Source organism: Rhinolophus hipposideros (assembly GCF_964194185.1).
Source record: "Rhinolophus hipposideros genome assembly, chromosome: 21".
NCBI classification, from domain to species: domain Eukaryota; kingdom Metazoa; phylum Chordata; class Mammalia; order Chiroptera; family Rhinolophidae; genus Rhinolophus; species Rhinolophus hipposideros.
The window spans coordinates 47,409,205-47,476,165 of NC_138067.1; the positions used below are offsets into that span (position 1 = coordinate 47,409,205).

The window sequence follows — 66,961 nt, forward strand, 5'->3', positions numbered from 1 at the left end:
TGGGAGGTGCTCCCACCATAAGCTCTATTAGCAATCTTTACATTGACTTTAACTTTTATTTTAAAAATTCTATTCTTCTATAGTGGCTAAGGATTCCAGCTCTGGGGGTTGGGGGTGGGTGATGAGGGTAAGGGGGGATCAAATATATGGTGATGGAAGGAGAACTGACTCTGGGTGGTGAACACACGATGGGATTTATAGATGATGTAATACAGAATTGTACACCTGAAATCTATGTAAATTTACTAACAATTGTCACCCCAATAAATTTAATAAATAAAAAAAAAGAATTCCAGCTCTGGTTTAGGCAGTCCAGGGTTTGAATCTTGTCTCTGTCCACTTCCTAGCTCTAGGATCTGGGGCTAGTCTCTTTATCTCTGCCTCCTGGAGTTATTGAGATGGTGGACATGAATTATCTGATAGGTAGAGTTGTTGGCTGTGTATAGGCATTTGCATACTCCACTCATCAAAATGCTTTTCTTCTGCCATTTTCTTTTCCATGGTGAAGGTTTTTTCGCTTCTGAGGCCTGTTTTCTCTCAGTGCTAACACTGGAATTTCGATGCTTGACCTTGGAACTGTGGACTCTCCTCACTGCTGGTGAAAATAATCTCAGAAAGAAAAAAAGATGCTCCCTCTGCATCAGGCAGAAAACCAGACACTAGGCTACATCATAAAGACGGCTCAGATAGAGGGATGAACTGAGAACTTCGCAAAGTATGCATCTTCCTCTCCTGCCCTGTGTGAAAACAGGGCTAGGCACATTATAAGTCAGTACTGATTTGTTATTTTAAAACTGTCCTTGCAAGACTTATTTACACAAAAAACGTTTTCTATATTTAAGGGAGAAATATACCGTGAAACTCATCTCATGGCTGAGCAGCTTGTGGAGTCTGGTGGAGCACTGTCATTGTCTTAGTCAATGCAGGTTGCTATTTCAAAAATACCATAGACATAGAGTGGGTGGCTTAGACATGTGTTGCTCACAGTTCTGGAGGCAGGAAGTCCAAGATCAGGATGCCAGCACGGTCCGATTCTGCAACCCTCCTCCCAGCTTGCAGATGGTCACCTTCTTGCTGTGTCCTCAAGTGGTGGAAAGAGTGAGCTCTGATCTCTTCCTTTTCTTGTGAGGACACTAATCCCATCATGGGGGCCGACCCACATGGCCTCCTCTAACCTAACCACCTCCCAAAGGCCCCATCTCTGAACACCATCAAATTGGGCGTTCAGGCTTCCACATATGGATTTGAGGGGACACAAGCCTTCAGCCCATAACACTTGCCCATTGGACAAAGGCAACACTGTAGGATGGAAGCTTCACAGCTGAAGGAAGCTACGCCCATACTTCACAAAACAGACCCCATCTCAATTCAGACAATCATGTGTGAGAGAAACCAACTAACTTGCTTAAGCCTAGGTTATTTGGGATTTTGGGCCAGTAGCCAGACCTACACGCTCACTAATATAGGTCCCATGCTGAAAGTCACAAAGGCAGAGTGGCAAGTGACAGACATTAATTTGTCACTGAGCTGATCCTCCCCTGAGCAACTGTGCAAAATTTTTTGTTTAGCCTTGCATTTCTAAATTCAGATGTACTTCACATACCGAAAATTTGCCATTTCCAAGAGTGTAATTGAGTAATTTTTAGTGTATTCAGTGTTGTACAACCATCACTACTATTTAATTCCAGAATGTTTTCACCAGCCCAAAAAGAGATGCCATTCTTATTAGCCTTCACCCCCACCCCCATCTCTTCCTCTCCCCAGCCGCTGAAAACCACTAATTTAACTTTTTGTCTCTATGGATTTGCCTTCTGGAAATTTCATATACATGGAATCATACAATTTGTGGCCTTTTGTGTTTGGCTTCTTTCACAGAGCCTCATGTTGTTCAAGGTCCATCCATGTCGTACCAAGTGTCAGTGCTTCCTTCCTGTTTGTGGCTGAGTAATAGTCCACTTTATCCATTCACCAGTGATGGACACTTGGGTTGTTTCCATCTTTTGGCTGCCGTGAATAACGCTGCTGCCACATTTGTGTACAAGTTCCCATGTAGACCTATGTTTTCAGTTCTTTTGAGTAAACACCTACGACTGGAACTGCTGGGCCATAAGGTAACTGTGTGTTTGACATTTTGAGGAACTGCCAAACCGTTTTCCAGAGCAGCTGCTCCGCTTTACACTCCCACCAGCTGTGTGTGAGGGTTTAACAGCATATCATTGTAATGCTTGTTGATTCTCCAAGCAACAGCGAGGTGCTGGCAAGTCAATTAGCCATGAGAGGCTGGCTGCATGTTAATAATAATAATCAAAGGACTCAGCAGGTGTCTGCAGGGGGAGCATTTATTTCAAGATAAGGATGGGACAACACTCCAAGGGCTCCCAGGTGCCTCAGGGTGGGCCACCGCCCCGGGTCCTCACTTCCAGCGGCCTCCAACGCGACCTTTCCCTGCCCCCTTCCGGCTGTGGGAGAAGGAAGGGTGTCAGGAAGGAGAGCTTTCCAGACCTCTAGATGGGCCCCCCAAATGCCTGCCCTCCCTGCCCAGAGGAAGAGGGGAGCAAATGCATTCTCATTCAGGTGATGACTGGGGTGATGGGTGCATGATCAAAGGTCAATTCCCATTGACATGTGTGCGTTGGTATCTATGGTGAGTTGTGTCATGTGGGAGCTGATGACGTCAATAACGAGGGGCTGGCACTGCTGACATCTGGGGCTGGATCACTGTTTGCTGTGGGGCGCTGTCCTGTGGACTGCAGGGTGTTGAGCAGTGTCCCTGGCCTCCCCTGTACAGTTGTGACAACCAAAAATGTTCCAGATATTGCCCAATATCCAGGGGAGGAGGGAGGGTGTCGGCGCGGGGAGGTTGTCTCCATTCCTTGAGAACCAGTGATTCAGAAGGACATGGAAACAGGAATGGAGATGCCAGAAGAGAGATGGGAGGGCAGAGTGAAAATGGAAGAGAATGAGGGACAAAGAGAAAGGGACAGACACTAAGAGGGAGTAAGGGGCTAAACTCAGAGTGAGGGGCACCGAGAAAGAAGGGGAGACCCCAAGTTAGAGGGGCACTTACAACTTCTGGGCATGGCTGATACGGTTGTACAGCACATTCATCTGCGGAGGGAGGCAAGAGGGAGATGTTGGGATGGCCGGGGGCAGGCCTGCCCACCCCGCCCACCCCAGCCCTGGCCGGCCTGGCCCGGTGGAGATGGGTGTCACCTCGTATTTCTGCTGCTTCAGCTTCGCCATCAGGTCAAACTTCTCAGACTCCAGCTGGTGGATCCAGTCCGACAGTTCCTGGGCCTTGTCCCTGGCAGGGCAAATGGGCTGTCATGGAGGCAGGCCGGGCCACACCCTCGGCTCAGAGAGGGTAAGGGAACTGTCCAAAGCCACACAGTGCGTCTCTGACTTTGGTGTCATTAGTGCCGTTTTGAGGCCAAAATATTCATTGTGAATTGAAGCAAAGAGTTTTTAAATCTCTGTCCACTTTCTCCCTTTCCAGAATGGAGAGTCCTATCTCCCTAAGGGAAAATGAGGTCACGGTTAGGGACCCCGGCTCCAGAGTTACAAAGACCCGGTGCAAATCTCAGTTCTGTCATTCTCTTCTTGGTGACTATAGCTGAGTGACTTCCCCCAGAATCCTGTTTCTCTCTCCAAAAAAATGTAGAAATGAAACTGTGAAAGAGACAGCTGGTTGTCCACCCAACATCCCTTCTCCCTTTCCTCCTTAGAAACAGAACTTTTTGCAATAGGCCCAGTCAACAAGCTACACTCCCCAATCTCCCTGCAGGCAGGGGTGTCCAACAGGATGAACGTGGGCCACGGGGTGGGCCTTTCAGGAAAGCCTTTGTGGCTCTTCCCTTGCAACTTCTTTCTGCTGCTTAGATGTGATGTCTGGAGCTCCAGCAGCTATCTTGGACCATGAGATGATTTTGAGGATGGAAATATTGGGCTAAAAGTGGTAGAGCAGAAAAACAGGAGTCTGGGTCTCTAATAATTTTGTAGAGTTGCCATACCAGCCAGGGACTGCAGACATTTTCTATGTGAAAAAAAATAAAGCTCTGTATTTTAGGCTGCTATAGTCAGATCTCAGTTACTAGACGCCAAACTTATTCTCAACTGATAAAAACCTATTGCATTGAGGTGTAGGATGAGATAATGGACGTAAAGTGCCTGGCACATAGTAAACACTCAATACAGCAAGTTGTTACTATTTTATTATTGCTAGCATTCATTGTTTTCTTTTGCCAGCTAATCGCTTTCAAAAGCTAATGGCTTCCAACTGGAGGACCAATTAGCTTCCTCCCTGGTGTATTTTATTTTAAAATGTTATAGACTTTCATAGGACCTCTTTGAAATAAATAAAATTTAGGTAACTGAAGAGCATCAAAAGATACAAGTAGACCCAAATTGTGAGTGGATGTATGGTGGGGGACAAGAAAAAAAAGGAAAATTGAACATTATTTTATGCCAGACCCTACGATCACGCGGGATGAGGGCACAGAGCCGGCGGTAGGTTGGAACTGCGCACGCGCCTTCCAAGAACCCACCCCGCCCCTTTTCCACGCAGTCTCCTCCTACGGGTAGCTTGAAATTAGCGTAGTGGGAGTATTTACACCATGGAAATGGGTATATACTAAAATCTGGACTTTTTGCCCCTGGAGATCCGGCTATTAAACACCATCACACCGTTTTATAATACAGTCATGAAGAAGCACAGGCGACTACACCAGACTGCTCGGGTTCCAATCCCAGCTCTTCCACTGCAAGTTGTGCAACCCTGGAAAGGTCACTTAACTTCTCTATGCCTCAGGTTCCTCGTCTTTAACATGAGGATAATAACAGTATCTACCTCAAAGGGTTCCAAGTGCTCGACAGGGGGCTACTGCTGCTATGATGATGATGATGATGATGTCACTGGCCTGTCACAGCTCTGTGAGGTAGATTTTCTTGTCATATCCTCATTTTTATCAATAAGGAAAGCGAGGCCCAGAGAAGTTACATACCATTAAGTCAACATCATCTCTTAAATTTTGGTGAGCTGTGTTGTCTGGCTTCCCACCATACTACCTCCCAAACTCAGAGGTGTTGGCACCCACGAAAAGTGGGTGCTATCAGTGACACATTTCCCAGAGGAGGCTACAGCAGCCCAGAGAGGGAGAGACACTTGCACCAGGGCTGTGCCCACCCGGATCTGGGTGAGGGTCCCCTTATCTCCTTGTGTCATACCCAGGCCCCTCCCCACCTACCGGAGCTGGTCCTCTCCCAGGTGGTCAATGTTCAGAGGCTTTTTACGTTCAGACAGGATACGCAGCTTCATCTCCCGCCCCGTCTGGCGCTTACCCCGCTTTTGTTCTGCCTGAGGGTTGGAAAGGGGACATCTTGACCTGGGGGAAGGATCCCCCAGGGTCTGCATTCCTGGCCACCATCTCCCCCAGGACCCCAGGCATCTAAGACCCCAGCCCCTCCTCCCTTAGATCCAGGGGTCCAGCCCCCAGCCCCACCTCCGTCAGATGCAGGAGTCCAGGCCCCCAGCCCCTCCTCCCTCAGGAACCAGAAGTCTAGGCCTTTAGTTGCCTCCTCCCTGAGAACCTAGGCCTTGGGTCCCAGCAGGCTGAACTCACCTTGACCAGGTAACCCCCAAAATGGGCACCCATGTTGGAGAGAACCTTCTTCTTTTTAGCATCATCCTCAGCCCGCTTCTTGGCCTCTTCTTCTTCCTTCCGCATCTTCTCCTCCTGTGGGAGGAAAGGGGTTAAACCCTCACTGAGGGGGAGGCGCCCAAAATGGGGAAGTGGGAGTGGGGCTCAGACCCACTCTGGGCCTTAGGGTCCCCCCAACAAAAATTAAAATGGGGGTGGGTTGTGCCTGAAATGGCCAATGGGGAACTTGGCTGTGTGATCTCAATGCAGATACTCACCCTCTCTGGGTCTTGTCTCCCTTAGTCTTATGAGATGAGAATGACTGTCTTTTGAGGGGCAAGGAGGATAACTCGTGATGGTAGTTGGGGGCTTAGGGCACTAAAGAGGCTGATGGCCCTGAGCCTGAGGAAAGGGTTCTAGAATGTCTAGTGAAGGTGTTACCACAACCAGAATGTATGCAATGCATGTTCCAGAAAGAGTGGCTTGTCCAGACCAAACTCCTTCCCACTAGAAGGGCCGGTGAGGTGGACTTAATGGTTTTTGCATGTCCAATATACCCCACCTGAGTTAGTAATTTGCAAACTTAGTGGCTTAAAAGAACACAAATTTGTTATCTTACAATTGTGTAGATCAGAAGTCTGACATGGGTCTCACTGGGTTAAAACCAAGATGTGAGGAGGGCTGGTTCCTTCTGGAGGCTTGTCTCCTGCCTTCTCTAGCTTCTAGGGGCCAGTGGCAGCCCTTGGCAAGTGAGCCCTTTTTCCATCTTCAAATACCTGACTGACCCTCCTGCTTCCCTCTTGTAAAGACATTGGACCCACCTGCAATTCCAGTTTGCCTGAACAGACAGGATGCAGGATTGTTGGGGCTCGGACTGGGATAGTCCCACACTAATCCCGATGAGTCGGCCATCCCAGTGTCCACAGAAAGATGGGATGAGGAGTGGGAAGAGAAAAGCTAAGTTTGTGTGATATTGAATCCCTGACCCAGCCATGGCTGAAGCAAGTCATGCCTAGACTTTTGAGCTGTGTGAGCCAATAAAATTGTCTGCTGCTGAATCCAGTTTGGGTCGGGCTTTCTGTCCCTTTTAACAGAAAGATCCTTGCATAAGACAACATGAGGACTTTCTTGGGATCACAGAGAACGTCATGAATGGAAAATGGAGCATCTTGCTGAAGCAGTCACGTTGGGGCTCCCGGGGTACGGAGGCACCCACCGCCAGCTTGGCCTGTCGCTCCCGCTCCTTCTCCGTTCTGAAGCGCTGTTGTTCAGCTCTCTCCGCCCTGCGCCGCTCCTGGGGGAGGGAGACGAATGAGGGGGTGCAGGGACAACCACCCACCTGTCACCCCTCCCCAGAGGAAGTCAAGAGCAGAGATATACAAGTTTGAGAGTGGCCACACTTGGGTACATTCCTCACAGTTTCAGCTTCGGGTCTGTACTGGACGGGAATTTGTTATCACCCAATATCCAAAGGATGGCATTAACTGAGGGAAGGATTTGGGGAGCCCCACCTCCCTCCACTCACAATGCGGTCTTTCAGCGCAATGAGCTCCTCTTCCTCTTTCTTGCGCTGCTCAAAGTGCACGTCAATGAGCGTCTGCAGCTCCAGCAGATCTTTTTCCATGCGCTTCCGGTGGATGTCCTGCAGGACAGAGGGTGGGAGCCCAGTCATTCCCAGGAGCGGGCCCTTCCCAGCAGGAAATGATAGGGTTGAAAGTTTACTAAATTTCCAGCAGATGGCAGCAAAGCACCGTGTTCTGACACTACTTAGCTGTCAGGACAGAATTCCAAGAGGAGTCAGAATGGGACCCCTTTTCCTAGTTTGCATGAAGGCACCCTAAGGGGTAGCAGCTGTACCTGGGGGCGGGATATCTGTCACTTACATCGAAGTCCACACGTTCCCCTTCCGGGATCTTCGGGGGGATCAATGGAGGTACAGGACGGCTGAGTGGACAGAAGATGAGAAAGACTGAGCAGTGTGACCTCCCTAACACTCCCAGCTATGCTGTCTAGCATGGTGGCCACCAGCCACTCGTGGTTCCGAGCACCTGGGACGTAGCTGTTCCCAATCGAGAGGGGCTGTCAGTGAAACACACCTAAATTCGAAGACTTGGTACAAACTAATCTAAAATATCTCACGTTTTATGATAATTACCTGTTGAAATGATTAAATTTGGGACATCACAGGTTGAATAAAATATAAGATTAATTCTACATATTTTGTTTTACTTTTTAACATGCAGTTAGTAAAAAATGTACCATTACATGCTAGCATTACATGGCTAGCATTATATTTGCATTGGGTAGGGTCAGCCCTCTCTCTTTGGTTTCTGAATTGCCTCCTACTTCTCTGATGTCCCATCTGTCTCCTTGTCCCCCTTTAAAGAGTTTTGCCCTTTTATTCATTCAGAGTACACACTCGTGATCAATGTCATTCACCCCCATTACTTTAACTTCGATTATCATCAGTTACTGAAGATTTGCCAATTCTGTCTGAATCCCAGACTCTCTCCTAAGCCCCAGGCAACTTTTCCAGCATCTCCTCCCCTTCCGCACACATTTCACAGTTCCCTAGCCATGTCCTGTGTCCTCCTGCCCCAGGGCCTTTGTACATGCTGTTCTCTCTGCCTGCAATGCCCTCCCCAATATACTCCATCCCCCTAAAGGGCTTTCCTCCTCCAACAAGCCTTCCCTGACCCTGTGGTACATCTGTGCTCTCTCACCCGGATCTGACCCTATGCCTCCTCTGCTCAAAGCCCTCCATGGCCTCCCAGTGCCCTGGCCTTCATGGTCCCTCTCCTTCTTGCATTCTACACTGAAATTCGCACACTGCTCACATAGGCTCAGAGAAGTTCTGCTTTTAACTTTTTTCTCATGCTCATATTGCTGCTTCCTTGCATGTCCCAGTTTTGGCCCCAAGGTCGCCTCCTCCAGGACCAGCTCCTCTCTGTGAGGTCCCACCGCCTCCCCTAGTTTAGGTTCCTCCTCAACAGAATGACCTGTGTCTGCGTCTTCTCCTTGAAAAATTGGCCTAGATCCAGCCGCAGGACCTTGCATGTACCACACCAGTTTCTTTTTTTTTTTTTAATTAAATTTATTGGGGTGACAATTGTTAGTAAATTTACATAGATTTCAGGTGTACAATTCTGTATTACACCATCTATAAATCCCATTGTGTGTTCACCACCCAGAGTCAATTCTCCTTCCATCACCATATATTTGATCCACACGTTTCTTGTCTGCAATTTCCCTTCTACCTCCTTCAGCTAGATAGGCTTCACCTCCCCTAGGAAACCTTCCTTGATTGCCTAGGGCAAATGTAAGGCTCTGGTCTGTGTTACTCTGGTACCCTGGCTACCATCGCTGTATATGGGTCTTTTTCACCAACAGGGCAGTCAGGGGCTGATGGGAAGACCCTGGGAACACAATGGGAAGTTCTCCAGACATGTTTGCTGAAAAAAGGAATCACTGATTGTCCTTTCCTCTGTTTGAATATCCCCACTCTCCTTCTCTGCCTTCCTCAACCCTATCTCTGGAGTCAAGGGACATAATTAGGAAGACATGATTGGGACCCCTCCCCCCAACCGTTTAGGATCTCACCTTGGTTTGGGACGCTCCTCTTCTGGTGGGGGAGATACAAAGAAACAATTAGTTAATGAGGGTGGGCCTGACACACCCAGAGGAGGGAACCCTCCAAACCTCTGCTGGGTCCCCAGGAGCCTAGTTCCTTCTCCTGCCGCTATGGGTGGTGGGAGGGCATGGGGGAAGAAAACGGGAGAAGGGAAATCAGGGTGGCCGTAAAAGAGGAAGAGGGTCACACGCATCAGATATACATTCAGAACTGGTGTGGGGACACCCCCCCTCCACTTTTCTGGGAACCCAGGGGTCCAAACCCCAGACCTTCCTCCTCCTGCATACCCAGAGGTTCTGCTATCCTCTATCAAAACCTAGCAGTGCAGGAGGATCCCAAGCCCTCTTTTCATTCAGTGACCCAGGAGTTGTCCCCAGCCCCTCCTCCTTGGGGACACAGGAATCCAGACTCCCAGTGCCAGCCCTTTCTACAATCCAGGTCCTAATATTTGAATGTATATGGAGGAGAAAAACAACAGACAGGGTCAGGAGCAAAGATGGGGGCGGGGTGCCTCTCCGCAAACATCCAACCCTTCTTTAAGTATTCCTCCAGGCTGGAGAAGAAGGCTTGGGTGTCGGTCCCTTTAAGAAGGAAGGGAAAAGGTTAAAGCCGCAGAGAGGCGATTTCCCTTCGTATCCACCAGAGGGCGCGCGGGCTCTCCGAGGCTTAAAGGACCGGACCTGGAGCGTGTTTTGGGGACGCGAGGGAGTCTTCGTGGAGGTCTGGGTCCCGAGGATATCGGGAGTTCCCCGGGCCCCCGAAAGTGTTCTGGGGAAGCGAAGCAGCCGTGGTTACCTCGCTCTGCCACCGGCTCCGGCTCCTCGGGGGCTGGGGAGGGGGCAGCGGAAAATCGAGGATTTGGGGAGCAGGGGGAGGTGGGGGAGAGCGGCCACACCCAGATGCGGGAAGGGAGAGAGAGGAGAGAGGGAAGAGGCTGTTAAAGGAACTGAAGCCGAAGCCATCGGGAGCCCCCGTAACCCCACCCCAGCCCCCACCCCTGGACAAGCGTCCCCACCGAGCCCCGGCCCGACCCTCGCGTCCATCTCCAGACCTACGGAGTCCAGGGCCTCACCTTCTTCCTCCCCCTCAGCAGCCTCCTCTTCTGGAAGGGGTAGAGGCAGAGAAGAGAGGGCTTTAGGAGCCCAGGGAGGTCTGGGGGCGGGGTGGGGGCGGGGCAGAGACCCAGTTCCAGTCTCAGCTCGGACGGGGCACCACTCTGAATACGAGTCTCAGCTGCATATGGGCACAGTAAGCTTTTCCCACTGGCTGTGCGGATTCAACTGGAAAACCCAGGAGGGTGGGATTCGGGGCGGGGAGAGCACACCCGTCACTCTGCACAAGCCTTCTCCCGGAAGGGTGCCACAAATCCTCTCGCCTCCCATGGGCTGTGATCCGCGAGGTGTCCCCAAGTGCCCCAGGCCAGCGCACTCCCCACTCACCTTCCGGCTGCTCCCTACGGACCGGGTTGCGAAGGGAAGAGGGAGGGGGAGAGTTAGACGGTTGGAAGGGGGAGAGTGTCTCCGTTTCTCCAGGCCCCCAGCCCTCCCACCAGCATCACTCACTCCTCGTATTCCTGTTCCTCAGCGTCCGACATCCTGGCGCGACCTAAGAACCGCAGAGAACAGGCGGAGTGGGGTGGGGTCTTGAAGAAAGAGAGGCCGGGGTTCTGGACTCCTGGGTCTGAGGAAGGAGGGGTTGGGGGCCGACTCCTAAACCTCGGAGGACAGCTTCAGGAGCTGTGGTCCTGGCATGGCCCCAAAGCTGCAGCTCACCCACTCCACCCCCACCCCTGCCCCCAGCTGTCCTCTTTTGTCTTATGATACGTCCCTGGGAACCCGATCTGAGTCAGGATTAGGAGAAGGTATTTGGAAGGACAGTGGCCTGAAGACAATAGTGCCCCACCCCCAGGAGCTATTTGGGGGGGATGTCGTAGACAGTGAAACAGAGGACATCTTCTAAAAAGGGATTGGAGGAGGGGAGCTTATTGGAGAATTATTTCACTCTTGTTCCCCTCTTCCGCCCCCAGGTACCATGGCCTCCACTTTGGCTGTTTGTCTTCCCACAAGTCTCCTTTCATCTTCACCCACAGCCAGGGAGGGAGCAGGAGCACGGAGGTCCAGAGACCTCATCCTCACCTTTAAATAATACTTAGACCTCTCCCAATCACTGGCAACTCCCAGGCCTCAACGTGCTGAGTCCCCCCAAAATCCCATTACCCACAGATCCTGAGACTCCCCAATTTATGATGCACCGACAAGTCTCCAGATTCTGAAACCCCAATTGAGATTCCAGGTCTTGACACCACCTAAATTCTGAAACTTTAAGATCATGAGACCCTCAAATAGGGATGCTCAAACTCAGAGGCCCAATTCATGATACCCCAAATTAGGACACTACAAGTTCTAAAACCTCCAATCATAGGACCGCAGATCCTGTGACCTCAGTTCCTAGAACTGCAGATTCCACACCCCACCCAGGCCTGACACCCAGACTTTTTGACGTCCAAGCCCAGATACCCCCAATTTCTGAGATTCCCTGACTGTGAGACCTCTGAGGTCCTAAATTGTTACATTCTGGGACACCCAAATCCCAGCACCCCAGATTCTGTAACCCCCAAATCCTAACAATTTCCCCTCCATCCTCAGTCAACTAAGCCCTCAGCCTCCAGAATATCCAGACCTACATATCTGTGCCCCTCCAGAATTATACCTCTTCTTCACAGCGCCCCCCTGCCCAGGAGACCACAGGGCCGTTACTTACCTACGGCTGAATCAGCAGAGGCGTGAACTGCGGGGCCAAGCCTGGTGAGGCGGCGGAAGCACCCCTGGGTTTATAGCGGGGCTCAGCCCCGCCCAGGGGGGGGGGAGGCAGGGGGAGAGAATTCCTTTCCCCAAACACCAGCCCCAGCGCAGAGGCTGCCCTGCCCCCACTCAGGCTCCAAGTTCAGGATCCCTGCACCTCCAGGCTGCTCTGAGACCCCTCCTCCATCCCGTCAGCGCCTCCCCTGAACGCGTGGCTGGGTCAAGGCACCCCCTTGTTTCCCACCCGACAGCACTCGGCACTCAGTGCTTTGAAGTCCCTGGACTCAGCACATTTCTTATCCTTGGAGAATGCTTATTGACGAAGGGGGTAAAAGGAACGTTTTCTTTCCCAGGTTCCCTTTCCCAGGCCCTCATCTCCTTTTCCGTGTCTCTCTCCTTTGCTCTGTGACTCCATCTGCTTGTCTCTGTCTTTGTCCATCTTTCTGTCTCCCCTCCCCACCCCCAACCTTTTGTCTGCCACCAAGATTCCACACTGGTGACAACAGGCGCTAAAGCAGGGAAGCAGGTGTGTGTCGGGGGAGGGGAGTGGGTGGGGTGTCAGGCCCGCTGGACCTCACTCCACTCATCTCCATCTGACACTGACCTTTTTTGGTATCCCTGTCCCCCCTTCCCAGCCAAGCCATGACCTTGACCTCTCGGGGAGCCATCCCTGGAGAGCAGGACTCCTCACCCCTCTGTGCCTCTTGGTTTTTCTGTGCTCACTGTCTCTGTCTCTCATTGTCAGCTGTCTCTTTATTTGTTTCTATGCATTTCTCGGACTTTCTCTTTGGGTCTCTTTCTCTAGCTCTGCATCTGTCTGTGTCTGTGTTCTTCACACTGCTTATCTCTCCCTCTCTGCCCATTCTGGTCTCATTTCTATGGGTGTCCCTTCATATCTGTCTGGTGTCTGTGTCCCCAGATCTCTCTGGGCATATGTCTCTGTAACCCCGTTTCTGTTTCTCTTTTGCTCTGTGTCCATGTCTACCTTTCTAGCTCTTTCTTGGGTCTCTTTTTGTGTCTCTGCAGTTCTCCCTCCTGGGTCCTTATTTCCGTCTCTTTCAGGGCTCCATCATCTCTGTGTCTTGCTGTGTGTACCTGTCTCTGTTTTCCCTTTATTTGCACTTCTTTCCATGAATCTGTATTTTTCCCTCTCCCTTTGGGCCTCTGTGTGTCTCTTTCCCTGTGTCTCTGACTCAATGTCTCCGTGTGTCTCTCAGGACCTCAGTCTCCACATCTCTTTTTCCTCCACGTGGAGCACAGAAGCTGAAAATGCCCCATAATGGAGACCCTGCTCTGTTCCTGATATGCAGCATGCCTTCTGGAGAGCCTAGTCCTCTGTTACCCTCTCTCTCCCACCCCCAAACCCCCTAGTAGGAGACACGCAACCACTCCCAGCTGAGAGAGAAGCTTTATTCCTCAGGGCCATCCTTTAAGGCCAGGGCGATGGGAAGGCCGGCTCAGCCCTCAAACTTTTTCTTGCGGCCCTCCATTCCACTCAGTGCGTCGATGTTCTTGCGCCAGTCTCCCACCTCCCGGTTTTCCTGGGGGGGATAGAGTCAGAGGTTGGGGTGTCTTCCTGGTCTACAGTCTCTCAAATATCCTCCACCTGCACTGCAGCCTGCTGGGCCACTCTGTTCTAGATGCTTGCCCAAGGATCTTGTTCTGGAACATTTCTTTTCCCCTCAACAATCCAATCCAATTTTCCCCTTCCACTTCCTGTCTCTCTAATGTACTTCCTGTTTCCCCCATACACTTCCTGACTCCCTCCTGCACTTCCTGCCTACTTGCTCACTTCTCTTTCCGTTGTACTCCCTGTCTTCTCCTTGTCTCCCTCATGCACTTCTTGATTCCTTTCTCCCTAATGCACTTCCTGTCTCCCCCTTGCTTTTCCTGTGCCCACCTATACTTCCTGTTGAGGACCCCTTACCACATACTGCATCTCATAACGCCAAGGGCCATCTGCCTTCAGGATAGGCCCTGGGATTGTTACCCCTGCACTCTCTCCTCTACACATCCCCTTTCCTGGCCCTGCCACACTCACCTTCTCTGTGTCCTCCTTCTTCACCTGCTTGAGGTGGGCCCGCAGGTCTAAGGACTCCTTAGCCCTCGTCCCCAGCAGTGCCTGCATCATGGCATCCGCAGAGATCCGCACTCTCCGTAGGGTGGGCCGCTTGAACTTGCCCCGAAGGTCAAAGATCTTCTGGGTCAGATCTGCGATCTGTGGGTGGCCATAAGGGGAGGTGGAAAGCCCGCCTTCCACTTCCCACTTCCCTCTCCCCCCCACTCTTCCACACTCCATTTCTCTCTTATCCCTATCAAGGCGTTATCCAGGGTCTCCCTAGCTAAGTCTCCCACCACCTTCAGAACAAAATCTAAGCTCAAGCTCCACATCCTAGAACTGTAAGGCCTCCCCAATCTGCTCCAGCCTCAACTCTCTGAAAATCACTGACACATCCCTGTCCTGATACCTGCGTCTCACAGTTCCTCACCCATGCCTGAGTTAATTTACCAACACTTGATGCTACAACCATATATGAGGCCTGACAATTAAGTTTGCGAACTCATTCTGAAAAAAGTGCTGCATACCTCATTGCTGAATGTCACTACAGTTACCTTCAATGTACTCCCCTTGGGAAGCCATGCACTGACACCAGTGCCTAGTCCACCCTTCAAAGCAATTTTGGAACTTTTTCTGGAATGGCCATCAGAGCTATTGTCGTATTACACTTGATGTCCTGAATGTCATCAAAATGTCTTCCTTTCAATATTTCCTTCATCTTCAGGTAAAGAAAGAAGTCATTGGGGGCCAGATCAGGTGAGTAGGGAGGGTGTTCCAATACAGTTATTTGTTTACTGGCTAAAAACTCCCTCACAGAGGCAGCTGGTTAGCTCAGTTGGTTAGAACACATGCCCTTAACAACAAGGTTGCTATTTTGATTCCTACATGGGCTGGTGAGTTTTGCCCTCCACAGCTAGATTGAGGACAATGACCTGAGCAGACTTGAGCTGAGCTCCCGCTGAGCTTCTGGTGGGTGGCCTGATGGCTCAGTTGGTTACAGCATGTGCTCTTGACAGCAAGGTGGCTGGTTCAATTCCCACCTGAGATGGTAGGCTGCGCCCCCTTGCAACTAGATTGAAAATGGCGACTGGACTTGGGGCTGAGTTGCACCCTCCACAACTAGACTGAAGGACAAAGACTTGACTTGGAGCTGATGTTCCAATAAAATTTTAAAACTTTAAAAAAATTAAAAAAAACAAAACAAAACATAAAAACCTTCACAGACAGTGCCGTGTGAGCTGGTGCACTGTCACGATGCAAGAGCCATGAATTGTTGGCAAAAAGTTCAGGTCATCTAACTTTTTCATGCCGCCTTTTCAGCACTTCCAAACAGTAAACTTGGTTAACTGTTTGTCTAGTTGGTACAAATTCATAATAATCCATCTGATATCAAAAAAGGTTAGCAACATAATTGCAACAAGTTCACGAACTTAATGTCAGACCTTTGTATTTTCACAAACATGTTTTCTGCTGTCCTACCTCCTGGCTTTTGCATGTGTTGTTCCCTCTGCCTGAAACAGCCTTGCCTGGCCATATTGAAGTCATCCTTCTACCCCCTCCCTACTAGACTGGCAGAGTTGTCATGGGTCTCCTTAACCACAAGCAGCTACAAGGGGCCAGGCTGAGACAACAGCCCCAGACATTGCACCCCACTCTGAAGGGAACCAGACTGCCCCATGCCTCCCACCTCCGTGATGTTCTTGGTAACTTTTGCCTCCACATCGTATCTCTCCTCATCCACCTTGTCCACACGGGCATGAAGCTGTCGGCACAAGTCCTGGTGAAGGAAAGCGGTGTGTGTAGTTGGGGGAAGCCTGGGGACCTGGACTCTTGGGTCTGAGGGAGGAATGGCTGGGGACCTGGACATCTAGTCCTGAAGGAGTAGACTGAAGCTGAATTCTGAGGAACTGAGAACAAAGCGAACTCTAGAGCAAGGAGTCCTGAGAATCTGACAGAATTAGGGCTGGAAAAAGAGACCTCTGGATTTTTTTAGCTGCAGGCCATATTTCTGAACTTGTGAGGGTAAGGATTGGGAGATTGGACCCCAAGGTCCTGAGCAGAAGGGGAAGAATAGTGACTGTACCCAACTCCCAAGGATGCAAGATCGGACATGAGGATCCTCGGAACCCGGGCTGGGCAGGAGTCCGTGATTAGGGCCGGTACCTGCAGCTCCTCGAAGCCCAGCCCGGCTAACTCCAGAGGCTGGCACCGCGTGCTCAGAGCACGTCCCTTCTCTCCACGCCGATCCTCCGCCTCCCGCTCCAGCTCCTGCTTCGCTATCTGTAGCATCAGGGTCTGCAGAGGGGACGCCGGGACCACAGCCCACCGGGGTGAGGGGTTCGAAGTCGCAGAGGGGGATGCCCCCTCTGTCTGGCCCTCCCTCTAATCTCAAGCGGCGTCCTTGGTCTTCCAGAGACACGCCCCCTCAAGGTCCATCATTCCAAGGCCCCGCCTCTCCTATGGCGGGGCTCCCCACCTCAAAGCCACGCTCCCAAGACGCACCACTTCAAGTCACGCCCAATGACAATCCAAAGCCCCGCCCCAATTTTCAAGCTCTGCCACCCAAGGGCATCTAGGCGCCCTCTCCAGGCCCGTCCGCACCTTCAGCTGCAGTTTTCTCGAGGCGGAGATCTTAGACTTTTTCTGCCAGGGTGAGATAGAGAGAGGATCAGGAAGGGGGATCCGAAGGTGGGCGGTGGGAGGGACTGAAGAACCCACCAGGTCCAGGATTGGGCCCGCCTCCAACTCCAGCCCTAGGTCTACGTGAGGCTACGCCCCTCAGTCCCATCCACTAATCTGGGCCCAACATTCCCTAAGCAATCGTAGTTCCCATGGGAAACGGAACTCGCCCATAGGTAGCTCTGACAATCCGATCCCGGCCCATTGATAACCCCCCGCCCCACGTCCAAAGCGCCTCAACCCTTTTGGCTCCGTCAGTGACTGAAGTCCCGCCTCTATTAAGGACCTGGCCCCGCCCCCATTTCCCAAGGTACGAGTAAACCACCTTAGAGTCTGAATCCGGACCCCGCCCTTGCCCCGCCCGCCGCACTGGCCCCGCCCTCACCTTGGCATGCGGCTCGGTGGCATAAGCGCGGTAGTTGGCGGAGGAGCGGCGGCGGATCGGAGCAGGCGCGGGGCACGAGTCCCCGGCCTGGGTTGGGGGGACGGAGCCGCATTACCACCGGGACCCCCAGCTCCCCTGCATGCTCCAGCCTCCCGTCCCAGAGCCCTCCCTGCAGCGCCCTCCCCCGGCCCGCGGGTCCGGCCCACGCCTGCTCTCACCGCATCGCTGCTTCTGGAGGGAGAGAAACCAGGAAAGGGGGGTTAATGCTGGGCCTGTGTACTGTCCTGTCCAGTCAGGGACCCCCGAAGCCCCTCTGACCAAGAGGTCTGGCCACCAGCTCGCCCGTCTCTGGTCCCAGGAGTGTGATTCCCAAACTCTTAACCCATTACGACTCCCAGGAGTCGTGTCTCCACCTCCCTTCTCAGGCCAGGGGTCCAGCCTCCCAGCTCTCACGCCTCCCAGGGACCCAGGAGACCGGGTTACCAGCTTCACTCACTCGTCTGCCATGCTGAGACTCCAGCCAAGAGTTGCAAAGGCAGAGAAGGGGCAACAGCCTCTTGGAGGGTCCGTGAGGGGGCGTCCGGCGTGACCTTGAAGACCCTTGGGACTTCGTCGCGTCTGAGCAGCTCAAGCCTCACTGAGGACACTGATAAAGGGCAAAGGCAGAGACTAAATATACTGCTGCCCTCTCCTCCCTCTGCCCAGGATGCGAGATAACAGGGCACGTGAGGGGTGGGATGGGCCATGCTTCAGCTGGATCACCCCTCCACATTGGTGGACTGGGAATCCAGCCCGGCCCCTTAGCTTTGACCCCGGAGTCCTGGCCCCCAGCCCCTCCTCCCTCAGACCCCGGAGTCCTGGCCCCCAGCCCCTCCTCCCTCAGACCCAGGAGCCCAGGCCCCCGGCCCCTCCTCCCTCAGATCCAGGCGTCTGGGTTCCTCTCCCCTCACAAAACTGCAATCTCCATGAGGGCAGGTGCTTTGTCCTTCATTGTTTTTCATCTTATGGTTAGGTTCAGTGCCCCAAAGCTGTCAGCAACTCAATGTATTTTGTTGATTTATTTGAGGATCCAGGTGTGGGGTGCCCAGGCACTCAAGACAGCACCAGGAAATCTACTCCTAGTCTACTTGGAAACCCAGAAATCTGATGTTGGCTCTCCTTTTCTAACCACTTCTGACCCCTTCCTTGCCCCAACGCTGGGGCAAGAAAAAGACTGAAGACAGAAAAGACACACAGACACACAAAGAAGTGGACCAGGTTCTCTTTACTTGACCACGTGGGTGCTGACCAGCCCCAGGAGAGAAGACACCCCCAACCCCAAGTTAGGAATGGAACAGCTGGGAACCACATAGAGGGCCGGAGACCCAGGGCCAAGTCTCTAGGCCGCATTTAGAGTCTCAGGAGTGGAGTGTAGAACTCTGAGAAAACAATGTAGAATTCTAGGGATAGAATACAGAATCCCAGGAATGGAATCTGAAATTCAAGCAACACCTTTGGGGCTGAAGACCTGACTTTAGAAGTTAGAGATGGGGGACTTGGTTTCTGGGGATCCAGTCAGACTGGTTTTGAGGTCTGACTCCCTGTGGGTGGAGCCAAAGCCTCGGAGAATGAAACCTGAGATTCTGACGGCAGTTGGAGGGGCACAAGGTGTGGGGTTCGGCCTTGGAGGGGCTGGGTCAGATCCTCAGAGAGCGGGTTCCTTGCCTCATGGGGAGAGACCGGGACTTCAGGAAGCAGATCCACGACTCCAAGGGGCGGGACCAGGACTTCAGGGGTTGGAGGCCCGGGTTCCGCCACTGAGTCAATGCAGACGGGAGCAGAGTCCCGGGACTTGTAGAAGCGCGCGAAGGTCTCAGACGGCCTGGCCCCGGGCTGTGGGGCGAATCCGGCTGCCTGAGCTAGCTCCCCGACCCGGGCGGTAAATGCCTGCAGCTGCTCCTGCCGCAGGTCCACCAGGTACCTGAAATCGGGAAATAGCGTTAAGAGACACGGTTTTCGGCTCCCAGTCTCCTTCCCTGCCCTACTCTCAGCTGCTGGCTCACCGGGCTAACTCCACAATCAGATGTCCACCAGGGGCCACACAGGCCCCGAGCTCAGGGCTGAGAAGATGGACCATCCTGCGGAGAGAAACGGGGAGGGCTGAGGCTCAGACTTTCAGGTACTGAGGGAGGAGGGGCTGGTTCCTGGACTCCTGGGTCTGAGGGAGGAGGGGCTGGTTCCTGGACTCCTGGGTCTGAGGGAGGAGGGGCTGGTTCCTGGACTCCTGGGTCTGAGGGAGGAGGGGCTGGTTCCTGGACTCCCGGGTCTGAGGGAGGAGGGGCTGGGGGCCTGGACTCCTGGGTCCGAGGGAGGAGTGACTGGGAGAGGGAAGTCTGCAAGCCCCCCACTAGGCCCTCTTACCCACAGGCCACGTAGAGAAGCTGGAACTGTCCCTTGTGGCAGGTCTTGTGGTGGAGGGTCTGGGAAGAATGGAGGGGCAGGAAGTAGATAGTGAAGGATTCCGGGCCCGGGGCTGCTGGGGAAGATGGCAGAGTTAGACAGACACAAAAAAAGCTTGGCCTCCTTGAAGCCCTTTCTCATCCTTTCTTTTAGGTGGATTCCTGGGAAATTTTGGGATGTTGGCTGGGTAGGCAGAAACATTTTATAGACCAGGGAATTGAGACTCAGGAGAAGGGAAAAAAGTGAGCCCTCATGGCCACACAAGGCACCCAAACAACTGGGAGGGCTAGATTGAGGGATAGTTAGAAGGAGGCAAGACCAGATTTGCTGGGGGGGGGGGGAGCGAGGGGGGGCGGGGCCGGAGGGGGTGCTTTTCTGCAAAGGTGAGCTGGGAGAAACCAGCACCTTATTAGAATGTTCTCATCCTCTTAGACTTCCCAGGAAGGCTTAGAATTCTACTACTGGAATTCAGAATGCTAAGAATGGTGTCAGGACTTAGAAAAGGGAGATAGAAATACAAAGAGAATAGAGAAAAAGAGACGGACTGAAGGGGAGGTTACTTGTCCAAGCATTGGAAACCGTTATCTGTCCACGCTGGTATTTGAAACCCCTGAAGTCGGGAGCCCGGAACGGGGGTCCACGTCCCACTCTCTCCAGGAGGATGATGTAGCCACTTTATTACCCGATCCGCCCCCCCCCCCTCAAGGGGAAGAACTGAGTCCGCCGCTTACCAGGCTCGCGGTTTCCATCCTCTTTGCCCGGCACCTCTGTGGGGTCCCCCTGGGAAGCTCTCGGACGCCCCCATGCGGTCAGCGCTCGGAACAGCTCCGTCACGTTGTGCAGCGTGATCTCGCCCGCAGTCTGTGGGGGAATGGGCGTGACCAGAAGCTGGGTTAGGACCGCGGGGCGGGGCTTAGAGAATGCCATCCCTCCCACCTCTCCACACCCAGAGCTAGCTTCTACGGTAGGGGGCGGGCTTGGATTCCCGGACTGTGTTTAGAAAGTGGAGAGGGGTGGAGCGTAAACCGTGGAGGCGAAGCCCATGATTTTGTGGCGGGGCCTAGAATACAGAGGGCGGGGCCTTGCGAACACCACTCTGGCCCCAGCACCCGGTGCCACACACTTTGATCGGCTGCCCGTTGCTGGTCCGCAGGAGGTTCTCATCATCTGCTTCGATGCCAAAAGCCACGAAGGGCCCCGTGGCGATGTCCCCCCAGTACCCTCGTGCTGCCACACGCTCCCCGCGCTGGGAAAGCAGGGAGAGAGGAGGCGGATGAGGTCGATCCAAACTCCTGGGTGCCCCCAAAGAAGGAGCTCGCCAGGGAGTGGACACACACATGGCTCAGTAGGCGACCGGAGGCCAGGGTCCTGTTGGGCACGTGGTAGGCGCTGGAGTCTCTGAGTTCAAAAGCGACGCCTGTGTCCCTCCAGCGCCTGAACTCGCGGATGTGGATGACTCGGGCCTGCGGAGGGGAGAAGGAAAGAAAAGAAGCCTCAGTGAGTCCGGTAAATGGGCCAACAGCCCTTCCTCTCAAAGACCCAGGAGTCCGGGCCCCCAGCCCCTCCTCCTCACACTCAGGACTGAAGGGCCCCAACCCCCTCACCCCGCGGTCATGCAGCTTCATGTGCAGGTCCCAGTCGCTGACACCGCTCCGGGCGTCGTAGCGGGAGCCCAGGTAGTCGCGCAGCCTCGAGTCCCAGAGGCGACTCATTGGGAAGGCCTCCGGCCCCTTCTCCCCACCGGCCCAAAAGCGGAACACCGCCTCCAGAACGTCCCGTTCGCGGAACTGCGCGGCCGACATGCGTGGAGAGAAAGCGAGAGGGAGGGTCTGCAGGGAGAGTAGCCTCTCCTGCTTGACCCTCCCTTTCATCCCAGGGCATGGCCACGATTCTCCCGTTTCTCAGATAAAGAAACAGGCTCAGAGAGCAGAAGCCAACCCCTAGGCCAAATCCCACAGTGGGAGCCATGGAGCTGGAGTTCCTCCAGCTCCCGACCCGCTCCATCAACGGAAACCTTTTTGGACCGCTCATCTCCATTCTTTCCGCGGCCACCCGGATTCCAGGCGGTGACGGATGGAGGCTAGGCGGCGGCACCTTGAGTGCAGCCAGGCTAATCCAGGGCAGCTGCTCCGCTAGGCTGTCGGGCTCCGGTACGAGGTGTGCTAGGCGGTCGGCCTGGGCGCGCACGAAAGAGGCCACCGGGGGACGCAGCAGCGTGTTACCCCACACCTCCAGGAAGGCCTCGCTCCTCTCTGCCGGGAGAAAGGACAAAAGTACTGGAGGGAGCAGAAGACTGAGTCCAGAACTCATACTCTATTCATAGAATGACGCATTATATGATATATATCGTCCTTATTGTTTCCTAGTCATCTAATGAGTACAACGGATCCTGGCAAACTCCCCATCCATCCCAATAGCTAGAATGTGAAGAACAACTTAGACCTCACCCAGGTTTCCAATCCCCGTCCCCAGGAAACCCCATTCCTGAATTTCAAGTTTGTTTCCTTTGCCTTTAAAAAAGAAAAGGTTATACTCGTAGATGGAGATGGACATACACGTATCTTAAAATGTTACAGTATAAATTGTTTCATTTTAAGAATCTTATGAGAACTATATACCTTTAGTTGTATATACATATCTACATCAACAAATCTATACATCCATATATAGTTTCATTATAGTTGTTTAAGAACCTTATAAAAGAGAACTCTATACCTTATATAGACAGATAAGATTTGTTTAGTTCTAGTTGTTTGTTTTATATAAAATGCACTTTGAAATGTATGCAATGGATTATGAATGCCCTGGGCTACTAATGATGGGTACCATCTCTAATCATGATAACAATAATCGCTAAGATGTCCTGAGTGTATATCATAAGCCAAGAGCTAGGCTTTTTTTTTTAAATTGAATCCTCAAAAGTACTCTGTAGGGCAAGAATTTTTAAGATCCCCATCTTATAAATGTGGAAACTGAGCTCCAGAAAAAGGTAGATGCTAGCCCAATGTCACAAGCAGAGCCAGAATTTGAACACAGCCTGTCTCAGTCGTGACTTTGCTCTAGGTACTAAGCTGAAGTTGTTTCTGGGAGATAATCACTTTCTGCCTCCCCTCCCAAACGCTCCTCCTCCTCCCTCTCCTTTTAGCCTCAGTTCCCAAACTGCCTCCTCCAGCCGGACTGCCTGGGATTTACATCTCTCACTGGGGAGACTTTGTCAGGATTGAGCTCAGCTCAGCCAAACCATCCCCACATCTGGGACTTACTAGCTCTCAAGAAGTCCCCTAATCTCTTTTGGACTTCTCCTGTTGTCGGAGGTTTTGAATGCTTACACTGTGCCCATACACTGTTTTGAGAGTTTTATGTGGATTTTCTCTTGGAATTCTCTGAAACGAGTGAGCAAGTGATGAAATACGGAACAATGTCCAAAATGTTTAATTGCAACACTGAAATGCCAGAATCCCTACAAAAAGAGGCGAGAGACGGGGGGGCCAGAATGCCCGGGTCCTCCTAACTGACCTTGCAGCCCCATCTTCTCAGGATCCTCCAGGGCTAGGCTAAAGATCAGCATATGTCGGGCCACAGCTTCCAGATTATTCTCTAGCACGTAGAACTGGAAGGATGGACAGGGCAGAATGATTCTGAGATCTGTGTCTCTCTCTCCTAAGAGGCCCAGGAGTGGGAGACCTCAGGTGCCTCCTTCCACAGGACCCAGATCTCAACTTACACGGAACCTCCTGGGAGACCAGCGCTCCACGCGGGCCAGTGTCCGCAGCAGATGCCGCCCATCCACGGAGCCCAGCAGCAGTACATCTAGCTGGGGGATCCCGTGCTCTGTATCAGCCTGCAAGTCTGGGTCCACAGGAGGACCTGGCAAGGTGACAGCAGGCTGGGGGTTGGTGGGCCGGAGAGCACCCCTGCAGCCGCCCCTAGCACGAGGGACTACAACTCCCAGCAGGACTTGCACTTCTGGCTTAGGTTCCAAAGGGAGCTGTGCCTCTAAGCATTCTGCGACTCGTAGTCTGCAGAGAGGCCACCTAAGCTGCCCCATTAAGGGGCGCCGCCCCCCGCCGCCGTTGTAGACCCAGAGAACGTTAGCCCATAGTCTGCCAGGTTGTGATGGTAGCCGCTGTGACAGATGAGGTCCTGGGGTGGGGGACTCACTCTCAGCCTGCAGGTCCAACGCTGGGGACAGGCCCCACCAGGACACGGAGCCGAAACCCAAGCCCGAGCCTGCCGCGGTGGTCATCGTACTGCGGGACAGAAATCCTCAAACTTCGTCTCTCAGTCGCCCACCATCCCCCTCTCACCGACTCTTACTTCTTGCCCCTCCCCCCACACACACCTTTATCCTTTCAGTTATGGGGGGGGGGGAACCTCCTCCCTCCCTGGTAGGTACTGCCTGGAGGTCCGCCGCCGCTCCGCAACTGCGCCTGTAGCCCCCGCTCTTTTCCACAATCGGCCAATGGGAGTATACAGACTGGCAACACCTCGATGAACGGACCAATGAGAGTGAGCGACACCCTCCCACTTCGAACTTTTGGCCAATGGGAGCGCTGAGGGACGACTTCCAGGCGTGCCAGAGAGGAGAGCGTGTGGACGCGGTTGTCATGACGAGGGTGCTGGAGGAAAGGGGGGTGAAACGGAAGAAGCTGGGGCAAAGCCTGTGGAGGTCCAAATTTCTGGGATGGGAGTGAACAGACTCTTGATTAATCCAAATTAAAGTGAAGTGGCCTAGACCTTAAATTATAGACCTCTGTGTTCCCTTTCCTCCCTCACCAGGTGGGAAACACAACAAAGTTCTGGGGCCAGCTAGCACTGGCCCCTGGTTATTAAATTTCGAGGAATTTTGGGACCTGGTTATTATACTCAGTCGTTACTAAAAATTATTTATTTACTAAGATAATTACTAAAATTACAATTCAATGCATTACATTAAAATAAAGGTAATACATACTCAAAACTCGTACTTCTTATTTTACTATATTTTATTATTATCGATGGTCTTATGGTTATTTACATCTATTCTATCTATACGAAGGAAATACTATTTTAATGTAATCGTTTAAAAAAAGTCAAGTCGGTAAATTGCGACCACAAGCTATCTTTGTTTTATCTGAACCAGGGCCAGGATTAGGATGAGGCTGGTCCAAGTGCAGGGTCAGATCCTGTCTTTAAAATTTTTGCATTTTGTCCATTGTTGATTTTTCTGCATTAATTTTTATTTTTAAATTTTTTTATGTCTTAAATATTTTTAATATATATTTTTTATTAGTTTCAGGTGCACAAAACAAAGTAATACTTAGACGTACGTTTATTATTTATATCCCTCACACTGTGGACCCCCCTCCCCCCATCCGTTATCTCTCTAACATCGCACCGAGCCATCACATTTCCACTGTCTCCACTCCCAGTGCTGTACTCCGCCTCTTGTAAGTATATAAATACATATGTATACATGTATATATAACATTATAGTTGGCATTCATTACTGTTCAGCTTCAGGTGTACATTGCAGTGATCAGGCATCTACATCTTCCCTGAGGTGGTCTCCCAAATGGGACACGTGTCCATCGGATACCCTACAAAATCTTTACAATATTATTGATTACATTCCCCAAATTAATTTTCAAAACCCGTGGCCATCTTGTGGTTACCGACTGTTTTCTAATCCCCTCACCTTCCCCCTTATCCCCACCCCCCCACCCATCTAACAACCCTCAGTTTTTCCTCTTTGTCTCCAAAACTGTTTCTGATTAGTTCATTCACTTATTGTCTTCTTTAGATACTGCATATAAATGAGATCATATGGTACTTGTCGTTCTCTGTCTGACTTATTTCATTAACATAATGTTCTCTAGGTCCATCCATGTTGTTGCAAATGGCAAGATTTCTTTCTTCTTTATGGCTGCGTAATACTCCATTGTATAAATGTACCACAATTCTTAATCCAGTCATCTACCGATGGGCATTTTGGTTGTTTCCTTGTCTTGGCTATTGTGTATAGTGCTGCAATAAACATAGGAATGCATAAAGATTTTTGAATTGGAGTTTTGGGTTTCTCCGGATAGATACCTAGGAGTGGAATTACTGGATCATAGGGTAGTTCCATTTTCAGTTTTTTGAGATATCTCCATACTGTTTTCCATAGTGGCTGCACCAATCTGCAATCCCAGCAACAGTGCACAAGCGTTCCCTTTTCTCCACATCCGCGCCAGCACTTGTTGTTTGTTGATTTATTGATGATGGCCATTTTGACTGGGGTGAGGTGGTATCTCATTGTGGTTTTTATTTGCATTTCTCTGATGGTTAGTGAGGTTGACCATTTCTTCATATGTCTGTTTGCCATCTGTATGTCCTTTTTAGAAAAATGTCTCTTCAAGTCCTCTGCCCATTTTTTAATTGGGTTGTTTGTTTCTTTGGAGTTGAGTTGAATGAGTTTTTTATAAATTTGTGATATTAACCCCTTATCAGATGTATCATTGGCAAATATCTTTTCCCATTCAATAGGATCCCTTTTTGTTTTATTGATGGTTTCCTTTCCTGTGAAAAAACTTTTTAGTTTGATGTAATCCCACATGTTTATTTTTTCTCTTACTTCCCTCGCGCGAGGGGATATATCAGTGACATTACTCCGGGTAATGTCTGTGAAGTTTCTTCCTATATTTTCTTTTAGGTATTTTATGGTTTCAGATCTTACATTTAAGTCTTTAAGCCATTTTGAATTTATTTTTGTATATGGTGTAAGGAGGTGGTCCAACTTCATTTTTTTGCATGTGTCTGTCCAGGTTTCCCAGCACCATTTATTGAATAGACTGTCTTTACCCCATCGTACATTCTTACTTCCATTGTCGTAGATTAAATGGCCATATAGGCATGGATTTATTTCTGGACTCTCTATTCTGTTCCATTGATCTATGTGTCTGTTTTTATGCCAGTACCATGCTGTTTTGATTACTGTAGCCTTGTTGTATAATTTGAAGTGAGGTATTGTTATACCTCCCACTTTGTTCTTATTTCTCAAGATTGCTGAGGCTATCTGGGGTTTTTTATTGTCCCAAATAAATTTTAGGATTATATGTTCTATTTCTGTGAAAAACGTCGTTGGTAGTTTGATAGGAATTGCGTTGAATATGTATATTGCCTTAGGCAGTATGGAGATTTTAACTATATTAATTCTTCCTATCCATGAACATGGTATGTGTTTCCATCTATTTATATCTTCTTTCATTTCTTTCTTCAGTGTCTTATAATTTTCTGAGTACAGATCTTTTACCTTGGTTAAATTTATTCCCAGGTATTTTATAGTCTTTGGAGCAATTGTAAATGGGATTGTTTTTTCAATTTCTCCTTCTGATGTTTTATTATTGGTATATACAAATGCAACTGATTTCTGAGTATTAATTTTGTATCCTGCTACTTTACTAAATTCATCTATCAGCTCTAATAGTTTCTTGGTGGAGTCTTTAGGGTTCTCTATATATAGTATCATATCATCTGCATATAATGATAAATTTACTTCCCCTTACCAATTTGGATGCCTTTTATTTCTTTTTCTTGTCTGATTGCTGTGGCTAGAACTTCCAGCACTATGTTGAATAGAAGTGGAGAAAGTGGGCAACCTTGCCTTGTTCCTGATTTTAGGGGGAATGGTTTTAGCTTTTCCCCATTGAATATGATGTTAGCTGTGGGTTTGTCGTATATGCCATTATTATGTTGAGATATGATCCCTCTATTTCCACTTTCTTAAGGGTTTTTTTTTTATCATAAATGGCTGCTGGATTTTATCAAATGCTTTTTCTGCATCTATTGATATGATCATGTGATTTTTATTTTTCATTTTGTTGATGTGGTGTATCACATTAATTGATTTGCGGATGTTGAACCACCCCTGCATACCAGGGATGAATCCCACTTGATCCTGGTGTATGATCTTTTTAATGTATTGCTGAATTCTGTTCGCTAATATTTTGTTGAGGATTTTTGCATCTATGTTCATTAGAGATATCGGCCTGTAGTTTTCTTTTTTTGTGGTGTCTTTGTCTGGTTTTTGGATCAGGGTGATAGTGGCTTCGTAAAAAGTGTTTGGGAGTCTTCCCTCCTTCTGGATTTTTTGGAAGAGCTTGAGGAGAATAGGTAATATAATTCTTTTTTGAACGTTTTGTAAAATTCACCTGTAAAGCCATCTGGTCTAGGGCTTTTGTTTGTTGGGAGATTGTTGATTACTGACTCAATTTCTGTCATGGTAATCAGTCTATTCAGGTTTTCTGTTTCTTCTTGAGTTAGCCTTGGAAGGTTGTACGCCTCTAGAAAATTGTCCATTTCTTCCAGATTGTCAAATTTGTTGGCATATAGTTGCTCATAGTAATTTCTTAAAATTTTTTGTATTTCTGCGGTGTCTGTTGTCACTTCTCCTCTTCCATTTCTGATTTTATTAATTTGGGTCCCCTCTCTCTCTTTTTTAATGAGTCTGGCTAAAGGTTTGTCAATTTTGTTTATCTTCTCTAAGAACCAACTCTTGGATTCATTGATCTTTTGTATTGTTTTTCTGGTTTCTATTTCATTTATTTCTGCTCTGATCTTTATTATCTCCTTCCTTGTGCTCCCTTTGGGCTTATTTTGCTGTTCTTTTTCCAGATCCCTTAAGTGTGAAGATAAACTGTTGATTAGTGATTGTTGTGCAGGGCGGCCTGTGGGGTCTCTGCTCCCGCTCCCCACATAAGAACGCAGGACATGGTGAGGCCAAAAAGGAACACCCACGGAGCCATATATAGGGGAGTCAAACCAATATATTTTCGCCGGCGGCATCCACCTCTCTGCAATCCGCTCTTGCTAGCCCCCATTTTTTTCTGCCAGTGTAGCTATGGCAGTTATATTAGTGGCCAATGGCTCACTGGTTACAGCTGACGGCCAACTAGTCACAGCTGATGGCCATGCAATCACAGTTGATGGCCATTTACTACCTGAACCAGCACCTTTCTATGTGAGGCCGAGAGCCTGGAAACTGCTTTTGGGGGCTTTGTCCCCACAGTGATGTTTCTTGTTTCTTTAGGTAGGCCTGCAATACTATGAATTTCCCTCTTAGGACTGCTTTCGCGGCATCCCATAGATTTTTGGGTCGTCGTGTTTTCATTTTCGTTTGTCTCGAGATATCTTTTGATTTCTTCCTTGATCTCCTGCTTGACCCATTCATTATTTAGTAATAAGTTATTCAGCCTCCATGAATTGGTGTGTCTTCCAGATTTTTTCCTGTAGTTCATTTCTAATTTCATAGCACTGTGATCAGAGAAGACAATTGGTATGATTTCAATTTTTTTAAATTTATCAAGACTTGTTTTGTGGCCTAACATACGGTCTATCTTGGAAAATGTTCCATGTGCGCTTGAGAAAAACGTGTATTTTTCAGCTTTGGGGTGAAATGCTCTGAAAATATCGATTAAATCCAAGTGGTCCAATGTATCATTTAAGGCTGTTGTTTCCATATTGATTTTTTGTCTGGAAGACCTGTCCCTTGTTGTCAGAGGTGTGTTGAAGTCCCCTACTATGATAGTGTTACTGTTGACCTCTGTCTTTTTGTCAGTCAGTACCTGTTTTATATATTTAGATGCTCCTATGTTGGGTGCATAAATGTTTACTAGGGTTATGTCCTCTTGTCGGATCAATCCCTTTATTATTATATAATGCCCATCTTTATCTTTTAATATGTTCTTCATATTAAAGTCTATTTTTTCAGATATAAGTATTGCAACTCCAGATTTTTTCTCATTTCCATTTGCATGAAATATGTTATTCCAACCCTTCACTTTCAGCCTGAGTGTGTCTTTTGATCTGAGATGACTCTTGTATACAGCATACACAAGGGTCTTGCTTTCTGATCCACTCAGCCACCCTATGTCTCTTGATTGGAGCGTTTAATCCGTTTACATTTAAAGTGATTATTGATTGGTACATAGTTATTGCCATTTTTAAATTTGTAGTTAGATTGTTTTAATCTTTCTTCTATTTACAGAAGTCCTTTTAGTATTTCTTGCACTGCTGGCTTGGTGGCAATAAATTCCTTTAGCTTATTCTTTTCTGGGAAGCTCTTTATCTCTCCATCAACTTTAAATGATAGCCTTGCTGGATAAAGCAATCTAGGTTGTAGGCCTTTATTTTCCATCACTTTGAGTATCTCCTGCCACTCCCTCCTGGCCTTCAATGTTTCTATGGAAAAGTCATTTGATAATCTTATGGGAGTTCCCTTGTATGTAACCCTCTGTCTTTCTCTTGCTGCGTTTAGGATTCTCTCTTTGTCTTTAAGCTTTGCCGTTTTAACTATAATGTGTTTTGGTGTGGACCTGTTTGGGTTTATCCTGGTTGGAACTCTCTGCACTTCCTGGGCTTGTGTGTTGGTTTCCTTCATCAGGTTAGGGAAGTTTTCAGACATTATTACTTCAAATATGTTCTCAATCCCTTGCTTCCTCTCTTCACCTTCTGGTATTCCTATGATGCGCATGTTGTTGCGCTTGATGTTATCCCAGAGGTATCTTAAACCATCTTCATTGTGTTTTATTCTTTTTTCTTTCTGTTGTTCTGTTTGGGTGATCTCTGCTAACTTATCTTCTAAGCTGCTGATTCGATCCTCTGCTTCATCTAACCTGCTGGTATTTCCTTCAAGTGAGTTCTGAATTTCAGTAATTATGTTCTTTAGTTCTAACTGGTTGTTCGTTATGATTTCTACATCCTCCTTTATGTCTTCTCCAAGCTCCTTAAACATTCTTATCACCAGTGTTCTGAACTCTGTCTCTGATAGGTTGCTTACCTCTGTTTCATTTGGTTCCAGTTGTGGAGGTTTCTTCTGTTTTTTTATTTGGGACATGTTTCTTTGTTTCCCCATCCTGGCTGACTCTCTGTGTTTGCTTTGACGTATTAGGTAGATCCCCTAGAGTTCTTAGTTCTTGCTGGGTTATCTTATGTAGTTTGTGTCCTTTATGTTTGACTTGCACTACTTCGTTCTTCTCCTCTGCGTGTGCTCCAAAGGTAACTCTTGTGTTGTGTATATTGTCCTGTTAAAGAAGATCTGGCGAGAATTTGCCCTGCTGTTGTGTGGGATATCAGCAAGGGAAGGGAGAAAGTCCCGAGAGCGTCTTTATGACAAGTCCACGAGGGTAGCCTGAGAGAGGATCAACCCTGGCGAGAAATTTGCCTGCTGTTATCTGGGATGTCAGCAAGGGAAGGGAGAAAGTCCTGAATGTGTCCTTATGGCAGGTCCAGGAGGGAAGCCAGAGAGTGGATCAAGCTTCTGCCGGCAGACGTCCTTGCCAGATGCAGTGGTTGCCAGGAGCCAGCAGTGCCCCGGCCAGTAATTCTCCTCGCAGGCTCCCCCAATACTGTGGGGGCTTAAAAACTATTTCTTTTGCTCTAACCTAGTAAGTGTGTTATCAGAGAGCAGGTCAGAGTCATCACAGGAAGGCATTCCAGGATGTAGGAACAACTCGTTGTGAACAACGGCAAGCAGGCCGAGGGTTTATTTTTAAAAAGAAAATATGTTCCCAAAATGCAGGAGTGTACAGGCTCAGGAGGACAGCAACTGCCTAATTTTTATTTTTTTTAATATTGCATTAAAATAATATTTATCTTCATTACTGAGTGTTTTGTTTTTTGGAGGTTTTGGGGGGGCTTTGCCTTAAATATTGGGACCATCGACCTGACACTGGGAAATAGTTTACGTTGGTACACTACTAGACATCTCTTCCCAACTCCATATTCAGTGACTTCACAGTGGTGGCTTGCAGTCAGCCACAGTGGGAGTATTTACACCATGGAAATGGGCAAACTACACACCAGGGCTTCATAAGCTGATCATAGCACATCACGGGAGTAAGTCCTCTCAGCTCCAGATCTGGATTCTTTGCATTATTTCCGCTAACATCCGCCCCATTCTCCTCCTGGAAAAATCCAGCTCATCCTTTTATTTCCAGCTGGAGATCTTCCTCTGAGTTCTGCTCCTACCTTCCTGGCCAGCAAGATGGCCACAACAGCAGTCAATCCCACTACCTTATATTCGGGGGACCAGACAACATGATTCTTGACAATGTGGCTTTTGGTGTCAGACATGCCTGGGTTTACATCTTACCCTGTCACTTGCTGGCTGAGAGCTTTTGGCCAGGTGACAACCTGAGTTCCACCAGGGTAGGGATTTGAGTGAGATACTTCTCCAGGTCAGCTCCAACATCCAGCACAGAGCGCAGCACCACAGGGGCCTCAGCTCTATGCCTCCTCACCTCGCCCAGCTACATAACCTTAGACAAGTCATGATAAATTCACAAATAAGTAAGTGACCTCTCATCAACTCCTCGCAGCAGAGGGCCCAGTGAATCAATAAATGAAGGAATGAATGAATGAGTAAGTAGGTGAGAGGCTGGATGGAGGAACAGGTGGGTGGGTATGTGGGAGGGTGAGTTTCCCTCAGTGTTTTTCCACTTAGGGCTGCCCTAACTCTACTCTTACGTGCTCCCACCCCTGCAGTTGGAGCTCCGTCTTGAACCCCTGGCCCCGCCCCTGCCCCACCCCAAAAAAGGAGCACTGAGCCAGGCCACCAAAGTTACTGAGTATTTATTTGGCCCCAGGAGCAGTGCAGGAATCAGAATGGGGACAGGAGTGGGTGATCCTGTGTAGGGTGAAGGGGACAGTAGGATGGGATCACTGATTGTCAAAGCAGAGGGCAGTACTCTAGGTGAGGGGAGGGAGGCCAAACTGCTCCCCTCCCCCAAGGATCCCTGGGGCTTCTGGGTATGTGCAGCGGGGGTGTTGGTAAGTTATGACTGGCACGATGAGGGTGAGAAGGCAGGAATGGGTCAGATGATTGGGGTGGAGTGGGTGTGTGGGAGGTTAGTGGTCAGAGAGGTGGGCCTGGGTGTGGCTTTGACCAGGAGTATGGAGTCAGGGGTTTGAAGGTGGGGTCAGGGTGCAGGCAGTGGCCTCACATGGTCAGGGGGCCGCAGCGAGTGCCACTGGGCAATGGGCCGCCGGGGGTTGGCTAGCATATCCGCCCAGTGCCGCAGGCCAGCTCCGCCAACTGCTGCCCCTACAGCCACCCTCCCAATGGCCTCGTTCTTGCCCAGCTTGTCATAGTCCAGCATGGTCAACTCCACCTGGACCTTCTAGATGGGCAGAGGAGGAAGAGAAGATGGGAGAGTGGGACACAGAGGCACTGGCAGTGGCTCCAGTAGCATTACTAAGGAGAGCCCCCCCGGGAGTCCTGGGGGGCCCTGCTAAAGCCCTAGGCCAAAACCCACCTGGAGCTCAAACTGGGAGGGGGTGGGAGGTAAGGTGGGGAGAGGCCTGCATTTAGAAGGGTGCTGTGCCATCCTTCTTCTTCCGCTGCCATCTTTCTTCCTGTGCAATCAAACTGCACAGGCAGAAACCCTCAGGACCTCTTGCTATGGGGTTGTTAAGAGCCTCCTTAGGGAGCAACCACCTAAGGGGAGCCAACCTCCAGGACTCTTAGGTGGATGGAGGGGCCTGTCCCTAAAGGATTGTGGGGAAATCTCATTTTCTTAGTAACCATGGCTCCTGAGGGGGTGAGGCATCCTTACTTGGGGTTGGGTCACCCTGGTCTTGCCTGGTTCTCATAGAAGGAAATCGAGAACAGAACTTCATATCCTCAAGCCCTAGCTTCTAGGGGTAGCTAAGGAGTCTGTCTCCCTTTACCTAGCCATGGGGGGTTCTAAGGGTCTGGGGCTCTAGGGCAGGGGCTGTTTTGGTGGGGCTACCCGCAGGCAGGAATTCACCTGGACCTGGTCACAGGGCACCTCAAAGCTGAAGGCCTCATTGTAATAGGGGTTCAGGGTGTTCTTCTTGATGGTCGTTTTCTTCTTCCGCACCTTTTTGCCTCCCTGCAGCAGGTGGACCTTGACATACGGATCTAGGCAGAGGGAGCAGGAGTCTTATAGCTGCTCACTGATGAGTCCAGGGGGCTCAGATTGAGGGGAAAGCATGAGACTCTTCTTTGGAACAGAGACACCACATGCACCCCTCAAGTCTCCTCTGGTCTGTGTCCAAATCGAATCTTCATCTTCCCATGGAAGCCTGGACTTCCCTCTCCCCCAAGGGACCCTTGGGCTGAGAAACTGTCAACCTTAGCCAGAGGAACCTCCCTGCACCACCACCACCACCACCACCATTTCCTTGCTTCCCGCACACCTGACAGCCCTCCTACATCCATCTTCTTCAGGTTTTTGGCCTCCAGGACGATGACAGTGAGCTTCCCGGCAGTGGGGACATAGCGGAGGGAGAAGCAGATGTCTCCTAGTTTCTCCTGCTAAAAGATGGAGAGAGACCCATCACTACATCCCCACTGCACATCCAACCCCTCTGCGACCCTTCTTCCTTCCCCCTCGCCTTGTAATGGAATGGTCCAGAGTTAAGACTCCAGTGGTTCAATCCAAGAGGGTACCCCTCTGCAGCAGGTAGAATGGCTGGAGCCCCGGATCCGGAGGGCCTGTGATCTGATTGGCTTAGAGTGCAGGGGCAGGGCCACACGTGCTCACCTCCTCCCTCGGAGCCGCCTGCAGCTCCTGCCAGGACAGCACTGGCCGCCCCAAGTCCACGGAGCTCATGGGGACCCGCACCTCCCCGATGGCATCGTTGCGGGAGAAGCGGTCGAAGTCGAACACCGCCATGACCAGTATCCTGCCCCCTAGCTCCACGTAGGGGACCTGGGTGGGGAGTGCACATTGAGAGCACAAGATGGAGAGTAGGGAATCAGAGAAGTAGGGCACCGCACATTCCAGTGTATGGCGACAAGTGGAGCAGCGAGGGGCACAGGGAACAGTTGGGGGGGGGTGTCCATAGAGGCCAAATGGGACAACCCAAGGACCAAGGGTACAGCCCAGGGGTCTGTAGTGCCCCAAAGAGACAACAAAGGGATCAGTGGAATAGTCCCCAGAGCTGGTAGCTGCCACCTGAGCTGTAGCTACCTCCAGAAAAACCTGAAGGGGCCAGTCCCCAGTGCTCTACAGGCTGGAGGCAGGCTGCCAAGTGTAGGGCACTAAGGCTCGGTGCTTACCTTGAAAGCAAAAGTCTCCCCAAAACGTGGGTTCAGCGTCTGCCGATGCACCTTGGTCTCATGCCGCCTCCGCTTGTCTGGCAGCAGGTAAACCCGCACATAGGGGTCTGAAGAGCCACCCAGGTCCAAGGCTGCTAATCCCTGGGCTTGCAGGATGCCCACCAGCAGCTGTACAGTGATGAAGGGCCCCTAGTCTTCACTTCACTTCTGGACCCTCCTGGGACCCTCCCCTCCAAAGCGTCTGCGCGGCCTCTGCACCCACCTGGCCACTCTGGAAATCATAATCCAGTGAGTACTGCAGTCGTCCTAGCTCATTCTTCTCTGCCACCTGCAGCCCTGGCCCAGATAGTGCTGGCTCTAGTTCTTCCACTTCTGGCTGCACCTTAGGGAGGCAGGGGCAAGGGCAGGTGAACTCTTCCCCTGAGGGTGTTACCCTCCAGGCCCAGAAGCCAAGGGAGACTCACACATCTGTCAGCTAAACCTGAGCACTTGCAGGCTAAGCAGTCAGTGTTTGATTAGTGATGTCTGCCATAGGCAGACATAGTCATATCAACACATGCAGTATGACAGTGTTTGATTAGTGATGTCTGCTATGGTTGGGGAATAGATGTGATGACAGGTAGCCATGCTTGGACAAGAGAAACAGGAGAGTGTCTCATTGCCTTCAGAAAGGAGGCAGGAGATTTTATTTCACGTGCTAATAGATGTATTGGGTGGTTGTGTAAATGCCTAGGTAGATTGGTGATCTTGTCACAGCAAAATATGGAGAAGAAATGGCACATTTACTGTGTATTTGTTGTTCTAAAGTAAAACAGCAAAATCAGAAGCCTTCTCCTTAACCTAAGTCAACAATTTTCAAAATTCAATGTGAATCAGAATTCCCCTGAGTAATGTGGTAAAATTCCTTCACTTCGGAGATTCTGACTCAGAAAGTTTGGTGCCAGATCCAGAATTTCTTTTTCAAATACTGGAGGTGATTCTGTTGCAATTGGTCTTTGAATGTCACTGGCTTAAGGGTGGGGATGGAGACTGGACACCAGAACTCAAAAGGGCACCCTCGAGGGGTAAGAATTATAACAGCTATTTGTTGACAAGTGAGGAGGGGTAATACTAGTTATAGATCACAAACTTGAGGCTCAGAGAGGGTCAGTGAATTACCCTGTAATTCAGAGGCCACAGAGCTGGCTTTTCTGGGATGGAGACCCACGACTCCCTGGATCCCAGGCGAGCATCATTTCACTTTGTATTCAGAGACCTAATGCTCAGATCCTTGCACCTGAAAACTTCCATTTTCCATTCCAATGGACTCTTCCAAGTCATGGTTCCTTCACCCTCTCAGGGCTGCCATACAACCTCCTCCCTGGTCTCCTTGTCCTAGGCCTGTCCTCCACATGGGTTCCAGAGGGTTCATCCTAACACCCATCTGACCCTGTCCTCTCTTGCTCAAAAGTCTTCTGTGGCTCCCAATTGCCCTCATTATGTGGATATTGATGACTGTCCAGCCACCTCACTCTAGAGTGTAGTGTATCCGTGCTCTATGCCCCAGCCATTGTGGAAGTGACTGTTTTCCGAATACATCTCAGAACCTGGATTCCAGGCCTCCACACATGCACTTACTTCCTTTGACTTAGACTGTCCTTCTCTCTGCTGTTGGTTAACTCTGTGTCACCTCTGCCAGGAAGCTTCTTTACATCTCCATATGCCCTGTCCTGCCTCTAATGTGCCACACACCACCCTGTATTTTGAATGTCTGTGTGCATGTCTGACTTCTCCACCAAACTGGAAGGTTCTTGTGAATAGTGAGTAGGTCTGGTCCATCTCCAGATCCCCAGGGTCCAGTTTGGGGCTAGACACATAGGGGAGAAGGGCCAGTAAGGTGGGTGTAGGGGCGAAGGGAGCAAGGACTGGGGTTGCTAGGCAATGGAGAAGAGCAGGGGTGCAGGAAGGTGCTGGGTTGAGGGGCTGGGCCAGGCCACACCTTGTCTATGTAACTCTGGCCCAGCTCCTTCACTTCCTGAAGGTGGACCTGGGCTTGGGCCTGGCTCTTCTTTCCCATACGCCTCCGACAACGCTTCCGGTAGAGACAGAAACAGCAGCTGAAGACGAGGAGGCCTGATACTAGCACGATTGTGGCCAGGGCCCAGGGGGGCACTGCAGAGGGCATGGATACAACAGACATTGAGGCCCTAAGAAGCAAGCTGGCTGGTTCAGTCTTGATGACATGGGGAAGCTGGAATCCTGGCCTTGTTTTCCCTCCAGTCATACCCATTCCATTGTATTCCCCAGTCTTTTTTCCAACTGATCTCACCTATAAAGTGAAGTGATGCCCTAATACAGGCAGACTGACACCACCCAGATTTTCTTGCCTATCACTTCAACCCCTATTCTAATTTTTCGGCGTAACTCCTGATGCTCTTAGAAGTCTTAACGGCTCCTTGGGCCTCAGTTTCTGTATCTTTAAAAAAAGGGAGAGGTGGACCTTCCATTGCACCAATCCAAGATTCTAATCCATTCCACACCCCTTGATCTGGTTCTCGTTTTTGTTAAGAACCTGTTCATTTTCCATTTCATTTAGAGTCCAGTCCATAATACCGCCTACGATGCCACCCGGATTTTCCAGCCCGCCAGCCCAGTACACCCGTCCGAATCCCGCCCTGATAATCCTAGCCGGGCTTTCCTTTCGCTCCGGCCCCGGGTCTGGCTCACCAGGACCGTAGCTGATGCGGCTCGAGTCCGGTAGCGCGTCGGGAGCTGGAGGCCCCGGAGATGGCGGCTCCGGAAACATGGCGGCGTGGTCCTACGGTCCTTTCTGCGGAGGCAGCCAAGCGCCCTAGCCCCTCATGCCCACCCCTTGCCACCATTGAGTTCTCCCAATGACAAAGAACTCCAACTCCCATCGGCATCCTGGGCGACTGGTCGCATAGGAGTTGGTCAGCCGCCGCGAGGCATGCTGGGGGTTGTAGTTTCATCCACGACAAAGGACGCGGGCTGGGAGTGCGTTCCAAGACCTACTTCCATTCTTAAAGGGACGCCCCCTCCTCCCGAGGCCCCCGCAGGAATCCCGCTGATGTCTGCTTTTTCCTCGCCCCTCCCCCGGGCCTGAACCGGAAGTGTGCAAAGAAGAGCCAGGGAACCAACGCACCCTATTGCCCAGAGCAACGCCTGGCTCTATTCCGGCGGGGTGGGAGCCACGCTGGTTGCCCTGGCAATGGCCTGTTGCCACGACAACGGGCGGGGCTACTCACGCAAGCCAAGTACCTGCCGGGAAGACTGGCTCTGCGCTCTGTCGGGCCTGGAATCCTAGACCCAGGTCCTAGGACGAGCGAGGGTGGGTAGGGGCGGCCTTGCCCGTCGGTCCAGGCGCCCACAGCTGTCTCCTCCCTCCATCCACATCTGGCTCTGGAAGGGGACTCGGGAGCCCTTCCTCTCCCATTCTTGCAGGGAGGCTGCCCTTTTGCCTCTGCTGGGCGCCCACATTCTTCTCCGCCTGTTTGTCTCTCCCGCGCATCCCGAGCAATTTCTTCACACCTGTCCTCGTGACCGCCTCGGCCTCCACTACTCGTTCTTGACTCCCTATTTCTGTCTGTACCCCCATCGGCCTCTCGTCGCTCCCCCTGAGTCTCCCTTGCCCTCTCCCTGTTGTCTGGCCTCTGTCTCCCGGGGTCACTCACTCTCGCCCCCTGCTCATTCCTCCCTCCTCTCTGGCTCTTTGTCCTTACACCTGTCTAAATCCCAATCTCAATGTTTCAGGCTCCAGCCCTCCCACGCCCTCTGTTGGTTCCACCCATGGTCCCCCCCAACACAACACACTCCGTTCCTTGAGGGACGGGATGGAGAATGGGGCTTAGGAAGGGAGGTCCCAGCAGCTCCTTACCTTCTCAGCAGCTGGACAGGACCCTCCCAGGAGACACCGAGGCGTCGGCCCTGACACTGACGCAGGCGTGTGGCGCTGTCCTGGGTGCTGATCGTGGAGTGCGATGGGGCGGGGGCGCGGCTGGGCGGAGCCAGGCGTGTGTGTGTGTGTGTGTGTGTGTGTGTGTGTGTGTGTGTGTGTGTATGTTGAGAGTGTGTGTGTTGAGAGTGTGTGTGTGTGTGTGTGCACGCGCGCGCGCGCGCGCTCATGCATGATCGGTCCTGGGTGAGTGGAAAGATCCGCCCGGCCCCTCGTCCTGCCCCCAGGCAGGAACCACCAGAGCGCCCACTGATATACCCTCTGGTCTCCCAGGATTTTCTGCCTTCCAGTTCAGCCATCTGGCATCCAGCCCCCCACCTCCCCACCCCCTGTACTGCCCAAAGAACCGAGTGCCAGGTTGGTCCTAGAACACAAGAGACCCTCTCTGGAGACCCAAGAATTCAGATATCCAGATGAGAGACTCAGTGTGAAAGTCTCCAGCATATCAGCCGCAGACATCATCCCACCCCCTAAGTTCCCCTATCGCCAGGCTCAGGAGGAGAGGCCTCATGTTCCTTGCTCCAGGGAACCACATCCACACTGCCCAGACCGACACGGAACTTTGTACCTCTAACCTTCTCTGAGAGACTCAACCACCCAAAGCTATATTTTTCAGGTGCAAAATTGTGGGCCCTTCTAGTTTCCTCCATAGGACGTTTGCCTCAGTACCTAAACATTCCATCTCCAGGAACCCATCCCAATACTATTTCCAGACCCAGAAATCCACTGGGCCAAGAGTCTTGGGTAGAACAGTGATTTAATAAATTATGGGGTAGAAGAAAAAATATGTACAGGCAATGTGTGCTGGAAAACCTGAGACCTAGAAGACTGATATGGTTTCTGGAACAAAAGATGGTCACGATTCTGCCTGCCCTTTCTACTTGGGTAGCCAGAATCCCAGACCCTCATTCCTTCCTTCTTTAGAACCCAGCTTGTTTCCATGAGACCCTGCAGCCCAGGCCCCTAGCATCCTCCTCTTGCCAAGAACTAGGACACCCTATCTCCCACCCCCTCCCTGCCTTCAAGGAACCAGGATCCTGGCTCCCACCTGATCTCTCTCCCCCAGGGAAACAGTGTTGTCAGCCCCTTCTCTTGCAGGACCTGGGAATCTGGGAACCCAGCACTCTTCTCCCAGGGGTCCAGGAATCTGGGCTGAAGTAGGGATCCAGAGTTCAAGTCTAACTGGGCCGGGGTCTCAGTGCCCCAAAGCTTAGCTTCCCTTAGCAGGCATGAGTGGCAGTCTCATTCTCAAAGCCCAGGTTCTCATATGTGGCCTCCTTCTTGGCTAGCGCTAGGGATGACTGCTGGAGAAACCGCAGGACACACTGGTGCAGGAACACATACTGGGCCTAAGGAGGTGCCAAAGGGAGGCGTGAGCCTTGGCCTGCTTTCCCCGTAGCCCCACCCCCAAAGCCCTGTCCCCTCCGAACCCATCACCTCAGTCTGCACCATCAGTGGCCGGCTTTCCCGCATCTTCCTCACGTAGCTGAAGGGCGCCAGGAAACCCTCACATTCCAGCTGCCGCAGCAGGACATCCAGGGCGATGAGGGTGCCCGTGCGGCCCACTCCAGCACTAAGCAGGGACAAGAAGTGGTCAGACCATGGGAGGGGGTTCTTGAGACAGACTGGAGGGATCTATTTTTGGAGCACCCAGGGATCAGGTTATTATTCAGCAAGACACCATTCAGGGGAACACAATGTAAGCGGAGGGCACTTAATGAAGGGGAAATTAATTACACGAGACTTCCTGGAGTTCTCTCTACCTGCCAGACCCTGTTCCAAGGGCCCCATGTGCCTTTCCCACTCCTCCCACACCTGAGAAGGAACTGTTAGCAGACCCAAATAATTCTATTTTCTGAGTCCCGAGGGGCCACTGCTCTCACAGGGAGCGGTTTCAGGGTGGTCCTCACCTGCAGTGCACAATGGGGGGGCCTCCTCCCTGGGTCTGGTCCAGCCACTGCCTGAGCATCTTCCAGAAGGCTAGCAAGGGGTCTGGGGAGTGGGGGACGCCGTGGTCTGGCCAGGCCACATAGTGGAACTGACGCACGTGGAGAATCTTCTGCTCCTGTGTCTAGACCCAGGGTGGGTTGGGGGAGGGAGAGAGCTCAGAACGCGAGGGGCTGTTTTCTGACTGGTAGGGGCATCCCTGGGGCACATGGGGGTTCCTTGGGGGAGTGCTGGAAGGTTAGACTTCTGGGGAGTTCTGCGGAGGGGACTGCCTGGAATGTCCTGGGGCAGGAATTAGGGGCTAACGTGGGGCTGGCAGGCTGGCGGGACTCACGTGCCGGAGCTTCAGGTCTCGTATAGTCCAGTTCTCCATCACCTTCTCACCCTCCAGGGTCACTTGTAGGTGCCCGTAGGTGCAGGGCTGGGCATCTAGAGGCCAATAATGCTCACACTTCACCTGGGGGAGGACTGAGGGTCAGAGAACAGGAGGCCCAGCAAACCTGCCATGAGGCCCCTCTGCATGGTGGTTCTTATATTTAGAGCTGGGGAAGCCCCTGCTCTGGTGAGGAGGCAGGACCCACAGGCAGCCAGGTGTGGATTCACCTCAGCCAGGAGGAGCCCTCCATCCCAAGTTCTTTGGGATCAGCTTCACCCCATATGTGGACCACTGCATGGACTGAGGGAGATGAAGGAGTTTGGGGTCCTATGGGAAGGAGTCACTGAGGTCTGCTCAAGGCCTACACTGGGACCAGTGTCTGGGGCAGTGTCATGGGCCGGAGCTCAGGAGTCAGGCCCCAGGTCTGCTCTCACCCGACCAAACTCCATGCAGTTGGTCAGCATGACCAGGGTGTGACTCTGCTGCTCCCACACCAGGCGCCAGAAGTCACCCACCGTCTGAGGCAGGGGACCCTGGGCCGCAATGAACTCCCGGGGGCTCCAGAGACCCTGTTCAAGGAAAACAGGCAGGTCATGACTCCTCCAGCCCTTCCCTTCTGAGGCCCCTTCTGCACCCTCCCAGTTCCCAGCCACAACCTACAGGCATGAAGCTGGCGTTGATGTAGTCGGAGCCTGGCTCCCCACTGAGTGGCTTCAGGGGCACACGGGACCAGTCATCTAGGGGAAAAGGCCAGCTTTAGTGATGCAGAGAGAGGGGTGAGAGGCCCAGAGGCCACAGAGGCATGGAGAAGAGTGAGACTGGGCCCCAGAACAGAAGTCCTACTGAGGTGCAGACAGACACTGGGAGCTCTGAGAAGGGTGGAGAACCTCAGTTGGGAAAAGTGGGCAGGGGACACACACCTCCCTGGGATAAAGGGTGGGCCAGGGCTGGGGTGCTGCCAGTCACGCCTGGGAATGAAGTCAGTAGAAGCTTAAGACTCACAGGGCAGCACATTTCTGTACCGGTTCTTGGCGCTGTTTTCTGGAGCTGAGGCCACCCTTTGAGACTGGCTATGGCTCTCCAGGGCCAAATGCTAGGGGCAGAGGCAGAAGAGGGGTGCATGGACATTACAATTCCTCCACCTTACCTGAAGGACACCCCATCACTCCCTTTGCCTTCTTCAGTGTCCCCCATTTACCCTCATGCCCTAGAGTTCTGTAGCACCCACAGAAATGAAATGTGTGTGTGCCATCATCCCCTTGGGGCATTTGGGAGAATTGTGGGGATGGTGGGGACTGAAGAGTAGGCTAGAGAGTGGAAGTGTCATGGGAAAACAAAGATGTTTCTCTAGGACTGACCCAAGGACCATCATAGTTTAAGATTCCAATGATTCAAAAAATGAATCATGCCTCAGAATTTTATATAAGCAAACAGATGTATGTTGCTGGTTTTCTTTTAATCCCAAAGGGTGTGGAATGGTCTGGTGGGTGCATGCAGCTCAGCTGAGACCTTCATTCTCACCCACCTGCTACTCCCCTGTCCCCTCCATCTTCACCCCACTTGGTACTCTCCTCTCCCCTCCATCCTCACCCCACCTGGTACCCTCCTCTCCCCTCCATCCTCACCCCACCTGGTACTCCTCTGTCCCCTCCATCCTCACCCCACCTGGTACTCTCCTCTCCCCTCCATCCTCACCCCACCTGGTACTCCCCTCTCCCCTCCATCCTCACCCCACCTGGTACTCCCCTCTCCCCTCCATCCTCACCTCACCTGGTACTCCCCTCTCCCCTCCATCCTCACCTCACCTGGTACTCCTCTCTCCCCTCCATCCTCACCTCACCTGGTACTCTTCTGCAAAGCCACAGTTGCTGTCCTTCTCATTTTTCCTGACGTGATCAGCAAAGTCAGCTGCCCGGATGTCCCCTGGGAAGCTGGGCGGGGGAGGGACAAATATTTTAACCTCCTTTAATCCTGTGCTCTTGGGATAAAAGAAAAGGTGTTTTCATTGTTATTTACAACCCCAGAACTTATTTATTTTACAACTGGAAGTTTGTACCTTTAACCACCTTCACCTACCCATTCATCCCTCCACCTTTGGCAATCACTAATCTGTTCTCTGTATCTATGAGTTCATTTTTTTTTTTAATTTTTAGATTATACATATACGTGAGCTCATACAGGGTCTTTCTCTGTCTGACTTATCTCACTTAGCATAACACCCTCAAAGTCCATCCATGTTGTCACAAATGACTGGATTTCCTTCCTTTGAAAGGCTGAATATATTCCAATGTGTGTGTGTATATCACATTTTCATTATCCATTCATTCTTTAATGGATTCTTAGGTTGCTTCCATGTCTTGGTATTGTAAATAACATTGCAATGAACATGGGTGAACAGATACCTCTTCGAGACAGTGATTTTGTTTCCTTCTGATAAATACCCAGAAGTGGAATTGCTGGGTCAAAAAGGTGTTCTTCATCCATTAATTCCACTCTCGGGTATATATCAAAAGAATTAATAGCAGTGTCTTGGGCGGCCAGTTAGTTCACTTGATTAGAGTCAATGCTTGTAACACCAGGGTTGCTGGTTCGATCTCCACATGGGCCAGTGTGAGCTACTTGACTTGGAACTGATGGGTCCTAGGAAAATACACTTATAATAAAATTAAAAAAGCAATGTCTCGAAGAGATATGTGCACCCCCATGTTCACAGCAGCATTATTCACAATAGCCAAAAGGTGGAAGCAACCCAAGTGTCCATTGACATGAATGGGTAAGTACAATGTAATCCATCCATACAAAGGAACAGTGTTCAGCCTTAAAAAGCAAGGACATTCTGACACGGGCTACAACATGTATGAACCTTGACATTATGCTCAATGAAGTTAATATGGTAAGTTTTATGTTCTGTGTATTTTACCACAATCACATTTTTTAATTCAAAAAAAGGAAAAGTGTTTCTTCTTCATTTGGGGCTCCATCCCCTCCCACCTCCTCCAGCCATCTGTTCTTTCTTGTCTTCCATATCTGTACCCTCTCCTCTTTCCCTTTATCTTGTAAACATCATCACCTCTCTCCCACATAAAAAAAAAAGCTTTAGATCTGTTGCTCCAGTTCCAGCCCTTTCTATCTCCCTCCATACAATATAGTCATATAGTCATATAAATGCTGTCTTGACTCAGTCTTGAGACCCTGGCTGGAGGCCCATCAGTTCCCTTTCTTGAACAGCTGATTAAATATACAACCCATCACCTCCTTTATGGAACACACATGCGCTGGGCCACTCTCCACCTGCCCTAATTCCCCAAAGACAGGTACCAGACAATCATGGACAGCCCCCATACCCCAGAGCCCCTGAAATTATTCAAACAAAGCCTGCTTGCCTTTCAGTGCCTTTCCTTCCTGCAGAAACCACAATAAAGGTTCTTGCTCATGTCTCCCCACCTCCAACCAACCCCGCTGCTTCCCCACATGGCCCCTTCTCTTGGGACCTGTGAGTACAATAAACTTTCCTTTCAATGATGCAGTCCCCTGCTCCACTGGCCTTTCTCCACCTGGATATCCTTGAGGGTTATCGCTGGGATGCCCAGCCATACACACTGAGGTTGGCAAACCCTGTCTCTATGCTCAACATATAGACAGGGCCAGACTGGGAATCCAACGAATGTGGTGATTTGTTACAGATGCCATGTAAGGCAGATGGGCACAGGACAAGGCGAGGAGAGGTCCACTTTACTGGAGTGGGATGCTGGCCAAAACAGGTTATATGGCAAAGAAGAATCAGGACATCGCCTTCCCCTATATCTGCACCTATTCTACCTCACGCATCTGCTTCTGATGGCCACCGCCTCAGTTTACACCGCATTCCTTTGTGCCTAGACCATCACAGCTGGTCTCCCAATTTCCCTTCTCGCCCTGTCCCATCTCTCCTTATCCATCCCTGGGGATCATTCTAACAAAGAGATTTGATGACTATTGACCCAGCCGAAAGAGGGCCCAGAGTGATGAAGGCATTTGCACAAAGTTTCTCTTGAACCACTGAACTGTTTACCCAACTGCCCATTCAGCTTCTTCACTTACAGATCCAACTAGCATCCCAGACATAAGGTGTCTACACGAAGCTCCTATTACTTCCCCCAAAACCTGCTCCCCTGTAGCCACTCCATTTCAAACAACAGTGTTTCCAGCCTTCCTGGAGCTCAGTTTGCACTCCTTGGAGACACTCTTTAGTCCACTCTGACACTCACACCACACACCCATTCTTTAACCAGCTCTTCCATTTAAACGCTCGCACTGTATCTAGAATCTGACTACCTCTAATCATCTTCTGGTCCAAGACATAATCACCTCTTATTTGGGTTATAACATAGCTCTTCCTCTATCTCGCTATTCTTGCCTTTGCTTCTTCAATAGGTGACATTGTGTTACTGGTCTATTCACAACCCTCCCCAAACACCCATCTCAGAATAAAAATAGAGTCTTTACTTTCATGTACAAAGTCCTACCTGATCTGCTCCCACCTCTCAGACCTCATTTCTTACTACCCTTCCCTTCACCCACTCCACTCAATCTCTGAGACACACACATGTTCTCTAAACACACCAAGCACGCTCCTGCCCCAGGACCTTTGCACTTGCTGGTCCCTCTTCTTGAAATGCCTTTTCTCCAGATGTACACATGGCTTCTCCCTCACTAGCTCAGTGTCTGTGTCAGGTGACTTCCTCTTAGTCATCTTCTCAGTAAGGCTATTCCTGGACACCTTGTCTACAATTTCCTCCAATTTTAGCATCCTATCTAAAATGTTCCTCTACCCTTCCTATCCCCACCTCTTGCCTATTTGTCTCCAAGTAAGTATCACATTCTTTAATATCTTTTTTATCAATGTCTTCTTGTCCTAGAAAGGAACATCCATGAGGACAGGAATCTTTGTTTAATTCACTGTTTCTTCAGCACCTAGGACAGTGCCTGACACATACCATGTTTCCCTGAAAATAAGACCTAGCCAGACCATCAGGTCTAACGCGTCTCTTGGAACAAAAATTAATATAAGACCAAGTCTTATTTTAATATAAGAATGTGTCTTTATAGTACAATATGATGTAATATAATATAATACTGTGTCTTATATTAATTTTTGCACCAAAAGACGCATTAGAGCTGATGGTCCGGCTAGCTCTTATTTTCGGGGAAACACGGTAATAGGTATTCAGTATTTTGTTGGATTAATGGAAGTCTCAGGAGAAACTGAACCTGATTCCAAAGTCACTGGCCCAGGCTGCTTGGGGGGTAGGGAGCAATGAAACTGTTGTGATCCCTGTCACAGAGGGCCTTAGGTCCTTCTGAGACTAGTAGGTGGGTTCACTGACCCTGCCCTCTGAACCATCTAGTGACCAGCAAATACCCCTTGATTTGACTGGACAGTGATCCTTTTGGATGCTTCCAAAACCTTCTACTCACCTGAAGACCAGATCCTGGGGTGCTGACTTCTTCTGGCTCGTCTTGTACCTGTGATTAACGGTTCAGGGAGTGAGGCTGGAACCAGAGATGCTGATGCTTCCCCTGGTCCCCACCTCCACACGCTCATCGCTCAGTCCTGCGCTAAGTCTCTCACCTCTTCTTCAGGAAGAAAATCAGCAGGCCCACCAGGATGAGGAACAGGAGGACACCAACAATGGCCCCGGCAATGACCCCTGGGAGAAGGAGGGGGAGGGAGCCGTTAGAGCCCGGGTCTTATCTCCTGGTGTCCCATCTCTCTTATCGTCGTCCTTACCCAGACAGTGATCATAAGGACAGCAGGGTAGACGCTGGGACAGAGAAGGGACAGGAGAAATCTTCTGGGTAAAGCCCCACCTCCCACCCAGCCTTTCCTCTCAGTCTCTCACTACCCCAGGAGACTGTTCCAAATTCATTATTTTCTCAGGTGACCTGGGGGCTAGAGTGACACTTCCCCTCCTTGGCCTAGGCTAATAGTTCTCAGCGAGGGCAATTTTTGCCCCACCGATGACATCGGGGAATGTCTGGAGACATTGTGGTTTGTCACCAGTGGGGCGGTGGTGCCACTTGCGTTGAGTGGGCAGAGCCCAGCGATGCTGCTCAACCTCCTACAAGGCATAGGCCAGCCCCACAGCAGAGAGATCCAGCACCCACGGCAATACGCCAAGGCTGGGAACCCACTCCCTGAGGGGGAAGGCATTGATGGTTCTCCCCAGAAGTGAGGCTCATCTTCTCAGATGTCCTGTTTGCTAGGTGAAGGGCTCCCTTGCAGGGGGACCCACTGAGGCTGGTGGTGCCTAAGGCCTTGGTCCCAGGCTCTGATGGACACAGATCTCCCAGGATCTGTCCTCAGACACCTGGTCTTAGGGTAGACTCAAGCCCACAGCCCGCCACCGTCAGCCATGGTGGCCTCAGGTTACAGCTTCTCAACTGTCCTAGTTGCCAGGACCTGTCAACAGTCTCTAGTGGGGTCTTACACAGCCTGGTGGGAAGCCCATTCCCCTATGAGCCTGGTCCCACAGAATTGGACAAGAGGGTCTATCCTCCCAGGGACCCTTCTTGCAAAGATGGAGACTGTCCTGGGCGGGGGGCCCCAGTGAAAGTGAGTTTGGAGTCTCATCTATTGCTCACTGCCAGTCTCTCTCCAGAGCACAGATCCAATCTTATAAGAGGCCCTGATTCCTAGGAAGGAACTGTTGAGGCCCAGTGAAGCCTATGACCACAGTCAGTGGGACATGATCAGAAACTTCCTGTTTGAAGAAGTTCAAACTTCTTTAAATACCCCCACTGATGAATAAAAAATGGTGCCGCCATGGTGGGAATAAATCTGGCAGTTCTTCAAATGGCAATTCTAAACATAGAGTCGCTGTGTGATCCAGCAGTTCCACTCCTGGGTACATACTCAGGAGAAATGAAGACATACGTTTACACAAAAACAGGTACGTGCATGTTCATAGCAGCAATACTCATAAAAATCAAAAAGTGGAAAGCACCCAACTGATCCATCCACAAAAGAACAGAAATGACAGTGGGGTCCAGCCATACAGTGGAGTGTCATTTGGCAACGGAAAGGAAATGAAGCACTGACACACACTACAACACGGGTGGACCTGAAAGACATACTGTGAGAAAAGCCAGTCACAGAGGACCACATGTTGTATTTTTAGGAAACGTCCAAAATAGACAAATCGACACAGAGAGAAAATAAATTAGAGATTCCCTAGGCTTGGTCGTGGGGGAGTTGGGGCAACTAGAGGACAATGGCTTAAGAAGGTGGTATTTCTTTATGCGGTAATGAAAATATTCTAAAATTGATAGTGATGATGGTTGCACAATATTGTGGACGCACTAAAAGCCACTGAATTATACATTTTAAAAAGGTGAGTTGTATGGTATGTGAATTATATGTCAGTAAAACTGTTTTAAAGAAAGCTGGGGAAAAACACAAACAAACAAACAAAAGGACCCCATGAGCAGGTGAGACTCCCTTACAACAGGGCCTGATGAGGTCTAGAGAGACTTTCTCTGTCCCCTGAGGCTCTGCTCACCTGTGCTCTCAGTGTGGCAGGTCACAGAGGCAGGCGGGGCCCTCATTGTGGACCAGATGGTCGTGACACTGGCTGTGTAGGCCTGAGCTGGCTGGAGACCCGACACAGACACGTCCGTCTCACAGGAGCATCTGTCCTGGGAGACCTGCTGCCCACCCACCTGCAACTCAAAGGCCTCGTAGCCTCCTGTGGGGCAGGACCAGGTCAGGATGACCCCGTAGCCCCCATGGGTGCTGATGCAGGAGGTGATGGTGACAGTGTCCGGGTCTGGGTAGAGGAGACAAGAGGAGTCAGTAGGTGCCATCCAAGGTGGTGTTCCATCCCTCCCCAACTTCACCACCAGTGATGCCAATTCCATGACAACAAGCCCATCCTTTCTTTCCCTAAACCAAAATACTTCTTCATGCCTCATTTTCTGCCTTTCCCAATAGGTCTCTTCACCCATGAGCTCTCTGACTCTCTGTATCATTATAGGTTATGAAATCATGGCCTGATGGGATTTGTAGTCCACTCACTTCTCGTTGCCCCCAAGTCAGACCTAAGCCCCTCACCAGGTAAAAGGGGGCCCATCTCACCTGTGGATGCATGAAGGCTCTGTGTGGAACTGGCTACATCGTTCCTCTCTGACCACACACTGAAGTTGTACAGAGTCCCAGGTACCAGGGCCTCCACCACATACCAAGTCTCATTCGTCTTGCCTGTCTGGTAGGCCAGCTGTCTTTCGGGATCTCGCTCCCTCTGGGGATGTCCCCCACCAGCCCACCGGACCGAGTATATGTAGAAGTCAGCATGGGGGTCTGCAGGGGCCTCCCACTGCAGGGTGATTGAGTTGTTGGTCTGAGTCTTCTTCTGCAGATCTGTGACCTCACTGGGAGCTGAGAATTGAAAAAGACACTCAAGAGGCTGAATCCGCAAGGATTCTCATACCCAAAACTGCTCACCTCCCCTTCACAGCAAGCTGTGGTGCCTCAATCATCAGATGAGTCTACTTCCTAAGGAGTGTGGACCACAGAAAGGAGGCGGGGCCAGGACCACCCTGGCCCACTCTGTTCTGAGTCTGCAACCCTCTGTCTCACCCACCACCTAGCTCCATGGTCAGCATAAGGCAGAGTCATTTCTCACTTCTAGACACACCAAGTTTCTAGATGAAGCTGTTGACTTCAGTCTCCTTCGCCCAAATGGCCAAAGACTAAAGGGTCCAGATTCTGTCCATTAACAGTGAACCTAATCCCTGGGGTAATTCTGGTGCCTCTCATGCTTGGGACACTCCATGTGTAGGCTGAAAGGTAGGGCTCTGAGGCTTCAGCTCATTCCTCAAGACAACCTGTGGACGATAGTCTAGCTGGTGACTTTGTTGGTTCCAGAGAGGTGGTGCTGGACAGTCAGGGGCTCTCTTTATTCCCAAAAACAGACCCCAAAATTGGAAAGCCTTGGTTGCTGAGGACAGACACCCCCTACGAAGCAGGCCTACAAGCCAAAGGTCTGATGAGGCTGGACAGGGTCAGCGAGCACAGCTCATCTCCCAGGAAGCTCCCAACATCCCCTATCACTGTCCTCCCCCATCCCAATAGTGCTGGGTCCAGAAGTGGACTGAGTCTCACCAGTGGCCCCAATGAAGCTCCGTTTGTCACTGATGATCCTGTGCCTCTCCGCTCGGACGATGAAGGTGTACATGCTCCCAGCTTCCAGCTCCTTCAGCGTGATGTTATTATCTGTGGTGTTATGGGTCCTAAAGATAAAACTGCCCTCCTCTATCCATGAGACCCAGTAGGTGTAGGGAGGGTGACCTGGGCCGAGGGGAGTTTTCCAGCTCAAGGTGATGGAGCTGTTGGTCTGGTCCTGTATCCCGAGACTTGTCACTGCATTGGGAACTGCAGAAAGAAACAGGTAGTCAGGGTTTCTATGTACCCCATCCACAACTATCCAGAACACAGTGATGTGCCCAGTTCCTGTACAGCCCAGCTTGTTAAGAAACACTTCCTAGCAGTGGGACCTGGGCTACTGCAGCCCTACGCTCAGTGGCAGACTTCTCGACAGGCCAGTCCCCAGGTATGGCCACGTCTTTGCTATGGACTCTAGGTGGGTGGATCTGGCTCAAGGTCGAAGAGATGATGGCCAGAGCTCAGGGCCTGTAGGAGGTGCCATATTTGCCAGTTTTCAGCCTCTTACCAAACAGAATGAATATCGGTGCCTCTCACCTGTGGAGATGCTGAGGTTCTGGCTAGAGCCAGGTATATTATTCTTGTTTGCCCACACAGAGAATTTGTACAAAGTCCCAGGTTCAAGTCCATCCATGGTGACACTGGTGTTTGTTGAGCTTTGGATGTGAGTTTTGTCACTGTCACCCATCCACTGGACCCAGTAGGTGTAGTTCAGAAGATCAGGGCCTTTGGGCACCTCCCAGCTCAGGGTGATGGAGCTGTTGGTCTGAGCCTTCACACTCAGGTTCCTAACAGGGTTGGGGGCTGAAACATTAGGAAGAAGGAGCTGGTGTCAGCAGGGGAGCAGATCAGACAGGACCTCAGTGGGCATTTATAACCCTCAAAGTTCCCAGTCCTGCCTCAACTACCAGGAGATGCAGGGTGAGTGGTCTAGACCAGTGCTTCTCAAACTGTAGTGTGCACACAGAGCACCGGGATATCGTTAAGATGTAGGTCCTGACCCAGTGGGTCTGGACAAGACCGAGATAGTGGTTCCAGTCAGTCCTCGGGGCATGCTAGGGATGCCCCCGGGGGCCACACTTGGGGGAGTAAAGATCTAGGCCAGCGCTTTCCAGTAGAATTTCTGTGATGGTGGAAATACTTTCAGGGTCCCATATGGCGGGCACTAGCCCAGTGAGAGAATGAGGGGGACTGGGAGCCCCTCAGTAGGGCTCATGAACACATGAAATGGAGAACTGAATTTGCAATTTTAGTGAATTTAAATTTAAAGAGCCACACGTGACTAGAGGCTACCATATTGGACAGTGGTGGCCTAGAGCAGGAGCACTGTCCAGGTCAGGGTGATGGAGCTGATGTCACAGCTTCCACCCTCAAGACTGTGTCACAGCTGGAACGAGGTGAAGAGTCAGAGGTCAGAGTGTTTACATTCCACAGTACCTATTGCCCCCAGAGCTGAGGTGACCTGCTTTGCCCCTCCACAGCCCTGGTTGCTCAGGAAGAGACTCCCAGTATTGCGATCTAGAAAGCTCCCCAGCCACTAACTCAGAGGCAGGCGGGCCTGGGGATAATCCTTGGGATGTGGCCAGTGTCTCCCACAGACTCATGGAAGATCTGGCCCAATGAGGGCTAAGGACAAGTTGGCCCCCATTTGCTAACACCTTCTCCTGTAGGATCTTAACCATCTCCTACCACCACCACCCTGCTATGCAAAGCAAAGGGAACAAAACAGGGTGCTTCTGACCTGTGAAACCCTCGAGGGTCTTCCTGGAGCCAGGTACTCCGTCCTTCTCCGCCCACACAGAAAAGTCATAAGAGGACGCCGATTGAAGTCCTTCCACTGCATAACTGGTAATTGTCGTGTTTCGGGTCTCATTTTCATCACCATCTCCAGGCCACTGGATCTGGTAGATATAGTTCTGAGGGCTTGGGCCATCGGGAACCGTCCACTGCAGAGTGATGGAGCTGTTGGTCCACGTCTCCACACTCAGGTTTCCGACAGCGTTGGGGGCTGAGAAATCAGGACAGGAGGGGAAGTGAGCTGTGGTTTCTGGTTCCCACATTTCCAGGCCTTCCTTCACTGGACTCAGCAGGCATGGGGCGGGTAACTAGATCTGCGAGTCCAATATATCAGCTACTGAGCCCTGGAAATGTGGCTTGTTCCAAGATGTGCTGTGAGTATAAAATCCACACTGAGTTTTGAAGAATGATATGAAATTGAGCATGTATTAAGTTGGTACAAACATAATTATGGTTTAAATGGTTAAAAAATAATTGCAAAAACCTCAATTACTTTTGCACCAGCCTAATAGAACATCTCATTGGTCTTCTTTTATATCAATTACATGTCAAAATGATAACATTTTGGATCTATTGGGCTAAATAAAATCTCTCTTTAAAATGAATTTAACCTGTTTCTTTTCTTTTTTTTACTTATTTTAGTGTGGCCCATTGAAAATTTGAATTTATATGTGTGGCTTCCATTATATTTCTGTTGGTCTATAGAACCTGCCATATTCTTGTGTGTGTTCTCAAGCACTGCCAGCCGCCTCCCTTTAGAAAGCAAACAAACAACAAAAAAATTAAACAGTGGCTGCCTCCCTTACCTGTGGTGGCTTTCAGGGTCTTCTGGGAACTGTTCACTCCACCTTCCTCCACCCACACAGAAAATTCATATGAAGACCCAGGGTCAAGTCTGTCCGCTGTGAAACTGATGTCTGTCGTGTTTCGGATCTCATTTTTGTCACCCTGTCCAGTCCACTGGACCCAGTAGGTAGAGTTCTGCGGCTTCAGGCCCTCAGGTGCCTCCCAGCGCAGGGTGATGGAGCTGTTGGTCTGGGCCTCCACACGCAGGTTCCTAACGGAATTGGGGGCTGAGAATTGGGAAGGAAGGTCCGATATGAGCAGAAAGCAGATCACTATCCCCAGCTCTTATCAAGTGTCCAGAAAGACCACTCCCATCAGCATCTGCCATGGATCACCAGGCCCTCCATGGAGACACCTCCCCCACCCAGAAGCTCACGGGAGTTGAGGTGCAACCCCTTTGTGTGGGCGGTGAACTCAGCAGGGGTCACTCACCAGCTGCCCTGGCCCCTGTCCAGCTGCACAGGCCCTGGGGAGAGCCCAGAGGGCAAGAATCAGACTGAGCCCTACTTCCCCGGACCCAGGTGAGACCATTGAACTGGGTGGTTGGCCAGTACCCTCCTGTCCTCTGCCCCCACCTGAGTCACAGCTGCCTAAAGGAGAGGAGAGACAATGTGCAATGTCTCTTCCCCCACGCTAAGCTCTGACAAAGGTCACTCCAACTTTGGGCAGTCTTTTCTGGGTGTGTGTGTGTTGGGGGGTAGGGGTGGGGCTCCAGGGACACACGGGCTGGTGTTGGCTCCACTGATAAGGCGGAGAGATAAACTTAATGGTTTCACTTCCTGAAAAGTATGGCCTTGGAAGACTAGGAACAGAAAAATAATCAACAAACGGAACAGGGAAGAGACCAAGGCTGGGGACCAGAGGCCAAACACAGGTCTGAAGGAGGAGGGGCCAGGGTCTGGATTCCTGGGTCTGAGGGAGGAGGGGCTGGGGGCCTGGATTCCTGGGTCTAAGGGAGGAAGGGCTGGGGGCCTGGACTCCTGGGTCTGAGGGAGGAGGGGCTGGGGGCCAGGACTCCTGGGTCTGAGGGAGGAAGGCCTGGGGGCCTGGATTCCTGGGTCTGAGGGAGGAAGGCCTGGGGGCCTGGACTCCTGGGTCTGAGGGAGGAGGGGCTGGGGGCCTGGGCTCCTGGGTCTGAGGGAGGAAGGCCTGGGGGCCTGGATTCCTGGGTCTGAGGGAGGAAGGCCTGGGGGCCTGGACTCCTGGGTCTGAGGGAGGAGGGCCTGGGTGCCAGAACTCCTGGGTCTTTGTAAACCAGAGTTGACTCTCACCCCAGACACTGCAATATCTAAAAGCTTAGGTGTAAGACTCCCTGACAATCTCTCCCAACCCAGACACCTGCTTCCTTCTTCCCGGAATCATCAGCCCTTACTCCCTCAGGACCTGAGTTCAGGGACTCCCGTTTCCCCATCTCTCAGACCCAGGAGTGGCCTTCCTCCCATCCCTCCCTGAGACCCCACTCCACCAGGCTGGAAGCACTCACCAGCAGCACCAGGCTCCCCCAGGTTCTGAGGCCCCCACCAGGACTGGCCATGTCTGCAGACACTGTGAGGGATCAGGTGTCCCAACCCTGGACCTTCCACCTGCTGGACTTTAAATGGAAGAATTTCCCCTTTCCCAGCCCAAAGGTGAGGTCACAGGTCAGGTTGGGAAGGGAGGAGGAGGAAGTGGAGGCTCCAGTGTGAGAGCTCCCAGCCCCACCCCGCCCTTGGTCCGGTCTCTCGGCCTGCCTGCTCCACCTGGCCATGGGGTCTCCCATCCAGCCCCTGCCTCCCCTCCTGGGTCCCAAGATAAAAGCTGGGATAAGGCACTGTGTTCCCCGTTGATGTGTGAATGTGCTAAACAGGTCCCAGACAGTCTCAGCTTTACTCCAACTACACAGAAGTTCTTAAGGTTTTTTTGGCAGGTGCTCCGGGCTGTTTCATACACCACAGTCTTTTCACACGCTGTTGCCTCCATCTGGCCAGTTCTTTCTTGCCTATGGCTCCGTTCACTTCTGGTTGACCCCAGATACAGTTGATCACTGCCTCCTGTGTGAGTTTACCTAAGCAAATCTCTTTCTATAATACTCATAACATTGCATGTGGTTATGTCTGTGTGTCCTTTCTTTTGAGGATAGAAACAAGTTTATTCCTCTCAGCAGCCAAAGGGCCAACTTGACACCTGGGCACTGATGACATATCACGGATTATGCGTGTCAAGTTCATTCATTCCCACTTGGGATTAGATCTCCCTTGATCTTGTGCTGGTGACACAGCTCAGGCTCCCACCTCACTGCTCACTCCTCCAGCTGACTCAGCCTTGGTTTTCTTCTTCCCAGCCAGGATGTGGGGAGCCAGGATGCGATGACCCAGAAAATAATGGGAGCCTGCCTTGCCATGTTGTAGGAGGACTCAGGTGTCCTGCAGTCAGTTTTGGCTCCCTTGTCTTACTGACTGAAGTAAGAAATGAAGCAGAAGTCGGGGGAGGTTGGAAAAGGGAGATTTCTGGTGGCATCAAGGATCCCCACTCAGTTCCCAAAGCTGCCACCATACCCAAAGTTCCTTGGCAGAGCCATATCTTTTTATCTTTTACCGGGTATCATCAGCAATATACTCAGCCAGGATACCCTTTGAAGACCTGTAGGAGATAGGCAGATTTCACTGGGCAGGAGGAAGGAAATAAGAATTTATTTTCCTGTCCTCCCAGAGAGGAACCTGCCTGCCCCACCAGCTAGCCCCAGCCTGCCCTGAGGAGCAAAAGTGGACTTCTCTAATTCCTATCATGTTTAAGGGTTCTTTTGACTACATCTTCACTAGGGGAGGGGCAACCAGAATCCAAAGTATCTGCATTTAGCTATCACCCCAATTCTGCCGTTCACCCTCCCAGCCTCAGACAACCACAGCTCTACTTCTGTCTCATCTATTCTGGATATTTCATATAAATGGAATCCCATACTAATGGTCTTTTGGAACTGGCGTCTTTCACTGACTGTAATGTTTTCAAAGTGCATGCACTTTGTAGTATGTAACAGGACTTTATTCCTTTTTTATGGGCCAAATAATATCCCACGGACCCATGTTTGTAAGGGGCTGACAGGTTCGATTGTTTCTCTGCAGCAATGAATCCTAGTGAAGCCAAGGACTGCCAAAGATCCCCAGATCCCCAGAGGAGGGATCTGGAGGGAGCTGGAGGAGAGAGAGGAAAGGAGCAGATTCATCCTCATGAACCTCAGAAGGAGCCAACCCTGCTGACACCTTGATCTTTCTGTCTCCAGAAGTGGCCTGTATGTTAAAAACAAAAACAAAAACAAAAAAACATGGTCATCAGACAGATACCATGTTTCCCCGAAAATAAGACCTAGCCAGACAATCAGTTCTAATGCGTCTTTTGGAGCAAAAATTAATATAAGACCCGGTCTTATTATACTATAACATTAGACCAGGTCTTATATAAGACCAGGTCTTATATTAATTTTTGCTCCAAAAGATGCATTAGAGCTGATTGTCCGGCTAGGTCTTATTTTTGGGGAAACACAGTCGAAGCTGAAGTGTGGCTCCTTAGCACTTTTCGTTGGGGTGGGAAGTTGTTCTGGGGGGCCCTTTCGGAGGGGAAGAGAGAAGGTACTCACTTTGTTACAGCCCACTTAGTCTGTCGTGAGCCTCTCAGTCTTCCTGGCAGATAGGGCAATGGGGACCAGGGCAGCATACTAGGTGGCCATGACCACCAGGTGGGCGTGGGGCAGGGGCTGAATGAAGGCATTCTAGGCCAACACCGAATCTGAGATTGTGAAGAGCAGGGTGCCCCATTCAGAACACATGCCCCTGATGAGGCCCTGCCACAGCATTCATGCCTCATCCTGCCCAAAGCCTTCTTCTGTGGTGAGTAGGGACCTTGGCCTGAAGGTGGGGCAGGGACTAAGAAACGGGTGGGCGCTGGGGTGTATGTGTGTGTGTGTGGGGGTGTCTCTCAAAGCACAGAAGAATCTCCTCTCTTCTATAAGTCCCCTGAAGCACATCGTGGATGTAAAAATCTCCTCTCTTGCTGTAAGATTCCCTTAAAACACATCACAGCTGTAGAAGTCAAGCATGGTTTGGAGAGCTCTGACTGCTTTATGCCCTCAGATGCAGACCCTGAGGCCCAGAGAGGGGCAGTGGGCTGCCAAGGTCACAGCCAGGATGAGAGACACCCCCGGGTTTTCTTCCTAGTATTCTAGTCCCACCCCATTGCTGCCTGCCCTTTTCTCCAAGACCCCCTCATCTTTGAGTCTCTTCACCTCCTCATCCCTCTCCTCTCCTGATATTTTATGTGACTGTAGTGGATTGAATTGTGTCCCCTAAAGAAAGGTGTCCAAGTCCTAAACTCTAGTCCCTATGTTTGTTACTTAAAAACAGGGTCCTAGGTGAGGTAATTAAAGATCTCAAGATGAGAACATCCTGGATTTAGGGTGGGCCCTGAATCCAATGACTGATGTCCTTAGAAGACACACAGAGGGAGAACGCCATGTGGAAACAGAGGCAGAGATCATAAGGACACCAGGGATGGTTGGAGCCCCCTGAAGCAGGAAGAGGCATGAAGGGCCCTTCCCTAGAGCCTGGGAGGAGTGCAGCCCTGTTGACATTTTGACTTTGGACTTCTGGCCTCCAGCACTGTGAGAAACTAATGTTGTTATAAACCACCCAGTATGTGGTCATTTGTGACAGCAGCCCTAGGAAACTAACACATGGACCAAAGCCTCCTCCTGGCCTCAGATCTGTAAAAACCTCTGTGATGGGCATGAATCCTGCCACCATCAAAGGTCCCTGGGGAGAGTCCATGTCCCATGAGCCCTGGGCCCCAGGCCTGGTCACACTGAGCATCATATGTGTACACTTAATACTGCATGACACACGTGAAGATGTCACACTAAGTGTTCTTACCACGAGAACTTTGTTTTGTAATTCCCCCCCTTCTTCCACCGCCTACCCCCCCCTCCCCAGTTCAAGCCGTTGTTTCTCAGTCTGGTTGTGTAGGACACAGCTCCCTGGCCCACGCTGGTGTTATGAGCGTTGCACTCCCCCCGCTGAGGCTGTCGGTCGCCAGTCATCGGTCAGCCGCTCACAGCAGCTCACAGCAGCTCTTGCCAGCTGCTGGCCACTCACGCTGGCCACCAGCCACCGACCACTCATGGCGGCACACGGTAGCCCACAGTAGCCCACGGCAGCACACAGCAGCTCACTGCTGGCCACTCACGCTGGCTGCTGGCCACTCATGCTGGCCACCTGCCACTCATGGCAGCACACAGTAGCCCACGGCAGCCCATAGCAGCTCACAAGGAGCTCTGGCTGCTCAGGGCAGCCCAGCTCCAGGGAGAGCTGTTGTTCACAATCTTAGCTGTAGAGGGCGCAGCTCACTGGCCTATGTGGGAATTGTACAGGTGACCTCAGCATTAGGAGCACGGTGCTCCAACCGCCTGAGCCACCGCGCCAGCCCTCGAGAATTTTAAAGTCAGTGCACACCACTGTGAGTGTACTTCATGTCACTGAATCATACACCTGAAATGATAATTTTTGTTGGAGGTAAAAAAGGAATAAAAAGACTTTTGTTCTTATAGTGATCATCCGTCTCCCTAACACCCCTTCCCAAATAAAGGAAATGTCGTTTCAATGTCAGCTTTACTCAGGTAACAAAGATAGATTAGGGCCGGAAGGATGGGGGTAGGCGGCATGGGAAGCCACCTGGGGTCACGGGAGCAGGCTGAGGCCTGGTTGAGGGGCCTGGAACCTGGAATGGGAACGGAGGGAGGGTGTTTGGTGTGGTTTCGAATTCTGCAAACGGTTCCCACATGTCTCCAAATGGACCGGCGCCTGCAGATGGGAGTCTGGGAGCCTGGCTCCCGGACCCGAGGGCATTTCCCTCACTGGGCCCTTCTGGGAGGTCGAGGTCCTTGCAGGACAGGAGGGGGCAGATGTCTGCATGCCTGGACCCCTAGTCAGTTGGTCTTGAGCCTGCGGCTCTGGAAGGCCGACAGCGAGATGAGGAACTGGGCAGCGTAGTAGGTGGCCATGACCACCAGGCGGGCGTGGGGCAGGGGCTGGATGAAGGTGTTGCAGGCCAGCACTGTATCCGAGATGGTGAAGAGCAGCGCTCCCCAGCGGGCACTCCCACCCCTGGCCAGGCCACGCCATAGCATGGTGGCGAGGGCCAGGGTATAGGCTGTCAGGAGCAGGACCATGTCGGGGGAGAGGTGCAGCAGCAGGAGGCAGTAGAACGGGAGGGAGGCCAGGGCAACAGGCAGCAGGAGGCCCAGCTGCAGGGGCCTGAGGCCAAAGGCCCAGATGTAGAGCAGCTGAGCCTTGGTGAAGGCAGCCACGCCTGGAGGACACAGGTTCAGGGCACCCAGTGAGGCTATCGCTGCATTGCCTCTCCACCCCAAGCCTGAGGGACAAGACTGCCCCCGAGCACCAGCTCCCACCCAGGCTGTGCCACTCCGCTTCCTTGGTGGCCTTGCCTCCCCTGCCCTTGGGCCACATGGTGGGATCTGTCCTTAGGCTGCTCAGAACCATCCACTGACACCCCTCCCCCACCACTGCTTCCCACTTGCTCCAGCACCGGAGCTGTTTGCACGCAATACCGGCACACTCCCACCCCAAGGACTCTGTTTGCTTGCCCCTTTGCCTGGACCATCTTTCCTGCACCCCCTCCAAGATGTCCATCTCAGCAAGGCCATCCTCAACCAGTCTACTCAAGGGGGTGACACATGCCTGCCACACACCTTCTAAGGTAAGGCTGCCCAGCCCCTCAGTGGACCGAGCTCCATGAGGACAAGGGTCTGGATGGATGTTGGTCATTGCTATACCCCAGTGCCTTTGAACGCCACCTGGCTATGGCAGGTGCTATCGGGTAGCCGCCCCTGCACCCCAGACCCCTCAGTGTGGAAGTCCCAGAGAGACAACATGGCCCTGCTCCTCCTGCCTACCGTAGGGGAAGGCCTCGGGCCAGATGAGAAAGACGTCCCCACAGGCTGAGAACAGCAGGGCCACCTGCAGGAGAGAGCTGTAGTACCCGCCAGAGCAGGCCCGCAGGAACCCCGCCAGGCACAGCACAGGCAGGCACTTGACCAGGGCACCAACCCAGGACGGTGGGTCCTCGGGAATCCAGAGGAGGAAGTAGATGGCACAGGTGAGGAAGAAGGGGCTCAGGCACCTGCCCAGGTGTGGCTGCTTCGGGAACAAAGGGCTGCTGAACCACTGGAGCTCAGCCCAGCCCCCTGCGATGAGGCTCGGGAACCCACTTGACTTCAGGGTCCCAGGCAGCCCCCGGCCCTTGGAGGTCAAGCCCCACCCGGCCAAAACTCAAGTCTTGGGGCTTCCATCCCGCCCCCACCCCGGGATCACAGGACTTCCAGTCCAACAGAACCAAGCCTACTGGGAAGCCAGGCCCCCCCCCCCACCCCATTCCTCCAGGCTGCTTGAGTCCCCAGGAACCCAAGCCCAGCCCCCCTCCCACACTCAAAGGCTCTCACTTGGACTGCGAAGTGAGGATTTCGGGGCAGCCCCTCTTTCCGGGCGTCCATATCGGCCTGTGACCCCCCAGAGTGGTCTGTATGGGCACTGGTGGCTTTGGAAGTGGAGGGGACTCCGTGTGGTTACACGTTAACCCGGGAGTGTCCTGTGGACTCTGGGACTGATATCAGCTCAGGGAGATGCTCCCCCCACCCGGCGATGGCCCTGCCTGGCACTTGCTGATAAGGTGGCCCATCAGGTTGCAGGGGTCACTCCTCCGGCCCCCTCTGGGGCCCAGTTTCCTCCCCCTCTGCCTGTGAGGCCGTGGGTACAAATGCCTGTCCTATAGTCCTGTGCCTAGCCACTCAATGCCCTCCTCTCCATGTGGGGTGGGGGACATATCTCCAGTCTCTGCTGGTGGGGGGACCACCCTACCAGAGCAAGAGGCAGGTTACCCTCTACCCCTCACCACTCTGGGTCCCCGAGAAGGCCACCCAGGGGTCCTTCCTGCACTTGGGCCTCTGGATGGTTGCTTCGCAGTGGGAGCCCAAGCCACCCTGCACCACCCCCACGCTGTGGCCTTCACCATAAGCACTTCCTGATCAAACGCCAAAGTTGTCTGAGGTCATCATCAGCCTGCAGCCCACAGCTTTGGCTGTCACCAGAACAGTCTTCCCACACAGGTCTGGCAAGTGTGCTTGGTCTAGTCCTTAACTTCCCCTTTGGAAGGCGCAGACCTGCTGGGCACCCATTGGCTTAACTCACTCGCTTCCTTGGCTGCCCCCAACCACCCACTGCTCCACCAGAAAGGAGGTGGCTCAGGGGATATAGCTTCCGCAAGGTCCCCTCCGCAGCCAGCCAGGGTAGGTGAGGGGTGAGCAGTGGACATGTGGGGTTGGGGAGACTAAGGGAACCCTCGGAGACGGCTCCCAGATAAGGCTGGGCAATGCCCAGCTCCTTCGCCCAGGAAAGCCCTTCCTGGTCTAAGCAGAAGTCCCGCCCCCAGGAGTGTGTGGAGTTTTAAGAGCTTAGTTCCACATTCTGAAGGTCAAACCCCTGAGGCTGAGGGAGGGTCGGGGACAGCTCAGGCCCCCCACCCCATGTCCCAGAGCTCAAGGTCTGAATGGCATGACTCTTAAACTGTCTTATTTATTTATATTTGCAATATGAAATAGAAGCTCAGCACGAACACACAACACTCACGCCAGCCTGGGGACAGGGAGCTGGGACAAGGTCACTTGGCAGCTGGGCTGGACCCCAGATCCTCGAGCACAGGTGGGGGACCCCAGCAAGACCCCCACGCTGGGGTCCATGGAGGCGCAAGGGTCTCATGAGTGTATCAGGGCCTCATGGGAATGTCACTAGGGAGGCCCCCTTGGACTGGGACCCCCAGGTCCCAGACAGCCACTAGGCCAGGCAGAGGGTCCTTTAGCTCCCAGCCTGGGGGAAAGTGCAGGGTCCAGGGTGAGGGGCTGGGCAAAGGCACGGCCCCCACTCGGGCCCTCCCCTCCAGGTGGACTTGAGCTGAAAGGCCGAGTGTGGGTGTGGGCGTTTGCACGGGGTGAGGGGGGTGGGGAGGAAGGAGCATGGTGGGAGGAGAGGGTAGACTGTGTCTTGGGAACCCCTATGAAGCCCGAGCTGGGACAGGGTGATGGTCCAACCTCCCACCCCGCCTGCCCTGGGGCGTGGCTTCCTTCTGGCTCTCTTCCCACCCACTCTCTCCTCCCTCAATATATATATAATATATAATATAGGTCTCTCTCTCTCTCTTTCTCTACTGGACTCTATATCTTTATTCTAGGAGACAAAACTCTGTCATTTCTTTTCTCAGTGCAAATGGGGGGGGGGGGACCTGTCTCCCTGGCACCAGCCTCCTGGGAGTCCAGAGGAGAGAATGTGGGGGGTGGGGATAGGGTGATGGGGCAACGGGCCATTGTGGGACCTGTCCTGCCCCTGCCCGGGCAGGGTCCACATGCAGGACGAAGATTTGGCTGCCACCACCAGGACCAGGCAGTTACCTAGGAACCGAGAGGGACACCCGAGTGAGGAGCTCGCCGGCCCACCCGCCACCCCGACCCCCAGCCCCCTGGCCCCTGCCACTCACTGGGAGCCTGGGGACACTGGCCCTCCCGGGGCAGAGGTGTTAGGCATTGGAGGCAGCTGGAGGGCCTGGGCACTATTAGGAGAGAGGAACATGAGAGGTCAGTGCCTCTCCCAAACCACCCCCCCACCAGCTGTAGGGCCTCTCCATACTCACCTCTGGTTTTGGGGGAGCTGCAAGGGCTCTGGGCTCTTCTCCCCCTCCACGGTCTGGGGGAGATGGTAGGCCCCAGGGGCTGGGACAGAGGTAGTAGGGTCTCTGGTTGCACTGTGGAAGGAGGTCAGTGGGGTGACCATCAGCTGTTTGCTGAGTATGGAAGGAAGGCACAGCCCAGGGCCTCACATCCAAAGACCCTGGGAGCTGTTCCAGGCAGGAGCTCAAAGTTGGCTGCGACGGGCTCCTGGCCTTCCTGGAAGCCTCTTTCCTGCCCCTGGGGCTGGGCTGGGGGTCCTGGGCTCCAGGATACTGTATGGCTCCCATGTGGGCACAGGCACAACCCTGGGGCAGGGACGACCCAAGGGCCAGACTCTATTCACTTCCCCGACGCGGCCCCCCAGAAGCTGCTCCCCAGCCAGTCACCTGTCCAAGGACTTGGGGGCAGAGCTTGTCCCTCTGAGGGTGGCCTGGAGGTCCCCGAAGCTGACCAAGGCCCGACAGGGGGCTGTGCGGAGAAGAGAGGCCCAGAGACGTGAGACTTGGCAAGTCCTCCAGACTGGAGGTGTGTGCAAGGCCAGGGGACAGCAGGGGGAGGGCCGTAAGGGGGGGCGGTAGGCAGGAGGGCATGCTGGACGGACAGTGGGCAGGGGCTCACCCGAGGGCTCTGCTACTTTGCCGCCATCTGTGGCTTCCTGAGGTGCTGAGGTGGGTGTGGAGTCCTGAGACCTGGGAGGTGAGAGAAACAGCCCAAGTGGGCAGCTGGGTTTAGCCCTGGAGCCTAAGGGAACCAGAACCTGGCTCCGCCTCCCGGTCCTGCCTCCTAGCCTTACCTGAGCTGCAGGGTGTTGGGGGCTGCAGGGCCGGCCCCGTTGGGGGCAGGGAGGTCCTGGGGCATGCAGAGGGGCCCCTGTGAAACAGGGGGCCCAGAGCATAGCTCTTTGTCCCCGGAGTCTTGGGGGCCAGCCAGGACATTTGTAGGCACTGGGTCAAATGTAGCTGTCCAGCTGGGACCTGGTGTGGGGGCAAGAGTGAGCACAGCAGGCAGACACCCGCGAGCCCCTGACCACACACAGCCCGCGTGTTCACCCACCCGGAGGCTGTGAGCCAGGGCTGGGGTAAGAGGAGGGCCCGGCCCCTCCACGAGCCACACGGCCGTCTTCCTCATCATCCTCGTCGTCGTCGTCGTCGTCGTCGTCGTCGTCCTCCTCCTCCTCCTCCTCGCTGTCTGTGCTGCCTCCACTCCTGCCCCAGAAAGCAGCCATCAGCTCCTAAGCTGGGGCAGGGACAGAGTGGGAAGGCACCCTGTCCCCACCTCCCGACCCCCCAGAGCTGACCCCAGGGAGCAGTCTGTGAAGAAATCAACAGATGATAAAAACGGATTGGGGGGACACACACAGCAGGGAAACCCCGGGATGAATGGGTGAGGGCCTCCCTAGGCCCGGGGTGTGCCAAGATCCCCAGAGAGCATCCCACGATGGGCAGGTCGGTGGGAAGCACGAGGGTCAGTGGAGAGTGCCACTCCCGGCATTACGGGTAGAAAGGCCCCGCGTCACCTCCCTCACAGGCCCTCCCGGCGCCTGAACTGCCCTCTCAGGGGGGCTGACTTGATGCTCTTCCCCCAACTACAAACTTGGGAGTACTTTTGTCACCACTGTATCCTCAGCTTAGAGCAGCACTGGCGTGTGCAGCTGCTCCCAAAACACTGCTGAGTGTTGACTAACACGTGACTCGAGACCATGGACAAAGTCCTACCGGCCTACATGTCCACCGACGGGGAATGGTTGAGCAAACGCTGAATGCACCCACCATTTGCCACGGGAGCAAATGGTGGAAAGGAATACATCTTTTCTCACTGAAAATAAACTAAGACATTTGGCAAACAGGGGACAGAGGAGAGCTTCCCAATCCCATGCACCACAACCGACAACTAACACCACACTCAGTGGTGGAAACAGAACATTCACTGTTTGGACACTGTTGAAAGTAAAAAAGACCGAAAGACATGGAAACACATCCCATGTTCATGGATTAGTAGATGGAATGTCATTAAATGGTACACTCCCAACCTGACCTACAGGTTCAAGGCCATCCCTCTCACAATCCCAGCCAGCTTCCTTATTGAAACTGACAAGCTGATCCTGAAATTCACACGGAATCTCAAGGGAGCCTAGGAGTCAACACAATCTTGAACAACATGGCAGGACTCATACTTCCCAACTTCCAAACTTACTATCACACAACAGTGATCAAGACCAAGTAGTTCCGGCACAGACAGAGGAAACCCTCCACACACAGTCAATCGACTGCTGACAAGGGTGCCAAGACCATCGAGTGGGGAAGGACAGTCCTTCCCACACGTGATGCTGGGACAGCGGCATTCCCACACGCGAAAGAATGAAGCTGGACCCCACTTCACACCACGTACAAAAAATGAGCTCGGAATGGATCAAACTTTAGATGTAAGAGCTAACACTATCAATTCTCAGAAGAAAACACGGGTGGATCACTGCCTTGGATTCCTCAATGACACACGTAAGTGCAATGAACTTGGTTAGTTCCATGATGGCACACCCACAGATGGCAGGTGAACACACCCACACCGACCAGAAGGATGAACCTCAAAGCAGAAGGGACAAAACTGATCTACAGGACAAGTTGTCAGGATAGCGTCACCCTGGGGAGAGTGGACAGTGGCCGGCAAGGGGGTACAGGGATGGTTCCACTCCCTCATCTGGCAAACGGAGGCCCATGGGGCCATACAGTCAGGATCCGTATACTCGTCTGCATGCTCGTTACACATCGATTAAAAAGTTAAAACACTCTAATTCTCCAATCAGCAGCCAAGGAAACAAAGGACCAGAGTTAGGGACCCTGAGTTGTTCATGCTGGCAAAGCTATATGGCATGAACCCGTTCAGCCAGTAATTCTGGGGCCAGCCACTATTGGAGAAAAATAACGTTTGTACAAAGAGCTGGTCACGACTTACTGACATTCAGCCTGAGAGGGACTGACAATTATCATTTCTCCTTTTCCTGAAATTAGGGGAAAGAGAGGCTGATGGGACCATCATACCATTTTGGGAACACCTACACGAAAGCTAACACCGGGAGAGCAGTCAAGGGTGGAGGGGCGGTACTGATTACAGAGGCACCTGGATCAAGCCGTACCTGAAGGAGATGCCAAGTTTTCTGGCCACACACAAGCCGTTACCCATGCCTTTTGTAGTTTAACTCACCTGAATTGGGTTTCTATCACTCAAAATTGAAAGTGCCTAAACTAATACCACATTGCATTCCCCATCTGTTTTTCATTCACTTGAGCTGGTGAAAACTGTTTCCTGGGGGTCCTGCAGCCCCACTGTGCTAGGGAGCCTAGAAATGGAGTCAGGAGGGGACTTACCGCAGGCACGGGGGCTGGCCCAGGCGGGTCCCCCTGGCAAGCTGGCCACTCTGCCAGGCACCATCCTCCCCGTCGGACTCCCCAGAACCCTGGCCCTCTTCCTCTTCTTCCTCTTCCTCCTCGTCATCAAACTGCTGGATCCGGTCCTTGTAACACATCTCGAGCAGGTTGGCATTGGGCTGCAGGGTGCAGGGGTGGGAGGGAGGGTGGGTAGGGCTGCACTGCCCATACCCCCTTCCCCCACCAGAGGACAGGGCAGCACTCACGTTCTCATCGTCAGCGTTGAGGGAGAAAGTGATGTTGGCTGTCTTGTCGAAAGGCGCGCTAGGAGAAAAAGCACAAGAGCACTAAGGCGAGGCACGTGGGGCACTCGCAGCATATTCGTCATCTGTGCATTTTGTCGAGCGGTGAAGACGCGCATGTTCCCAGCTGAGGCCCCACACTCCGCCCTCCTGTCTCAGCCCCTGCACAGGGACGTCCAAGGGGACTGTGTGCAGCAGGAACCCACAGCCCGGCTGGCCCCATGGGCTGCAGTGGGTGTGAGTCCCAACTCTGGCACCAGCTAGTGGGGTGACCCCAGGCAGGTCACTTAACATTTTTGAACCTTGTTTTCTCTGTTGTGAGATAAAGGAAACAGACTACCTGGACTATTTGTTTGTAGGATTTAAGATTACAATCTGGGTGAGAGATTCACACACAGGTATGAACTTCCCTTAAGAGTGGTGGTTTCAGCATTAGCAGCCACAGCGAGAAACAAGAATGGAATGTAGGACCAGCCTGGGCCTAATTTTCCTAAGGACCCAGCTAACCGAGCCCTAATCTGCAATCTGTCACTGTAGTCAACAAGGCTGAGTTAAACATTCTCCTACATCCTTCTTTGCTCCATTCTCTGTGCTTTCAAAAAGCCTCACAGAAGTTCAATTCCTGGAGTAAGGAACTAAATCCACACATTTTAAATACTGACACAAACTGCTGCAAAGAATTAGTTGATTATGCTCCCACCAGCAGACTAAGCAACTTTTCAACAGCCTACTACTTGTTTTGTT

The 66,961-nt window shown here is 51.8% G+C and overlaps 7 protein-coding genes across 20 annotated transcripts in view; all 7 read right to left on the reverse strand.

The window, feature by feature from the left end:
- Positions 1-2,322: 2,322 nt before the first annotated feature.
- Positions 2,323-10,861, reverse strand: TNNT1 (troponin T1, slow skeletal type; the record flags this gene model as incomplete). Its single annotated transcript, XM_081032141.1, is given in 13 exon segments — positions 2,323-2,459; positions 3,068-3,108; positions 3,214-3,304; positions 5,244-5,353; positions 5,619-5,732; positions 6,853-6,930; positions 7,162-7,278; positions 7,520-7,580; positions 9,237-9,258; positions 10,063-10,095; positions 10,340-10,369; positions 10,817-10,826; positions 10,829-10,861. Coding segments are annotated over 13 exon segments (786 nt in total). The 3' UTR covers positions 2,323-2,413.
- A 2,597-nt stretch (positions 10,862-13,458) lies between these two features.
- TNNI3 (troponin I3, cardiac type) lies at positions 13,459-17,791 on the reverse strand. 2 transcript variants are annotated; one of them, XM_081030476.1, is made up of 8 exons: positions 17,688-17,791; positions 17,410-17,422; positions 17,192-17,278; positions 16,729-16,770; positions 16,291-16,422; positions 15,815-15,904; positions 14,110-14,286; positions 13,459-13,609 (listed from the first exon to the last, which is right to left on the reverse strand). In XM_081030476.1, the coding sequence occupies exons 1-8, from the start codon at positions 17,696-17,698 to the stop codon at positions 13,526-13,528; spliced, it is 636 nt and encodes a 211-aa protein (XP_080886602.1). In that variant the 5' UTR covers positions 17,699-17,791; the 3' UTR covers positions 13,459-13,525. The 2 variants fall into 2 exon arrangements, with proteins under 2 accessions (XP_080886602.1, XP_080886603.1); XM_081030477.1 differs by lacking the exon at positions 17,192-17,278 and having other exon boundaries at positions 17,688-17,785.
- Positions 17,792-18,436: 645 nt separating this feature from the next.
- On the reverse strand, positions 18,437-24,091 carry DNAAF3 (dynein axonemal assembly factor 3). Of its 4 annotated transcripts, none has more exons than XM_081030474.1 (12): positions 23,973-24,091; positions 23,792-23,880; positions 23,355-23,497; positions 23,147-23,240; positions 21,725-21,882; positions 21,235-21,417; positions 20,968-21,093; positions 20,754-20,876; positions 20,362-20,491; positions 19,592-19,703; positions 19,234-19,308; positions 18,437-19,151 (listed from the first exon to the last, which is right to left on the reverse strand). In XM_081030474.1, the coding sequence occupies exons 2-12, from the start codon at positions 23,874-23,876 to the stop codon at positions 18,746-18,748; spliced, it is 1,635 nt and encodes a 544-aa protein (XP_080886600.1). In that variant the 5' UTR covers positions 23,877-23,880; positions 23,973-24,091; the 3' UTR covers positions 18,437-18,745. The 4 variants fall into 4 exon arrangements, with proteins under 4 accessions (XP_080886600.1, XP_080886599.1, XP_080886601.1 ...); XM_081030473.1 differs by having other exon boundaries at positions 19,592-19,706; XM_081030475.1 differs by lacking the exon at positions 20,754-20,876 and having other exon boundaries at positions 19,592-19,706.
- Positions 24,092-32,204: 8,113 nt separating this feature from the next.
- SYT5 (synaptotagmin 5) lies at positions 32,205-38,799 on the reverse strand. Of its 7 annotated transcripts, XM_081033146.1 has the most exons (10): positions 38,551-38,689; positions 37,935-37,989; positions 37,383-37,485; positions 36,655-36,827; positions 34,939-35,058; positions 34,677-34,844; positions 34,159-34,326; positions 33,812-33,929; positions 33,400-33,533; positions 32,205-32,769 (listed from the first exon to the last, which is right to left on the reverse strand). In XM_081033146.1, exons 3-10 carry the CDS (start codon positions 37,459-37,461, stop codon positions 32,569-32,571), a joined length of 1,161 nt encoding a protein of 386 aa, XP_080889272.1. In that variant the 5' UTR covers positions 37,462-37,485; positions 37,935-37,989; positions 38,551-38,689; the 3' UTR covers positions 32,205-32,568. The 7 variants fall into 7 exon arrangements, with proteins under 7 accessions (XP_080889272.1, XP_080889274.1, XP_080889275.1 ...); XM_081033148.1 differs by lacking the exon at positions 37,935-37,989 and having other exon boundaries at positions 38,551-38,774; XM_081033149.1 differs by lacking the exons at positions 37,935-37,989; positions 38,551-38,689 and adding an exon at positions 37,819-37,855.
- Positions 38,800-39,370: 571 nt separating this feature from the next.
- On the reverse strand, positions 39,371-54,330 carry PTPRH (protein tyrosine phosphatase receptor type H; the record flags this gene model as incomplete). The annotated part of the gene is made up of 18 exons (XM_081031557.1): positions 39,371-39,977; positions 40,066-40,201; positions 40,539-40,699; positions 40,910-41,032; positions 41,386-41,520; positions 41,612-41,688; positions 41,954-42,044; positions 42,792-42,882; positions 46,409-46,456; positions 46,563-46,641; positions 48,493-48,759; positions 49,068-49,367; positions 50,094-50,363; positions 50,691-50,957; positions 51,895-52,161; positions 52,757-53,023; positions 53,229-53,262; positions 54,280-54,330. 18 exons carry the CDS (start codon positions 54,328-54,330, stop codon positions 39,849-39,851), a joined length of 2,793 nt encoding a protein of 930 aa, XP_080887683.1. The 3' UTR covers positions 39,371-39,848.
- Positions 54,331-58,746: 4,416 nt separating this feature from the next.
- On the reverse strand, positions 58,747-60,330 carry TMEM86B (transmembrane protein 86B; the record flags this gene model as incomplete). Its single annotated transcript, XM_081030463.1, has 3 exons — positions 58,747-59,129; positions 59,734-60,016; positions 60,280-60,330. 3 exons carry the CDS (start codon positions 60,328-60,330, stop codon positions 58,747-58,749), a joined length of 717 nt encoding a protein of 238 aa, XP_080886589.1.
- A 1,058-nt stretch (positions 60,331-61,388) lies between these two features.
- Positions 61,389-66,961, reverse strand: part of PPP6R1 (protein phosphatase 6 regulatory subunit 1) — a gene marked incomplete at its 3' end in the record, with an annotated part of 22,059 nt that continues 16,486 nt past the window's right edge. For 3 of the 4 annotated variants that reach the window (XM_081032043.1, XM_081032041.1, XM_081032042.1), the window contains exons 16-24: positions 66,182-66,239; positions 65,916-66,094; positions 63,607-63,758; positions 63,347-63,527; positions 63,172-63,242; positions 62,940-63,021; positions 62,517-62,627; positions 62,364-62,435; positions 61,389-62,277 (exon numbers count right to left, since the gene is read on the reverse strand). In XM_081032043.1, coding sequence (XP_080888169.1) covers positions 62,274-62,277; positions 62,364-62,435; positions 62,517-62,627; positions 62,940-63,021; positions 63,172-63,242; positions 63,347-63,527; positions 63,607-63,758; positions 65,916-66,094; positions 66,182-66,239 — 910 coding nt within the window. Of the gene's footprint in view, positions 62,278-62,359; positions 62,436-62,516; positions 62,628-62,939; positions 63,022-63,171; positions 63,243-63,346; positions 63,528-63,606; positions 63,759-65,915; positions 66,095-66,181; positions 66,240-66,961 lie in introns of those variants that run through there. The other variant, XM_081032044.1, reaches the window with a different exon arrangement.

What these genes read in the sequence shown, in the direction of transcription:
- TNNI3 (XM_081030476.1), bottom strand. An exon ending in TGGGCTTCGAGGAGCTGCAG is followed by an intron (nt 15,905 to 16,290) that starts GTACCGGCCCTA and finishes TTCCTTCACCAG; the next exon opens with GACTTGTGCCGACAGCTTCA. An exon ending in TTACCAAGAACATCACGGAG is followed by an intron (nt 14,287 to 15,814) that starts GTGGGAGGCATG and finishes GGCCACCCACAG; the next exon opens with ATCGCAGATCTGACCCAGAA.
- SYT5 (XM_081033144.1), bottom strand. Translation starts at nt 38,798, where the DNA reads ATGAGCGCGCGCGCGCGCGCGTGCACACACACACACACACACTCTCAA. An exon ending in ATGATTTCCAGAGTGGCCAG is followed by an intron (nt 34,845 to 34,938) that starts GTGGGTGCAGAG and finishes ATCACTGTACAG; the next exon opens with CTGCTGGTGGGCATCCTGCA. An exon ending in TGCCCTGTGACCAGGTCCAG is followed by an intron (nt 32,770 to 33,399) that starts GTGAATTCCTGC and finishes CTGCCCATCTAG; the next exon opens with AAGGTCCAGGTGGAGTTGAC.
- DNAAF3 (XM_081030472.1), bottom strand. Translation starts at nt 23,876, where the DNA reads ATGACCACCGCGGCAGGCTCGGGCTTGGGTTTCGGCTCCGTGTCCTGG. An exon ending in TTAGCCTGGCTGCACTCAAG is followed by an intron (nt 21,418 to 21,724) that starts GTGCCGCCGCCT and finishes TCGGCCGCGCAG; the next exon opens with TTCCGCGAACGGGACGTTCT. An exon ending in GGATGGAAACCGCGAGCCTG is followed by an intron (nt 19,707 to 20,361) that starts GTAAGCGGCGGA and finishes CATCTTCCCCAG; the next exon opens with CAGCCCCGGGCCCGGAATCC.